General features: G+C 36.2%; 1 protein-coding gene across 1 annotated transcript; it reads left to right on the top strand.

The window, feature by feature from the left end:
* Window positions 1–21,090: 21,090 nt before the first annotated feature.
* LOC128554731 (uncharacterized) lies at window positions 21,091–57,177 on the top strand (the record flags this gene model as incomplete). Its single annotated transcript, XM_053536044.1, has 10 exons — window positions 21,091–21,192; window positions 33,538–34,215; window positions 34,807–34,894; window positions 36,543–36,718; window positions 44,700–44,787; window positions 47,862–47,992; window positions 48,798–48,917; window positions 49,321–49,400; window positions 51,505–51,590; window positions 57,037–57,177. Coding segments are annotated over exons 2-10 (1,005 nt in total), but the record flags the coding sequence as incomplete, so codon positions are not given.
* Between the last annotated feature and the right edge of the window lie 11,001 nt (window positions 57,178–68,178).

Here is a 68,178-nt window from a genome sequence, read left to right as displayed (position 1 = left end):
TGGATGAATATTTAACTAAAAAAACCAGAGACCTAAATTTGCACTGCTATGTCAGTTGGCCAAACCTATGGTTCCTGTTTCATATCTGGGCGATTTGCATAATGACGGACCTGTTCTTTGCTAGTGGAGTAGAAATGATGAAAGTATTGCAAAAGCTGCATGACTAGCCGGAAGTTCCCTATGGATGACATCAAAAGGGAAGCAGATCCAGCAATACAAGTCATTATTTAAGATGACAGCTATTTCAAATTAATCCAAAATTATTATACATAATATTATGAGCAACTGCCTCCAAAGTTCTCATATCTTGATGACTAATTCTCTTCTATGCTGGCTTGGATCTTTTAAGTATCATTACATAATTAGTAATTAAATCACCTAAAATTCTCTCACAGTAGAATTTATGAAGAATTCCTCTCTGTCATAAATGATTTCTCCCTCCAACAAATGGTTAGACTTCCTACACGGTTAAACAACACTTTAGACCTCTTCCTCACCTCAAACCCAACTCTGGTCAAGCATGTAAACACTATGGCGGGATTGTCCGATCATGATATAGTACAAGTACACTCAAATGTTAAGCCAAGGTTCAATAAAATGAAACCCCGCCTAGTTCACTTATATAAAAAAGCAGACTGGTCAAAATTTCAGCAGTTCATAAAGTCAGAATCCCCTTCACTGTTTAAAGGTTAACATACGTTCTGTTGAAGACCTATGGTCAGAATTCAAAGAGGTTCTATCTGAAGGTACGAACCTATTCATTCCAACCAAGAGAATAGGCCCAAGACCCCAACTACCATGGATTACCCGAAGCATTAAACGTCAGATTAGGAAACGAAATAAGATGTTCCAAAAGGTCAAAAAAAAACACCAACCCAAAGGTCAAACAACATTACATAAATTTTAAAAATCTTGTCAGGAAAAATATCAAACAAGCCTATGACACTTACATAGATTATGTCCTGGAATGTCAAGATGATCCGGATAACCCACAAACAGGTCAAAACTTCTCTCATAACAAACATTTGTCCCTTGCCAAATATGCAAAGCAAGACTCCCAAGGCATTTCCCCTCTCCTAGAAAATGGTCAAATTCATATGGATGATAACAAGAGATCACAGAGTGATCTTGGCACCCACCTATGTGCCATTTTTGAATGTTCCTAAATTTCAAGACTTACTGACTAGCTCAAGGTCAAATTTCATTTCCGTACACAACACGTGGTCCAAATTCGAAAGCTGTAGCTTGAGAAATGTGAAAGTAGGTCACTAGATCAATTTCAAGGACAAAGTTCTTTGTACACAAAACTATGCATGTGCATCAAGTTTGAAGGCTGTAGTTTGAGAAATTTGAAAGTAGGTCACTAGGTCAATCTTAAGGTCACAGTTTATTTTGGTACAAAAAACTATGCAAGTGGTCCAAATTTGAAGGCTGTAGCTTGAGAAATGTGAAAGTAGGTCACTAGGTCAATGTCAAAGTTTGTTTCGGTACACAATCCTATGCATGTGGTCTAAATTTAAAGCCTGTAGCTACAGAAATGTGGAAGTAGGTCACTAGGTCAATCTTAAGGTCAAAGTTCATTTCGGTACACAAAACTACGCAAGTGGTCCAAATTTGAAGGCTGTAGCTCGAGAAATGTGAAAGTAGGTCACTAGGTCAAAATCAAGGTCAAATTTTATTTCGGAATACAGAACTATGCATGTGGTCCAAATCTGAAGCCTGTACCTTCAAAATGTGAAAGTAGGTCACTAGGTCAATGTAAAGGTCAAAGTTTGTTCAGTACACAAAACTATGCAAGTGGTCCAAATTTGAAGGCTGTAGCTTGAGAAATGTGAAAGTAGGTCACTAGGTCAAAATCAAGGTCAAATATTTTTCGGAACACAGAACTATGCATGTGGTCCAAATTTGAAGCCTGTACCTTCAAACGTGAAAGTAGGTCACTAGGTCAATGTATATTCAAAATTTGTTTCGGTACACAAAACTATGCATGTGGTCCAAATTTGAAGGCTGTAGCTTGAGAAATGTGAAAGTAGGTCACTAAGTCAAAATCAAGGTCAAATTTCATTTCGGAACACAAAACTATGCATGTGTCCAAATTTGAAGCCTGTACCTTCAAAAATGTGAAAGTAGGTCACTAGGTCAATGTCAAGGTCAAAGCTTTTTTCAGTGCTCAAAACTATGCATGTGGTCCAAATTTGAAGGCTGTAGCTACAGAAATGTGAAAGTAGGTCACTAGGTCAATACCAAGGTCAACTCATGTCAAGGTTCATCTTGCCACTCAAAACCATACATGCGGTCCAAATTTGAATGTTGTAGGTTACTGACAAGAAGATTTTAAAAGCTTTTCCCTATATAAGTCTATATGAACCATGTGACCCCCAGGGCGGGGCCATATTTGACCCTAGGGGGATATTTGAACAAACTTGGTAGAGAACCACTAGATGATGCTACATAACAAATATCAAAGCCCTAGGTTTTGTGGTTTGGGCAAGAAGATATTCAAAGTTTTTCCCTATATAAGTCTATGTAAACCATGTGACCCCCGGGGCGGGGCCATATTTGACCCTAGGAGGATAATTTGAAAAATCTTAGTAGAAGACCACTAGATGATGTCACATACAAAATATCAAAGCCCTAGGCCCTATGGTTTTTAACAAGAGGTTTTTCAATGTTTTTCCCTATATAAGTCTATATAAACCATGTGACCCCTGGGGCGGGGCCATATTAGACCCCAGGGAAATAATTTGAATCATCTTGGTAGAGGACCACTAGATGATGCTTCAGGACACATTTTATTTGACCGTTATTTCTCCTATTTGAAATTCTTTACATTTATAGTCACCAAATAAACCACAACTTTTGAATTAAATGCTTCTTTAAAATATTACGAATTTGTCGATGATCTATATTTAAAAATGTCATTTTTTTTATATCACTTGAAAATTCTGGATATACAGACATCCCAACTTTTTCTGAATGCCAAGTGGGAGTTTTTGCTTTCCACAGTGGGAGATTGAGGTGTTCAAGTGGGAGATTTTATACCGCGGTAATTATGTTCATGATAACGAAGCTTTTAACAAATCTAATGATAATATAAACTTATTTGCCCTTATAAAATCACTAGTCTTAAAAAAATTCACTTGTCTATATCTTATTATTCATGCATTTTTAATGTTTTGGAACAATAATACATGAAGCCTTCTGTGCAAAATTAAATAGTTATGGCACTTTAAGCACTATGTCTAAATTCAAAACACCACTGAGAATTAAACCTGCACTTTTATTTCTTTTGTTGGAAAGAAGACTCCCCAGGTGAATTTTACATGACAAACAGTACAGCTGTTAGAACTGTAAAAACAAAATGTATATAGCTAAAAGAATAAAAGTTCAAGGAATAGAAAATTTACTGTTTGATTCTCATCCCTGTCAACCAGTATTTAAAACCCCTGGCTCAAATACTTTTATTGATCAAACTTCTGTTATCCAAAATTGAATGTCCGGGTATTGTTACACTTTCGTAGATTTGCCTTAATCTCCAGTTAAAAGGATGTGTTTGACAAATTGTTATGATGCAAAGACAGTTTAACAGCATTTGATAGTAAGTGATATAAAAATTTACCATGACATTTCCTCTTATCAAAATGATTTAAGAGAAATGTTTTTTAAAACCTAGCAGGTTGACTCGGCGACCATCTACTTTCGATTTCAAAAAGTTACAGAAAAAGGTAAAGCCAGTATAATTTCTAATCTAAATTTGATTGAATTTAATTAGATATCTAATGTCTGGATTTTAATTTCAATTGTGACACATTAATCAACACCTGGCTTTGTTAAATCGTGTAATAAACAATAATCAGCACGGGTAGAATAAGGTGCGAAAATATCTGAAAGCTGTTGTTTACAGACTCCTCAGTAGTGATACAGTATCAGATAGGCGCAAAGAAGTGGATTATTTCATAATTTTTGTGGGTTTTTTTGTTGTTTTGTTGTTGTTTTTTTTAATCGGGAGATTGAGACTTCTGATCGGGGTGATCGGGTTTTACAACCAGAATCGGGAGAAACCCGATCGGGAGAGTTGGGATGTCTGGATATATCAAACAAGAGGACCATGATGGTCCTGAATCGCTCACCTATCCCCACATGACCCAGTGTTGAACTGAGTATGAAGTCGTTATTTCTATTATTTGACAAAGTGACCTAGTTTTTGAGCACATGTGACCTAGATATCATCAAGATAAAAAATTCTGACCAATTTTCATGAAGATCCATTGAAAAATATGACCTCTAGAGAGGTCACAAGGTTTTTCTATTATTTGACCTAATGACCTAGTTTTTGAAGGCATGTGACCCACTTTTAAACTTGACCTAGATATCATCAAGGTGAACATTCTCACCAATTTTCATGAAGATCTCCTGAAAAATATGGCCTCTAGAGAGGTCACAAGGTTTTTCTATTTTTAGACCTACTGACCTAGTTTTTGACTGCACGTGACCCAGTTTCGAATTTGACCTAGATATCATCAAGTTGAACACTCTGACCAATTTTCATGAAGATCTCTTGAAAAAATATGGCCTCTAGAGAGGTCACAAGGTTTTTCTATTTTTAGACCTACTGACCTAGTTATTGACGGCACGTGACCCAGTTTCGAACTTGACCTAGATATCATCAAGGTGAACATTCTGACCAATTTTCATGAAGATCTTGTGAAAAATATGGCCTCTAGAGAGGTCACAAGGTTTTTCTATTTTTAGACCTACTGACCTAGTTTTTGACCCTACGTGACCCAGTTTCGAACTTGACCTAGATATCATCAAGGTGAACATTCTGACCAATTTTCATGAAGATCCATTGAGAAATATGGCCTCTAGAGAGGTAACAAGGTTTTTCTATTTTTAGACCTACTGACCTAGTTTTTGACCCCACGTGACCCAGTTTCGAACTTGACCTAGATATCATCAAGGTGAACATTCTGACCAATTTTCATGAAGATCTTGTGAAATATATGGCCTCTAGAGAGGTCACAAGGTTTTTCTATTTTTAGACCTACTTACCTAGATTTTGACCCCACGTGACCCAGTTTCGAACTTGACCTAGATATCATCAAGGTGAACATTCTGACCAATTTTCATGAAGATTTTGTGAAATATATGGTCTCTAGAGAGGTCACAAGGTTTTTCTATTTTTAGACCTACTGACCTAGTTTTTGACCGCACGTGACCCAGTTTCGAACTTGACCTAGATATCATCAAGGTGAACATTCTGACCAATTTTCATGAAGATCTTGTGAAAAATATGGCCTCTAGAGAGGTCACAAGGTTTTTCTATTTTTAGACCTACTGACCTAGTTTTTGACCGCACGTGACCCAGTTTCGAACTTGACCTAGATATCATCAAGGTGAACATTCTGACCATCTTTCATAAAGATCCCATGAAAAATGTGACCTCAAGAGTGGTCACAAGCAAAAGTTTACGCACGCACGGACGCACGGACGACGGACGCTGCGTGATCACAAAAGCTCACCTTGTCACTTTGTGACAGGTGAGCTAAAAATTAAGCATTTAAATCGAATTGTTGTTGGTTATTTGGTGACTGTGTATGTAAAGAATTTCAAATAGGAGAAATAACATCAAATCACGGTGGCTAGTCAAAACGGTGGCTGTATTTCCAGCCACAAGGTACCTGTGGACAGGACTCCAATAACTGGATCATACTTTGTCCACTGTTGGGGGCAAGACAGTCACATCTCTAAAGGTTGTACAGATCTACTTTCCGTATGCTAGTATTGGCAAGTTGACTGCCTACTAGTCCAACTAATTTGATGCGATCCTAGGAAATATTGAGATGTTTTCATAATGGGCAATATCCCCACTACTGGTTTCCCAGTAAACTTAAGTTTCCAAACTTCAGCATTTCCTGATTGCTTAAAAATAGCTCAGGTTGCCCCTGTTCACAAGAAAAATAGTACACTTGATAAAGGCAACTATAGGCCTGTTAGTATACTACCAATTATGTCTAAAATCTTTGAAAGGTCAATTAATACCCAGCTAATGGAATTTTTTAACAGACATTTTAATTCATACCTACCTGCTTTTAGGCCAGGTTATGGTTGTCAAAGTACCCTCCTTAAAATAACTGAGGACTGGAAAAGATCACTAGATGATAATAAGTATGTTGCTGCAATTTTAATGGACCTGTCAAAAGCCTTTGACTGCCTCCCCCATGACCTTTTACTCATGAAACTTAGCTGTTATGGTGTCTCGGATGAAGCACTAGGTTTGCTATCAAACTATCTTAGTAACAGAAAACAATGTGTCAAACTTGGTTCACATCTAAGTACTTTCAAAGATATTTATAAAGGTGTTCCTCAAGGTTCCATTCTAGGTCCCGTACTTTTTAATATTTTCATCAATGATATTTTTGATTTCGTCCATAAGTGTGACTTGTATAATTATGCGGATGATAACACCCTTTCCTGCAGTGACACAAATATAGAAAACGTTGTTAACTCTTTGGAGTCAGATAGTCAATCTTTAATAAAATGGTTCTCAGACAACCATATGAAAGCCAATCCAGATAAATTTCAGGCAATTGCCATTGGTAAAAAAACAAAAGATCAAAACATAACTTTTAACTTAAATGGAAGTACCATTTCCTGTGATGACGATGTTAAACTTTTAGGGGTAACTTTTGACTTCAAACAAAAATTTGACACCCACATTTCTAACATCTGTAAAAAGGCTTCAAGGCAGTTAAATGTTTTAAAGAGAATTGGGAAACACTTATGTAAACTAGGCAAATTAAATATCTATTACTCTTTCATTTTATCAAATTTTAACTATTGCCCCCTTACTTGGCATTTTTGTGGTGAAGTATATACTAAAAAACTAGAAAAGATCCAGGAAAGAGCGCTGCGCTTCATCTATGATGATTATATATCTGATTATGATTTACTTCTAACCAAATCCAAACTTCCAACGTTAAAATTATGAAGAATTAGAACCATGGCACTAGAAATTCACAAAATTATTCATAAACAAGGACCGCCCTATTTACATGACTTGGTTACTATTAAAAACTCACTCTTTCAATTTTAGGTACACAAATGTAGCTAATATTCCTCAGGTAAGAACAACCAGTTATGGTAGCAACTCTTTCCGGTCCTATGCACCTAAACTCTGGAACTCATTGCCACAACACCTTAGGGATGAGGTCAATTACAATAACTTTAAAAATTTGATTGGTGCATGGAACGGAGAGAGCTGCTCATGTTCATTTTCCCAGTAAACCTGCATTGCCTTAGCTTGTGTTAGTCTGCTTTATTTATTATTTTTAACTATGTCTGAGTCTTAATTTCTAGTCTTTCGATGTTTATCTGTTCTCTAATTTTGAATTATTATGTGCTCTTAGGCTGTTTGTTGTGTATGCTTTATATTCTTAGTTGCAAAAAGCATGTACTTTATTTTAAGCTTTTTATCCATTTCTGTCATTGCATGTGCATGTGCTTAGATATTTTGAGTTTAGTTATTTATTATTCAGATTAGTAATTTATTATATAGATAAAGTATATTTTATTTATTTACTTAACCAATGAATTAGAAATTTTATTTCCATACTCTTAAACAAATAGTACTCTTCTGTGCTTACTACCTTTGTCTTTCGAGATGTACTGTCTTTCAGCTCTTAATTTATATCAATTTATGATAGATTTTATATATGTAAAATGTGTAATTTAACATGTTGATTTCTATGTATGAATATGTCGGTCAAAAGCTATACATAGCTTATGTTTTATAATGTTATTTTATCTACCGACAATAAATAAATATTGACTTGACTTGACTTGACTTGTTTCCGTACCGAAATCGCTATTTTTTGCCAGTAACTTTCAAACAAAACATAGAAAAAAACATAAAATTTTCAAAGAAAACAGCTAGGTTCTTCGTTAATACCATGCAGAACTCGTATTACAGTTGCGTTCATAACACAAAATGTAGATGAGGCCTCAAAGGGGGCAATTATTTCCATAAATATCTCGGTTAGTCCGAGTAGTTTTCCGGACCTTCCATTGTAACAGTTGTAACCTTTCTCTAAAAGCAAACATTTCCGATTTCGTTATATATACTCAAAATTAAAACATAATTCTAAGGTGTGATGATGATTTGAAAAGTATATATCAAGAATTTAACAAATACTAGACTTATAATACGCTCATTACAGCTATGTCTAACTACGTTTGAATAACGTTTGCAACGTCACGCCAAAAATGAAGGGACGTATTGAGCGGACTGGTAATATTATAAAAAAGAAATTACCATAAGAAGTTTTGATATAATTAACAACTTTAAAAAAAAGAAAGAAAAAAAGAACACGACCGGTCTCAAAACTGGTAGTCTAACGCCCTGATCACTCAAGCATGGACACTGCTGCTAAACATTTGATTGATAGAAGGTACCATAGGTAAATTCCTGTCTATTTTGGTTCCTATTTTTAATTGATGATTTAATGCCGTGGTATAGTGAATTTCTGACCTTCATTGTTTTATTTTAAATATATTACTATCTGAATGTTTTTACTGTATCGTCTGGAAATGGGTGCATCAGGTGACTGATTTTACCTTCAAAGGGGCTCAATTTCTGCGCATGCGCAGTCACTGGAATTCCCATGCAGTTGACAATCTCTTGTGTAAACATTACATCGAAGTAAGTTAAACAACCTGGATATTCAAATAATAAATAAGTTCGGTAAAGCTAGGTTTTCGCTGCTAAGTAAAGGCAACAAAGGTCTAGATGATATGAAATTGTTACCCAGATGCTTTACGACGGCGTAAAGTCTATATAGCACGAAATATAAAAGGTCTGGAAAACTACTTGGGTCCGGAAACTACTGGGAAACCAGTGTCACAAATATAAAACAAATTATTATCAGAACGTCGAATTATTTTGACTAACTGCCTACTATAGCAGATAATATACAGTAAGTCATTGTTTAGATTAAAATGAATGCATTAACTTATATAATTATATAAAGCAAATACAAACTGATCGATAGAGTAGAAAAAAAAGAAAAATTCATCTTATTGGACTAACTCACCCAGAGCTATGCAAAATGGCGCCGGAATAAATATTATTTTAAGTAACAAGTTGGGTTTTCCGATTCCAAAAAATCTAAAAATAGAACGCTAAATAAAGAGTCGGAAAGAGAAGAAATAGAGTTCATTTACGCGAAATGGACAGAAGGAGAGGAAATAGAGTTCATGCGAAATGGACAGCGGTCTGGTCTATACTTTCTATAAAACAAATATCAAACAGGGAATGCCATGTACCAAAAACGCAGCCTCCAAAAATGAAACCAACAGCATGCAGACGTGCACACCACAAACACACACACACCCTCCCTTTAACATTGATAACAAGTTTATCACTGGGTCGAAGTCACAAGGACCTAGTAAATGAAATTGGTTTCCGACCAATAACTAGAACGCTTTGGGCTAGAGTCTTAAAATTTTATATGGAGGTTGGACACCAGTAGTTCAAAACACAAAACGCCAAGAATTGTTCAATACCATTGCCTCTAAAGTTAAGACTGGCGTTCCCATGGGAAAAGCAGTAGAAAATCGCAATCATGTTTTGCATAGAATCTTATGTAATGACCCCTACCCCCACTTGTCCAGTTATGTAGACTATGCCAAAACCAGCCAAGCCTTTCCTTTTTAAAAGGAAACTTTATTTTATTTTTCATTACTGTTCTAGAATGCAGGAAATCAAGTCTGAAGTGGTCACAGTTTCTATGAGCGCATTCGGCATACAAACCCGTGTAACTCTGACTAGATCACCCGAGTTCACCTGAGTGACACGAGTAACAATTGTAGCCCGAACGCTTTATCGAGTAACTGAAAATGATGGAGAACGTTACCTATATGCTAACAGTTCAAAAGCTTCTGAGCTGTAACAATAATAAAGAATGTTGCTTCTTTTGACACATAATGACTTCATTTTCCAGAATAAACAGCTGATCAGACGGGACAGTATCCCTCGTATCAGAAATTGTGTTGAATTAGTGGTCTATATGTATATGTTTTATGTATGCGGTATAGTGCTGTTAGTTGATTGCATTGTCGCTGCGTGTATCTTAAATAATGTTTGCATTTTCAATGACAATGAAATAAATGATTTTTTTGTGAAGAACCTAATATAGATATGTTTGATGACCATAATGAGGACAGACAGTCTGGTCTCGTTGTTAGGGATGAACTGGTACGACTTCTGTCAGAGTGAAAGATCAGCCTGGATTATTATCAATCGAATTTCCAGATTCTGGGATCAAGTAACACTTAGAAAAAATGTTCAGCCCATAATGTTTATTAGACTAGAAATTTCTATTTTATGTTAATTTATCCTTTAATTCATTTCCGAAGCAAAATCTACAACTTATATTAATCCTCTTATGTCTAAACATGACTCTACTACCCCGAACCATTTCAAATACAAGAAACGCGGCAATGCCACGAAACCAGGTTTTCAACACTTTTCATAAGAATAAACAAGAGTGCCAGAATGTCACAATATACGCCCATCACAGCAAATTTCTTTACTCTAGCACCTGTATTTGCAGATGTAATTTTAATTTTGTGGTTGTTTAGTAATCATTGTAATTCTTTTGTTTTTCTAAGTCCACAAAAAAACTCCTTACCAGGTAGAGATACCTTAAAATACACCTAAAATTAGAAAGTAACAACTATGTTGTACCACAGAAAAGTGGTCTTGGTTTTTCCCTACGGTCAGTTATAAAAAAGTTACAATATAAGTTATTTATAGTAACAACTAAGGGAAGTTAATCTTAAAAAAAAAAAAAAAAAAATGTAAGTCCACACAGGAATCCTTACCAGGTAGAGATTGGTCAAAATACACCTCAAAATTGGATGTAACATGCATGTTGTACTACAGAAAAGTGGTCTCGATTTTTCCCTACGTCTAGTAATGAAAAAGTTACAATATAAGCTATTTATAGTAACAACAAAGGGAAGTAATTCTAAAGAAGGGAACTGCGCAAGACACTTCGTCTCATGATTGGTGTATAATTGTGCCAAGTTACATCAAAATCCCTCTATGCATGAAGAAGATATGCTCCGGACAAAGTTTTCATTCTTGTATCCTTTGACCTCTAAGTGTGACCTTGACCTTAGACCTAGGGACCTGGTTCTTGCGCATGACACTCCGTCTCATGATGGTGAACAATTGTGCCAACTTTCATCAAAATCCCTCCATGCATGTAAAGATATGCTAACCCTAACCCTAACCTAACCCTAACCCTATTTTTAGTAACAATGACCTTGACCTTGATCCCAGAAACCCCAAAATCAATCCCAAGCTACAACAAGTTTTCTATACACCAAGTTCCATCATGATAGCTCATTCCTAAGTTAAGTTATTGACTGGAAACCCTTTTTCTATTTTAAGTAACAGTGACCTTGACCTTGACCCCAGAAACCCCAAAATCAATCCCAGCCTTTGTCTTGATATAAGCTACATACATACCAAGTTTTATCCAAATATCTTTACCGAAACAAAAGTTATTGACTGGAAACCCTTTTTCTATTTTAAGTAACAGTGACCTTGACCTTGACCCCAGAAACCCCAAAATTAATCTCAGACTTTGTCTTGATATAAGCTACATACATACCAAGTTTTATTCAAATATCTTTACCGAAACAAAAGTTATTGACCGGAAACCCCAGTTTGAAGCCGCCGCCGCCGCCCAGCCCGCCCGACCGACATCTACCCCAATCTAATAACTCAGGTTTTCATTGAAAACCTGGTTAAAAAAGGGTGTTTGGTATAATCATTTCTTTTTTCATTGTTGTGACTGAAACTCATTTAAGGAAACAGTGGAGGCCCTGATCACATGATCTGTTTTGCGGTGTTCAACTAAGTCTGCACTGTTTGCCAAGACCCATGTATAGGACACTGGCCATAATCATCACTCTCATGTGACTCTGGACGGTAACCATTGACACGCAGGTCACGGTGAGAGAATCCACTTTCCACATTTTAGCTGAATGCCAGGGAAAGTTGTTGATACATTTACCATTTTCAACTACTTTTTTATATCTTGACATGGGATCGAATCCGCAACCTTTAGCTAGGGACGTTGATCTATCACTTAGCCATGTCGATTGAAAAAAGTTCAACTCTGCTGTCTCTATTCCCACATGCTAATGAATTTCTTTTTTTTTGAATGAAAATGTCTGTGTTTAAAATGACATAACTGAATTCACCATGCTCACAAATAGCACATAACAAACAGTATGCTTTTTTTTTCAAACTGTGTACGTAGTACAGCCATGAAATGTGCTAAATGCTAGTTTGACTTTTAAAAGACCAAGTACCAGTTCTAGATGTTGTTCAGTTGGGTCCAACACCATTTCCTACAATCTTATATTGCCATATATGACTGACAGTCACTAATGGTAACAAATGTTCACTCTCCCTGGCAAGCTTAGCAAACTAAGTGCACTTTCTTAAGGAACTGACAACTCTACATCCGCATGAACTTAGGTAGACTGCAAAAGCCATGGAAGGAATTTCTTCGCTAACCGGATCAAACCCGTGACCTTTAGACTGGCTGTACAGTTCATCAACTACTGAGATAACTAGACAACAGTACCATATGTGTCTGTTGAAGGTTTGTCGACAAGTAGGGAGGTTGAATTTTTTACTTGTAACTTCAACATCAATGCGTGGCTTCTTTTGTGGATTATTTGTCCTTATCACCCATTATGTGTTTTTAAGTCTAGATGTTATTCTCAAAGTTGTCCCTTGTGAACCTAGAAAGAAAACTTACACGCTTTAAGAATCAGAACGAGAACCCTCGAAATATGCTTGACATGGATGTTGCTGTAAGAAGCAGATTTCTCAACCTCTGTCCTATTCAGCAGTATTTACGGGGGGGGGGGGGGGGGGGGGGTCATGACAAAAGAGCATTTCAACGTTACTCTGCATTTAGAAGAAAGTAAAAGGTTTTAAAAGAACAATGACAGTACGCTCCACTATTCGAAGGCAATTGTCGGTATAAATGAATTTCGGTTCTAGAATTGAAATAATGATTCAAGGAATATTTGACTTGATTCTATAATCTAGCTTTAAAACTCTGAATAGTTTTCAACCCAGTACCGCCCTTAGTTTTGGCAAGAGCAACTTGACTACAAAAAAAAGGGAATAATTTTGCCAAAATTAAAGCAAATGTTATGGGACTTGATGTTTTTACCTTACTTTACAATCCTGAAGGCATGTGAGAAATTTCAACCCAATGCCCCCATTACTTTTGGAGATAGCAACTTGCATGCAAACCCAACAATATCTATGCACAAGAAAGAGGGCATAACTTGTCCAAAATGAAGGTTATGGAAATTGATGCTAAATTTGACCTTCCTTTACAACACTGGAGACATGTATGGAAGTTTCAATCCAATATCTGCATTTGTTTCCGAGCTAGTAACTTGCATGCAAAATTTAAACAGCTTTTTCTAAGTTTAAACAGGGGGCATAACCTGGCCAAAGTTCAAGTAAGAGTTATGGAAGTTGCTATGTCCTTTGCAGCATGGAAGACATGTGTGAAGTTTCAACCCAGTATCTGCATTAGTTTAAAAAATACAACTTGCATGCAAAACTTTAACCCCAAAAAGCGGTCTGACTCAGGTAGTTATGAGGCTTGTGATATGTTGATATGACCTTAATTTACATAGTACCCGAAGAAATATGTGAAGTTTTAACCAAACATCTGCATTAGTTTTGTTATACTAACTTGCATGTAAAACTTAAAACTGCATTTTCTAAATCCAAAAGGGGCATAATTTTGTCAAAATTCATATTAGAGTAATGGGACTTGATCATCTGTGGTTAGTTATACATGTATATCTTGACCTTAAGATGTAAAATTAGGTTTCAAAGCAATATGTCTATAAATGAGACCCATAATTTACATTAGATTCGATCAAGAGATATCTAACTTGGTTATTTTGGTAGATCTGATGAGTTGAAAGACTTGTTTGAAGTTTCAATTCAATATCATCTGCTTTTATTGAGATAAAGCCTTGATAGCAATTGCACCCAAAACTTTACAAGTTACCAACGACGCCATGTTTAAAGTGTTAATGCATTCGGATGCGATCACCCGCCTTTCCCAGCTTCAGGAGGTGGGTAGAATTCGGGTGACACAACTACCATCGCCCGGGTTACACGAGTTATACTCGAGTAATACCCAGGGTGACTCGGGTTAGCTCGAGTATGTATGCCGAACGCGCCCTATGTATTTATTGATTCTGCTAAACTCCATTTCCGTGTATTACCGCAACTGCGCGTCAGTGCGAAAAAAAAGGTAACAGATAATTGACAAGAGTTAATAAAAATATGATAGGTGTTAAAAGATTGCAGCAGATGAGTTAAAAGGTTACAAACAATGTTTCAGCTATGGTTTGTAGTAGGAGTGCTGGGTCTGATTGAATCTATCAAGATCAGGTAGCATAAAATCATATGAAAGAAGGTTGTTCCGTATCACCACCATATAAGGGGAAAAAATGAAATAATTGGCAGAGGTATGGACCTGTCTGTATGATAGGGGATGCATATGGCGAGTCACTCTCATGACGGCAATGGGACTTCAACTAAACGGTTAACATTTTTTTTTAAAAGTAGTATTTTCTAAGTTCGTCTATCTTCTAAGGTCTTCTACCAAAGTTCGTTTCTCATAGAGGTTACACTGTCCTAATAGACATTGTCGGCATAAGCTAATGTGGACAATGAACTATGAATGTGCACTCAATCCTTAGGTCCTCTCAAGATAAACTTGTTTTTGCAATTTTTCTGTAATTAACTTTTTCATAACCTACGGAACATCAATCAAATTTATAAGAATCTATATAAGGGGTCCTTTGCAAGCATAGAACATAAACAGACCCTGTTTCTTATACTAGTCTGTTCATAAAATGTAATGAAATGTGCAACAACTTAAATGTATGATCTTATAGTAATGTCCTGGTAAGACAATTAGAAGAGTTACTTTTATCAAGCTTGAGTAATTTTTCTATCAAGAGCTCTCTAAATATATATTGAGAATAACTTTCCTTTAAAATAGTTTTAATCTACAAAAACTTCCATTTATTACGCTTTCCCACTTCATTGGATACATATTGTTTCTGCCTTCGTCAGGCCTTAAAAATAGGTTTGTTTCTGGTTACAGCTCAAAAAAAAGTATGGGTCGGTAGGTTTTTTTCTCTTTTTTTTAATATGGGACATGAAGCTCGGTTGCATACGTGTACCAATTGCTCATTATTGCTTTACATTAATAAATATAGATAAATGTATTAGAACTAGGTTCACCAAGGAAAGTTAGGAAAGCACAGAATAAATTTCCAAAATTAACTAAAGTAAAAAAAAATATCATGCACATACTGTTATGCAAAATTTGTAGTCCTGTTTGGCGCCATAGAACTCATACTGTGTTGGTGTGCCGTAAACCCCCCAAAAAATAAATAAATAACATACTGTGAAAAGGGGGAATTTTCATTGCCTTCAAAGAATAAAATACCATGTAAGAACTATAACATGTATAACTTTCATTAAAGCTGTTTCCTTTTCTCAACATACTACTGGTAACTGCAATATCATGTCAAGATCAGCTTTTCTGGGGTCAAGCTATACTGTTATTAACGCAACTTCCACAAACTTTATCTAAAACAAGTACATTTATCATTACAATTTTTTTTTAATCAATTTATATTTTAGTTGCCTAAAAGCGGGTGGGGTTTGGTGCCTTTGCATTATTTTATTATCGAAAAATGCTTCAAAACAAGTGCTGATTTTGCAACAGTGATCATATTTTCTTAAATGCAGACTTTTATATGGCTTTCTATTTAGATTGTACCAGAAAAATCTTGTAAGAAATGCTAAAGTTGTCCGAAAATCACGGTCGCGAAAACGGGTGACAAATATGGAAAACGAAAGTAAACATTTAAAATCCTTGATGAAATACCTGTTTTGAATTTCTTTTTTCACCATACTTATAATTTCTGCTTATTTAAAGCATTTAATTTGTTTTGGACCAAACACAGCCTCGGCAATGATAATAAATTTTCTGTAGACCTTAACGATTGACCGGCTTATGTAATCGTATCAAGCAAACAAAATAATGATTTTAATTATCCAACTTGTTGTTCTATTTAGATAATTTTTATTTTTAAGTAGGCAAGACATATAGGAGAGATCGTGTTTGTATATAAATCCCTTGTATTTTCTATTTTTAGAACTGATAAGAAAATATCAGGTGGGCAGACGCCGAGCGTCCATGTTTTTTTTGTAAACAGTAATGTTTTTCTAACGGCTTAAACATAAGTTGCATATCGCTAATTAACAAGTGGTGTAAACGCGATATCTAAAGTTGCATTGTTTATCAATTAACTTTTACACATTGATAATGACAGGGATTATTGTTCTGAACAATACTGGAATCGACTGGGATTTTGATTGACATGGGGCAGAACTTTCTAACTCGGGACGCATCAAAGAATATTTCAGCCGATATTCGGCTCGTTCCCACGACGCTTCGCGGCACTCCTCTGACAGATAACGGGTCGGTTATTTTTTCATTTTTTTTTCGAGGGGTCCTTAAAAAAGTTACGGTCGGTGGTAAAAAAAGACGGTCGGTCGGGAAACCAGAAACAAACCTATTTTTTAGGTCTCATTTGTACGTCCGCCCGTCTGTCCGTCCGCATTTAGCTTGATGGCTCATCTCGAAACCCTCTTGTCGGATATCTTCAAACAACTGATATGAATGAAGTCCTGTGCATATCATTGGATTATTTTGATTTTGTGGAGTTAGGTCCCCATAAAGGTTACTTTTTAATAAAGTTTGTTTGATCTATTTTATGACTGATGTGCCTGGAATGCAATGATCCGTATCAATCCTAGTTGTGGATATATTACAGGCTTTATGATTGAATGAGTTTGCACTGAATAATATCCCCTTTAGTATTATACATAACGTCAGAGATAGATTTTTTCTGTACTTCATGTCGAAACCTTCTGCCCAGATTTAATTGAAGCTTAAATTCACAAGACGGAACTAACTGTGCATATCGTTGGCATGTCCCGTTCTATATTTTGCCGAGTCCTTCGAATTTACAAATAAATTCTTCATACCGCCATTTATAATTTTCTTAGTATTCAGTACACGTTTGTCTGTAGGTTCCAGTAAGTTAACATTAAGTTCCGACGAGCATTTTAATGCTTTAGAGATTTTCGAGAAGAAAAGGTAAACAATTAGACGATAATTTGTTTAGGCACTTTAAGCACATTATATTAGTCACTGAAAATGAAATGTACTGGTTCTACAAGTCTCATCCACCAGGTGAACAAGTTTTGATAGTTTCAAAACGCACTAGCTTAAAAAATGAACTTCAGTTTCAGTTTTTATAATTACATGATATCTTGTCAAAATATAGTATGCACTGTTTAAGGGTGTAACTTATTCCTGTGTTAATACAACGAAAACATAATCTATCTTTGTATTTTCCGCGAAAATCTCAAAATTTTCATAAATGCAACATATGGTCAAAATCAAATTGACTACAGATCATATTTAGTCGGCCTAGTTTCATCCAAACAAACACTACGACCTTGTTCATGTTTTTGTTTGCAAAAAGAAACATATATAGGCAGCTGTCTATAATTCAATAGCAGGTTTTAAATTTCAAATGTTACAGTAATAGCAATTAGCAGTTAATGAACTAAAATGTATCGAGATATGCATTGTTTAGAAATATTGACTCTCAGGAACTTACCTGCATCATTTAGCGAATTAGACAGCATCTTTCAATTTAAGGACAATCCATGGTTGCTAGCGGCAACGATACCGTAAATGTAATGTTATCCGCAATCTTTTCTACACATCTACCAAAGATAAAGAATGATGGACGTGCTAATGTAGCGCATTTTGCAAAATGCTTAGTCTAGTACTTTCGTATGTAAATAATCAGCCAATGTACCACAATATTGTCGCTTTGTTACATTACTATCCAATATTCCGAGTGGACGCGAAAACAACAACAACAACAACAACAAAAATCATGCAGTCTCAATAGTCAAAAGTCACTTTTCTTTTTCTCTAAACAAAATAATTGCTCGCGTGTTCTCCATAACGATTTTGTATAAAACATTACATCTGAAATAATTTGTCCTCAACTTCTTATTAATTTGGGGAAGTTGGCAGTTACTTGCTGAGAACAAGTGAACTTGTACTGGTAAACATGAACATTGTTTACGTCAACTTCTCGTCGTTATATAACTGAACTGCTGCGCCTAACCCAAACCAAACAAATAAATGAATAAATTTATCTTGAAACGCCCCCTAGATAGCCCTAACTCAATAGTCATAGTCATACTTCACATAAACTGACAATGTCTAATGTGAATAATTATTTTTACTCAGCGGATGTCTCTACGTTAGACATTTTCAATTTTATCAATATTATACAGGATGTAAGGGGACTAGACAGATGAAGAGTATTCCAACTGCGGTCTTACAAGAGTCTTGTAGGCAAGATGCTTGATCTTCTCATGTTTTGGTGATGATGTTCCTATTCTACTTATGTGTTTGTTCCAAGAGAGGTCATCAGAGTTATCAAGGCCTAGGTATTTTGCATCCTGAACTGTTTCTAAAGTATGTCCATGAAGTACGTTTTTGTATATACTGTAGTTAAACTTCATTTTTCTCTTATTTCTAGAAATGTTTATGACAGTACATTTACTTGGGCCGAACACCATTTCAAACTTCTCTTCTCATTTTTCCAGCTTTAAATTAGGTTTTCTTGTAGAATATGGGAATCTTGAGGGCTATGAATAGTAGCCAAACGAATTTGGTATTTGAGTGTTTCGAAGAGGTCATTTATATATAATGAAGATAGTAACGGCCCAGGTACAGACCGCTGTGGTAATCCAGATGTAACAGATACTTGAGTTGATAGTCCACCTTCAAGACTAACTGACTATTTGCGACCTATAAGAAAAGATTAAATCCATAATAAAGTAGGGTTGTTGGTGCCATGCCCTTGCCGTTTATATGGAAGTTTTAGATGACTGACTTTGCAAAAATGTAAAAGAACTAGATCAGTTTGATAACCTTTTCGTGAGGTTTTTCTCAATGTTATTAACAAGCTGTAGTAGCTGAGTCTCACAGGAGCTACGTTATTAAAAAGAGAATAGACTGTCAAGTCTCCAAAGCTACTCAATTCGTGACAGTTGTGATAAAAAATGAGTGCAAAACCATAAATTGGCCTTAAATGCCTACATCCTTTTAAAAAGGGGACAAACATTTGCTGATGTCCATATTTTGAGTACGTGAAATTAAGGATTTTTGGAAAATAACTTTTATAATTGGAGTTATCTCATTTCGAAGTTCTTTAAGGACAGGTGGCTTTGTTATCAGGTCCCGCAGCTTTGTCTGGTTTCGGATTTGATAGCAGTTTCAACAGCCCCGTTATGTCTGTCATAGTAGGGAATTTTTCAGTTTGTTAGTTTATAAATATGAAACAAGAAGGATTTGAAAGTATGAATTAATGATTTTATTCCTAGTTCTCTTTCTGCTTCTTATTTTCTAACAATGATCGTTTATTGTCCAACAGTGGTAATTCTGATAAGTGTCACTCAGTGTCAACAGGGTACATTGGTATATTTAAACCAAAGCATGTATACATCCCCTATCAGCCTAAATTGGATTTGAAAAATGTATGCAATATTTGGAGACAGCTTCATAACCAGATTAGAAGACTTTAATAGAGGTGATGGATATAAATGTAATTTCTTGGAGTCTCAGTAATGTCAACGACACGAAAATTTCATAACAAATTTGAAGAAATGCTAAGGGACAGACCAAGGTAAATACATATAAAGACAATAGTTTATGCACGAAGCGGGACCTTTATCTTATCAGGAACAGTATACACTACATTAATTTCACGTTCAAATGGTTGATATTCTTTTTATAACAGTCAATTATACGACGTCATGTCGCGACATCACTTCCAGTTTAAGCTATCCGAACACAAATAGGTAACATTCCGGTGTAAGTAACATTGGTAACTATAAATTAGAAAATCGACCTATAACATATATATTGTCAATTAATTTCTGTATTTTCTTTTTCAGTGGACAATACACATTAAAATGATACCAAACTTATATGCGCTTACCAGGCATCAATATTTGATATATTTTAACAGCACTGTTATAAAGAACTTGCTTATTTGTGGAATTTGAGACCTAAGTGCACGGGTCTCGTGATAACTGCCACAGTTTACTTAATAATCGTTCCTAAAAAAATTGATTCCATTGCGCACTCTACCTTCTAATTTGTAGTTTTATGTCATGTGACTAAGTATGCATCAGGATTGCTGCTACTGATCACAATACATACTTGCAAAAATATTTTCATTTTACTTATATTTTTCTCATTGATCTTTTAATACAGATATTTGTTTTTTTCTTTAGTTCAGCTTATTTGTTCTTTTATGTTTGTATGAGGGAAGAGTGCTAATCAGTTCACAGCAAATCTGATTTGAGGTGATACCTGTATTAAGACATTTTTTGTGTCATTTTTTCACTGTCAGCTCTTATTTCTCGGTTTCTTTTTAATCTGTTTTTAGACCATTGGTCTTGATTAGCATTGTCCTCTCATCTCTTAATATGTTCTGTAAATAGATAGTTATTTCCAATCTATGATTTTTGTGAATGTGCTAATGCTTTTTAACCAGAAGCTTATGCTTATAATTTTGCTTTCTCTCCCTATATAGATTGTTTGTTTTGTATGTTAAATGATAGTCTTGTTTTGTTGGAAAATTGCTTGTATTAGCTAGTGTTAAAATGTTTGTTAAAACCGACGTGAAATAAAGATTATCTTATCCAAAGAAGTATAAAATATTTTTATAGCTTTTTGTCTTATCTTATCCATTGCGCACTTTACCTCCATTGCGCACTATAGGCGTACCGGTAAATCTTTCTCCGCGTTTCCGCATATCTTTCCGGTAAATAGAACCGGTCAATACCGGTCTCTTCCTCTTCCTTCCGACGACGAGAAATGCGATGCGTAGTTAGTATCTTTAGGGTAAATTTGAGAAGGAAATACGTTTTCTTTGTTTCTGAAGGTATGACATTTCATTACTTGCAATGTTTCACATCATTTCTTATTGAAGGAGTGCGAATTTTAGGGCTTTTTTTTCCATTTGTCACACGGGGCCGAATATAGGCCCCATGAAATTTCCCTATGCCAAAAATGCTCCATTTTTCCCAATTTGAAACAAAAAATTCCCAATGCAAAGAAAAAACTCCCAACTGAACATATCAATTTTTGATTATTCGAAGTAATTTCTTGCATAGTAAGTTTTGTTCGTTAATTAATGAAATTTATGTTGGAAAAACCAACAAATTTATCGTTTCTATTTTTAGTCATACTCTCGGCAAAATTTAATACATGATTCTGCCTGAAAATTGTATGTTTTGTAAGTAAAAACATCTCAAAACACATAAACACTAATTAAAGCACCAAAAGCTTGTGGACAAGATATATTTACACCATTAAAATCAAATGTCACATATTTTCGCGACCCAATTTCTTCATTCTTAACTCGGAGGCTCCTGTGAATTTAGATAGACCCAACGTCGACATAAATATCAGCGTATTCATGAAATATATATGCAAGCAATTAGACGGGACATTTATTAGTACGCATTCCTCATTTGAACTGGTATCAAGTCAAAACGTTCCCTAGTCAAAACACCCCCCATTTTGGTCAAAACGTCCCCCATTCAGTTTAGAATTTTGTCAAAACACCCCCCTAATATTTTTTTGTATTATTTTTAATTCTTTTTAATTAATTCATATATTTTATTATTTTTAAATTTGAAACTTATGGATTATGTACTGATAATAAACAAAATTGATTTATTAGCACCTAAAATAATGCAATCAACACCTATCAACTATATATATGGTTGTGCTTTAATTGAGCTGTGGGCTTAATATTAGTAGGTGTCATAAACCCATTAATCACCAGTAATAAGGTGTGAACATTTGTGAAGGGAAAACCTTTTCTTCTATACAATCATAAATTGTATAGAATGAACAAAATGCTGGGTAAAATAATAGGAGTACGGTGACTGAAATATCATGGATTTCTTGTTTCAAGTGAAATATTATCTCTATCTCAGAATGCAGGCATGTCCCGCCACCAAAATTTCGTCAGCAATTTTCAGCATATGGGTATCCGAGTAAAAAGGTAATCATATCTCAGTTCGTAAATGTTTATTTTATCATTCTGAGCAATATTTTGTTCAAATAAAAAGAAAAAAGTATCTCTTTAGGTCAAAGGGAAATAACTAACAGGGCCTTTGATTGGTTGAAAAAGTATATGGTATTCCGAGACAAATATTTAAGATGTAAAGTGGTCTCTCATTGGTGAAATATCTGTTGAATATGTTTGAAAACTGTTTAATTTCTTAAATTGAAGTTCTAAGCCATGATTAATGGAGGAAAAAATATTTGAAGTGTATTTTGTTTGAAAATTTTGCTCGTTATAGTGATTTGGTATTTTCATGAAATGTAAACAAAAATTCACTGCCGGACTGGGGGTTACTGACTTGCGGGTGAAAAAAGTGCACAAAAATGATGGTCAACATGTATATTTCTGGCTGTTTTCTTTTAGGTCTTGAATAGTTCTTTCACCCTGGGTAGGTGGCATCAAAAGTTTAAATGTTAGGAAAGGGCTATAACCCAAAACATTACAATGTAAGTCTATGGGAAAACTGTTACTTCCCTTTGACCTGAACACACACACACACTACTGTTGTGACTGACCTGAAAACTTAATTCAGTAGTGTAAACAAAAGATTCAACATGACAAATGAAGAGTATTAGGGATTTTTCTACTATCTCTCTAAAAATGACAGGGTGCTGCTAAAAAGGGGCAGGGTGCATTTTGCAAGTTGCGCACCATTGTCCCCCCCCCCCCCCCCCAATTTGTTTTATATAAAAATTTATATATATTTTATTTTTTATTTTAGATCTATATTTTAATATTTTGTATTAAATATAAAAATGTTCAGTCATATATTACTCAAAATCAATTTTATTAACACCTAAATGGATTTAATCAACACCTTTACAGTACACATGTATATAGCTGTGCATTAATTCAATACTTGAGCTGTATATTAAGGCAATGTACAAGTACCAGGTGTCATAAACCCATTAATCACCAGTTACAAGGTGTGGACAGTTGAGAAAGGATTATCTTTTTCTCAGCACAATCAACATTTGCTGCAAATTTAATTATACAGATACGAATATGAATTTTATCAAGTATAAAACATCTTACATTTGTTTACAGTCAATAAAATAGTACAATACAGTGAGAAAATAACATAATTGAGCCGCGCCATGAGAAAGCCAACATAGTGGGTTTGCGACCAGCATGGATCCAGACAAGCCTGCGCATCTGCAGTCTGGTCAGGATCCATGCTGTTCGCTTTTAAAGCCTATTGGAATTGGAGAAACTGTTAGCGAACAGCATGGATCCTGACCAGACTGCGCGGATGCGCAGGGTGGTCTGGATCCATGCTGGTTGCAAACCCACTATGTTGGTTTTCTCATGGCGCGGCTCATATTATCTCAGCTATTTCCAAGGAGTACATGAATCAACTGGAACATTATAAAGTAATTTTCAAAGGCTATACTAAGATATTTTTATGCCCCCCTTCGAAGAAGGAGGGGTATATTGTTTTGCAGATGTCGGTTTGACGGTCGATTATTATTGTAGACCAATCCGTTTCCGGATGTTAACTCAAGAATGCTTGGGCCTAGGATCATGAAAGTTGATAGGGAGGTTGGTCATCACCACCAGATGACCCCTATTGATTTTGAGGTCAGTATATCAAAGGTCAAGGTCACAATGACCCTGAACAGTAAAACGGTTTCCGGATGATAACTAAAGAACGCTTGGGCCTAGGATCATGATTGTTAATTGGGAGGTTGGTCATGACCAGCAGATGACCCCTATTGATTTTGAGGTCAGTATGTCAAAGGTCAAAGTCACAGTGACCAGGAACAGTAAAATGGTTTCCGGGCAATAACTCAAGAACGCTTAGGCTTATTGTCAAGAAAATTGATAGTGAGGTTGGCCATGACCAGTAGATGACTAATTGATTTTGAGGTCAAAGGTCAAGGTCACATTTGCCAGGAACAGTAAAATGGTTTCTGATCTTCTTGTCCAAAACCACAGGGCCTAGGGCTTTGCTATTTGGTATGTAGCAAAATCTAGTGGTCCTCTAGCAAGATTGTTCAGATAATTTCCCTGGGGTCGAATATGGCCCCACCCTGGCAGGGCTTTTTCAGCTTGTCTCACGGGGCCGATATTCGGCCTCTTTCCCAATGCCAAATATGCTCATTTTTCCCAATCTGGAGCAAAAAATTCCAAATCCAAAGAAATTTTTTCTCAACTGAAATCAATTATTTTTTGTTATTCAAAGAAAATTCTTGCATAGTAAGTTTTGTTTGCCAAGAAAATCAAACAAAATGTTGGAAAAAACAACTTGTTTCTATTTTTAGTAACATGATGTCTGCAATCTTGGCAAAAATTGAATACAAGATTTTGCTTAATTAATAAATGTATGATTTGTGCGCAAAAACTCTCAAAATGCAAGAAAAGATCAATATTAATTGAATAAAGAACCCAAAACGTGTTGACAGATCAGTTCTTATACCATTAAAATCAATTGTCACGTTTTTTCACTCGAACATACACCCATTTTGTCACTCTACTTTTTGTAAAATTTTGTTACGATCGTGGTGAAAACATACTGTAAACAAAAGTTTGCTGTTTTTTTGTTTTTTTTTGGCAATATTGGAAAACAATCCTAAACAAATAAATTCTCAAAATTTCTCAAGGGGACACTTTATATTTTTAATTCATTTGAATGTCTAACAGTAAAACTTGATAATTATTTGTTAGGAATCATTTGATTTTTTTTCGATACATTTTTCCAATTCTGACAATTTACCGCATTAAAAATTCCCAATTTGACCAGGGGCCTTTTTCCCAAAAAAAACCCTGAAAAAGCCCTGCCCGGGAGTCACATGGTTTATATAGACTTTTATAGGAAAAAACTTTGAAAAATCTCTTGTCCAAAACCACAGGTCCCAGGGCTTTGATATTTTGTGTATGACATCATCTAGTGGTCCTCTACTAAGATTGTCCAAATGATTCCCCTAGGGTCAAATATGGCCCCGCCCTGGGGGTCACATGGTTTACATAGACTTATGTAGGGAAAAACTTTGAAAATCTTCTTGTCCAAACCACAAAGACTAGGGCTTTGATATTTGTAATGTAGCATCATCTGGTGGTTCTCTGCCAAGTTTGTTCAAATTATCCCTCTAGGATCAAATATGGCCCCACCCCAGGGGTCACATGGTTCATATAGACTTATATAGGGAAAAACTTAGAATCTTCATGTCTATAACCTACATCATTCAAATTTGGACCACATGTATTGTTTTAAGTGGCAAGACGAACCTTGACATGAGTTGACCTTGATCTTGACCTAGTGACCTACTTTCACATTTCTGTAGCTACAGCCTTCAAATTTGGACCACATGCATAGGTTTGTGTTCCGAAACAAACTTTGACCTTGTTATTGACCTAGTGACCTACTTTCACATTTTTGAAGGTACAGGCTTCAAATTTGGACCACATGCATATTTTTGTGTTCCAAAATAAAATTTGACCTTGATTTTGACCTAGTGACCTACTTTCACATTTCTGAAGCTACAGCCTTCAAATTTGGCCCACATGCTTATGTAAACACTAACATTGTTTAACAAGACAGTTATCATTTTGTTTTTAGTATATCTGCTATATTTGTTTCCAATTGAATATATAAGCATAATAAATACGGAAAAGTTTTCATTTGGCATGGAAATTGGGCAGAAGTCAGGGAAAAGTCTAGAGAAATTTGGTAACAGAGGTCGAGAGCCGAAGAATCAATTTGTAAAAAAGCAGAAATAGTGAAAGTAAAAAGCAAAGACCGTTTCTTCAATTTTGGCTAAACTATGCATTTTTACAAATCTTTCAGTTAGCACTATAATATATTCTGTATCCACATAAAAAATTACAGTTTGTCAGTCATTAAGTATGTTAAGCACAATCATTTAAGAATTTTAACAGAAGAATTAAAATTGACTGTAGATCTTCCGTATTATAAGTAAACGGGTAAACAGTAACAACAGAAAAAAACTAGTGTCCAGTACAAAAGATCAACATTGAGTAACTTAGTGTTGAATAAATTTGAATATCAATGGGTGGTGAATTTTGTTAAAAGTAAAAGACCATTTTAATTAATAGCATGATTTGTAAGCCACTGAGTCTCTTAGCTTTAACATGTATTAATACTGTCGAATCCAGCTACCAGAGAAAACCTGAAAGATTAAGAGATGCAGAAAAAATGAAAACAAATCGAAATATTTCAGATGGATATTAGGACATATTTCGCATGATGACATATCTTTACGTCTAGTGTTGGGCTATAAAAAATAGAAAATTAAACAAAATACTACTGTTGTACAATAACATTTAGTTATCATTATAACAAAAAGGCGGTTACCAGTGCTTGACTGATGTGGAGAATGGAGGCCAAGTTAATTTATATTCTCTGCTTTGTGGGAATGCTGTAAAAGGAATGCCTTTCATATATTTGATTGATGAAGCAAATTTGTGACACAAAACCGATTAACATTTCCATGTATACTAATTTCCAAAGAGTATTATATGAAAAAGAGCGATAGTATCGTAGTGCGAGATATGGGATAAATGACCTGTTAATTACTTGTTAATAACTAATTTCGCTCGTGATGAAATAATGCACGGAGGGGCACCTGGGGTCTTCCTCCACCATTAAAGCTGGAAAGTTGCCATATGACCTATCATGTGTCTGTGCGACGTTAAATCCAAAAAAAAAAAAAAAAAAAAAAGTAATTTCTTTGATTCATTAGCTGTTTGTTTCCGATAATGCAATTGTAACAATTAAATTTTATAACAAAACACAACAATTTTTATTTTAATTCATTTCAATTTAAAAAAAAAACACTGTAAACATTACTTTTTAGCTCACCTCATCTACTTTCTAGTTCTAGGAAACACCTGTCATATACATTGTATTCTCGATCAGTATTTTGAAACTTATATTTTTACCATTTCTGTTAAAATCACTGTTGAAAAACCGTATCACTGCAAAAAGATATAATTTGGAAATAGTACATGTTTTATAAAAATGGAATTTAACATTATTTTTAGAAGAATTTCTAAATTTAAACAACAGGTATGCACAAATGATATGGTTGCTTAGCAACTTGTGGGACAATTAAAATAATTCGAAAACACCCCAACTGCTATGCATTTTTATAACCGAACCATATCAATATCAAAAGGCTATAGCCTGAACTTATTTTGAAAGTTAACACTTTTCTTCTAAAATATTTTCCTTACAATTAGCCCTGATTTATATTTAAGAAAATAAAAATGTGTTTCAGTTCTTTTTCGTACTGCCTATTGCTTCTTTACGTAGTCCACATTGCTAACAGTGGAAATCATGCAGATTAGTGTCATCAAGGCTTAACTTAAAAAATGCAGTTTTTAAAGTAAAATTTTCATTTTGTTATGCAGAACTTATTTTACAGAACACATATTTTACATCATAATTATAATATTGATCATTTTCTAGCAAAGTTCGGCAAAAAAAAGTCTAAAAAATGGGGGACGAAATAACCAATTTGAAATTGTCAAGGGGCGCAAAATGACCAAAATGGGGACGAGTTGACTGGGGGACGAGGCTCTTCTAGCATAATTTAATGAAATATTATGTACAATGCATCACTACATTTTGTAAAAGAAATCAATGGCTGAGATATATTACATTGTAATTACTTGGAATTACTGAATTATGGAATTTTACATGCAGTAAAACTTCAGTAAATATTGATCTTGTTTGGTAAAATTAAAACAATTATAAACAACATTTTAACTTAATGAAAGAACTTTTAATTAAATTACCAATGATAAATTCTGGTAACACCGATTGATTATGTAACATACACACTACATTGACAATACATACCATAACGGGCCGCATTGTTTATAAAATCCGATCGTGCGAATATTTTTCGTCTAAATTCAGTGCGTGGTTAGATCTTCGGTGCTTTCAGTAAGACAATATGTTCAATGGATGTGTAAAATAGGTTTCTTTGTCCATTGTTGATATTTAAGTGTCGCTATCGTTTCTATCACTTCCGCTACAAACTTGTAAAACCTTCTGCAAGATATTTTGCGGAAATCCCTGATGGGAAATTAAAAAATTTGATAAAATATCAGACTGTATGAAATGTCAAAATCTTCCAATATTGAAGTCCGATGTTTATTTATAGAACTAGGGAAAACCTAGCTAAAAATTTAAGCTTCAGAGATTTATGGATCTCTGATACTACAGAAATAATACAGAAACACTTCATGATACAAACCTCAGTCATATGGTAAACTTGCCAACAAGAGAAAAACATCTTGGACCTCTTTCTCACAATAAATCCTACACTGGTTAACCATATTAACATTATACCTAGCATCAGTGATCATAACATTGTGGCAGTCTACAGGATTAGATCCCCTTGGGGCTATTTCTACAGAATGGGACTATTTCTACAGAATGAATAACATAAATGTCACCTTTTTATGACAGTTTAGTTGCACGCATTCATTTCGTAGAGCTGATACCATGATGCCTAAATTATTTTGAAAAGGATTACATTGTCACAGGCAGGGTTGGCCTGTATTTCCCAGGGGCGGGAATTTCCACCGGTATTTACCAGGAATTCCCATCCTGGAAAATACTCCTAAAATTGCAAAAAGTGGGAAATAGAGGGAAATTCTGCAAAAATGACAAAATTCAAAAGAAAATTATGTTTACAGTGACAAAAACATCGGTTATCTGAGTGATGATTAATATTTAAATGAACATATAGTAGGCCTGCCTACAAGTACTTACCAGCACATATATATATTAATTTATTAACAGTTCACTGTTGAGAAATGGACTAATTCAACAGTCGTTCTGCATATCACCGACAGTTGTCCATTTTCCCAGGAAAGCACTACGTTGCAACTTTGAATGCTGTTGTATTTTCATCAAAATAACTTCTAAACTTTGGAAATAATACAGGCCAGAATCTTTCATGGGCGCAGCCATTAAACGTTTCGTTAGACTTAGGCGTCACGGTATCAACTCTATGGAATAAATGTGACTGTGTAACTGACTTTGTAAGTTCAATTTGTTAGAGTGACAATGTAATTCATTCTGTAGAGTTGATACTATGACTACTCATAGATAAGAATGGACCTGAAGAATGTTGCAAAGTCCACCATCGTTGTCTTTATATAACAATGCGCACTTAAAAAGTTTTCCACTGGTAGGGGACTTCTGTATTGCCACTCGGTCACTTGTTTCTCCAGATTTTATGCTAAATAAGTTTAAAGCATCTATTAACAAGTCAAATATATTACATGTACCAATGGAGTGGTGCACTTTAAAGCGCCCAATTCAGCTAAAAACATGTACTAAGCTACGTCTTTCAAACTATATGTGATAGAATTATAAAATTAAGTTTATAGGTAAGGTATAATATAGACATAAATGTTTGGATGAAATTTCATGATGAAAATCAAAATTCAGTTTGTATGGCAAGCTGAAGTAGTCAAAAATTAGCCCTTTTTGCATGTAATGGGTTAGCATCTAAGATTTCATCATTTTTATGCCCCCGAAGGTGGGCATATAGACTAGCCACTAGACTGATAATAATATATTTCTACATTTTTCCTTTTTTGATGAATTTAATTTCCTAGAGACAAAAGCCAGTCTATTTTAGAGATCATAGAATATAGACTGGCTCAGTTCACTACATTTAATCATAAAAATGTAAAAAAGATAAATCATCGTCTAGGAGCTAGTCTAGTGGGCATATTGATAATCGCACTGTCTGTCCATCCCTGCGTCAGTGTAAATTCTTGTCTGGGCTGTAACTCTGCCATCCATAAAGGAATTTTGAAATAGCTTGCAGGGTTCTAGCCAGGATTTTCTGAAGGCATGTTGCAGAAGGATATTTTTTGACGAGGAAAGGGGTGGGTGCGGGAGGGGTGTCCCCTCCTGCATGGGGGGTATGGGGGTCACCCCAGAAAATTTTGTGTTACTACAACTCATTTTGGTGCATTCTGGTGCATTTCAGAGTGAAAAACATAGTGGTATTTTCAGTGATTAATAAGCATCATTTACATGTACAACAAGAAAAGATATTAGGTCATGAAAATCCTATGGAGTTATTTGCTGAATGACAATTAAAAGTTCATCAATTTTAAGTTGCTAAAAATGTTCATTTACTATTTATTGTACATAAAACAACACAATTTTAGCACTGCACACAGATCTATTTGTATTTTAAAGTTTATGTCTTCTATTTCTGCGGAGTTTATTTGCTGAAAACTTTTCCATTTTAAGTTTTTGAAAATGTCAACTGTTTGTTGTACATATGTATGTAAAACAACACAGTCTGAGACTGTCATCCAGGGAAACGCTGGTTTCCATTTTGGATCAATGCCCGATTTCCTTTGGCCATTTGGCGTGGCTGGGAGGGATTCTGAAATTGTGACCGGGGCCTCCGTGGCTGAGTGGTTAAGGTCGCTGGCTTCATATCACTTGCCCCTCATCGATGTGGGTTCGAGCCTCACTCGGGGTGTTGAATTCTTCATGTGAGGAAGCCATCCAGCTGGCTTACGGAAGGTCGGTGGTTCTACCAAAGTGTCCGTTCGTGATGAAATAATGCACGGAGGGTATTTCAAACTTTTCTCTACAAATTCTATTTTGAAAGTGACGACAGAAAACATTAATTCTTGCATTGTCTTTTCGATATTCCGCCCGAGAAAACACATTTCATACATGTGAAAAACATTAATATTACGGCGATAATTGTTCAAAAGCATTTTACCGTGTTGCACAATTTTTTACTTAATTCCTTACATTGTCTTTCCTTGATTGCGAAAAACATTCGGACGATAATTGTTGAATCATCCGTCATTATATCTAATGACATGTATAATCTTAAAACTTGCGAAAACAGTCACTTTCATGTACACATCACAAGATACCGCCTGTCAAAGGATTTAAAGGCGGAGCTACGATGAAATTTACGTCACACGTTCCACATATAGGAAGCTGTCATTGGTTTATCGGTTATCTTAACTGGCATCGCTTTACCTAAACTATCGGGAGCACGTGGAAGCTTTTCGAATACACTATCGAATTAATCGGGGTGTTTATTGGGATGATTTTATGACATGTTGCTTCGGCAATTAAGGGATGACGGGGGAAATAAGGGATGTCGAATATACAACTCAAAGTCTGAAGGCATGTCGCACGCGACAGGCGATAATAGCCTGGCGAGAACCCTGGCTTGGCATAAATGTTCACCATAATGAGACGACATGTTGTGCGCAAGACCCAGACCCCTAGCTTCAAGGTCAAGGTCACACTTAGAGATCAAAGGTTAAAACAGGGTCTGTTTCATGTCCGGTCCATAACTCTGCCATCCACGAAGGGATTTTAAAATAACTTTGCACATATGGTCACAAAACTCACAATAATGAGACGACATGTCGTGCGCAAAATCCAGACCCTAAGCTCCAAGGTCAAGTTCGCACTTAGTTGTCTAAGGTTAACAGGGTATGTTTTGTGTCCTGTCCATAGCTCTGCCATCCATGAAGGAATTTTGAAATAACTTGACATAAATGTTACCGTAATGAGATGAAATGTCATGCGCAAGACCCAGTTCCCTAGCTCCAAGGTCAAGGTCAAACTTAGAAGTCAAAGGTTAACCTCTGTTTGGTGTTCAGTTCATAAGTCTGCCATTCATCAAGGGATTTTGAAATTACTTGGCATAATTGTTCTCCATAATGAGACAACATGTCCTGCGCAAGATCCAGACCCCTAGCTCTAAGGTCAAGGTCACACTTAGAGGTTAAAGGTTAAAATGGTCTGTTTCTTGTCTTGTCAACAATTCTGCCATCGATGAAGGGATTTTAAAATTACTTGGCATAAATGCTCAGGGGGCATTTGTCACTAATAGTGACAGCTGTTGTTTTAAGCTGTCTTACTAATACACTTTTGAATTAATCACCTTAAAACTATTGTATTTTGTTAAAGAAAAATGCCTTAACTTTCATTTGATATAGATGTATAACATAAAATTTAATACTAATTCAATTCAATTTTTATGCCCCCGGCATCTACTGATGCAGGAGGCATATAGTGATTGTCCTGTCCATCCGTCCATACGAGGTTAACCAAATGGGACCGTTTCGTCTAGCATCAATACCGCTTACCAGAATGAATTGATACTAATACAGATGTAACCTGTGACCATTCCTCATCTTCAGACATCACCTGACCTCAGTTTGACCTTGACCTCATTTTGGACTTAGGTTGTTTTATATGGGCCATCTCTTGGTTAACCAAATGGGACCGTTTCGTCTAGCATCAATACCGCTTACAAGAATGAATTGATACTAATACAGATGTAACCTGTGACCATTCCTCATCTTCAAACATCACCTGACCTCAGTTTGACCTTGACCTCGTTTTGGACTTAGGTTGCTTTGTATCAACAAGGATGCCACCGGGGGCATCAAGCATTTATTGAACGCAGCTCCTTGTTTCAATATTTAAGTGTTGTAAATAAATGTAATAAAGAAAAATAAAAAATATCAATTTAACGCATTTAATACATTCTTTTGGTGGTGTCTGTGATTGCTTATTTAATTGTTAGTTCACCTATTAGAAATGTGCATTTTAGAAATGCTGTTGTTGTAACCCTTTTGTCAGCATGGTGTCCATGTTATAAAGTTTTTATTAAATGCAAGTCAGTTTCACAGAAACTTGCTGTGAAATCTCTTTAATTTCATGGACGCGCAATTCCATGGTTTTGGCCGAAACAGTTATTTTATGGAGATAAAAATTCATAGATTTCAACTTTTGAACATAGAATGGGAGTTACACTTGTTCATTTTCAATTAATTTCATGGATTGACTCAACTATTAAATCCACAAAAATTAGTCCCCACAAGCATTGATGATTTCACAGCACTCGACAGAATGCTGTCAAACTCCACACATCTTTGAGATCATGAGATGATTTCACAGGGCAGGTTACATAACTCTGGCTTACATTTTGCTGAAATAACGTTCTATGTTGACTCTACAAAGGTAGACGCGTTTCTAGACCAGTTTCTTAGTAACTAGTATACCTTTATAGAGCAACAGCCTCTGCACAACAACTTCAGTCATGTTGTTCTTGAGGCCGCATTGTAGTTAACATTAAGGTTGTATGATACTGTCTTTTATTTCAGATGTACTGATGCTTCTGCCCTGATTGTATGGTGTGTCTTTCCATGGTTGCCAACATTTGACATTGTATCAGGGACGGCAAATTCAATTGTCCGTATTGCCCAGGTTGTCCCAAAGCTTTTACGGACAAGTGAAATTTGACCAGAATTTACTATATAGCTATCATACGGACAAGTAAAAAAATAGCAAATGACAAAAACAGATAAGCAAGTCAAAATCAGATTTCGCCGCACCTGTGTATGGTGTCTTTCCGTTGTTACCAACATTTGACATTGTATGGTGTCTTTCCATGGTTGCCAACATTTGACATTGTATGGTGTCTTTCCATGGTTGCCAACATTTGACATTGTATGGTGTGTCTTTCCATGGTTGCCAACATTTGACATTGTATGATGTTCTACATGCAAACAGTTTTTAACCCAGGGACTGGTCTGTAAAGAGCAGATTGTGAGGGGATTCACAATTGGTATTATGAGAATTTAACAGCAAAGACATAACAGATTAAGAAGAAAACTACCTGCCTTCTGGTTTAAATCATCTACTTCAGAAACTTGTTGTTCACCACCCTTTTGACAGTGCTGGGTAATGGCATATTTACAAATGAGAGAGGACTGCAGGGTATTGCATCAGAAGCCTTATGGGAAATTATTTTGGAACTCCAATTACAATTTGGACTTGAGGTGAGATGGAGCTCTTTGTTGGCATAAAAGCTGAAAATTTGATAGTTAGAGCTGTTGGTTAAACATTGTTGATGTGATCAAAACTACATTGTATCAGTTAAAATACAAATATACACAATTTTTAATGTATTTTTATCAGGCATGTTGACAGTTGTAAGTTGAGTACCTCTGCCAAAATGTTTTGAGGTTTAAAATTCAAGTTCATCTATAGATTACCTTAAGGTCTTTACATTAGATGCTGCAGTCTTTACATTAATCTGGTGTGGGAAGACAATAAAAAAGAAAAACATCCAATGGGTTTTCCTTTATATATATTTTTGTCTACCAACCGGTTTCATCTACAATCTTCAGGGCAGACATATAAAATGTTCTCCAGTACATGATCAGATGTAATGTAACACCAATGTATAATCTCCCATAAAAAGGTGCTAGGATTGTCAAGGTTGTACACTGACATAAATATTTCAGAGTTCGAGTTAGTCATTACTGTTCACTATTGTAATATCCACGAAACTGTATTTGAATTTGAATGTAGTTTTTAAGAGTTAAGAGATGGAAATCAGAACTGTATTGATTTGATTTTCTTTCTAGGCATGCATGTAAGAGGAGGCAGTTTGATGACACACTATGTGAAGATTTGAGTGAGGCCTGTTTTTGGGATTTGGGCATGAAAAACAAGGTACAGTATGTCTATTCCGTGTTGCTATTGACTTATTTAAGGAAGTTTGTTTTTGCATTCACATCCTTTGATGCTTTTTTCACCTTATTTTATTACAGATTTGGTCGTAGTAAAAAAAAAAATTCAAAATGTTGACTTCTGTATGCAAAAATAGAAGGGCGGTAATTCCAAAGTAATACTCGCACATCATGTACTGTACATGTAGGACTTCATTGGAAGAACATTGCAAGATGATCACTCAGTTTAGCCAACATTGGAAGAACATTGCAAGATGATCACTCAGTTTAGCCAACACATTTTAAATGTACTTTTAAACTAAAATCTGAAGTTTCGAGCATGTATATTATTATACCAGATTTATATAGCGCCAATGCATTCAAAGGCGCTTTACATTCAAGGGCAGCCTCACAGGGCATCATTCATCCTGTACCAGTACAAACACAGCATGACCTGACCTGAGCGGCAGAGTGGGAGAAAGCCCCCCAAACAGAGAAATCCATTAGATACAGGCTTAACCTAGCTCTTTGCGAATAGACATTCTGGTTTTTTGCCCAGTATGTAGCATTGATACACATGAAGCCGTCTCTACTGGGAAGAGCAAGTACTTGCCTCTTGTGTGGGAGACACTGAAGGGCATCTCAGAAATTTCCAGTGTAAGGACTGGGATTCGAACCCCCAGACCTCTAGAATGACAGTCAACCATGTTTCTACTAGACCAATGGGCCACATATACATGTAGTTTACCTGTTATGAGCAACTAGATTAAATTGTCAATATGTATATTATGCTTATTATTAGGGGTGCGTATCGGTCAAAATGTTCGATACGATATTTGTATCGATCCAGAATGATCGATATTTGATATATCATGATATTTTCTAACGGAATAATAGAGTAGAAAACCATATAGTAGTGCAATATGAACTTTATTACTAGTATTGATTAATAACTAGATAGGTTGTTTTGTTAAACTAATTTGTAAAAATTTTGTGTGATGAATCACCTGCAACAGATGGATGCATCGTACATTCAATCTTGTGCGCTCTTCGCAAGTGTGCTGTGAGGTTTGTAGTGTTTCCGCCCTTGCTAACAACGTTTTTGTTGCATAACTTGCAGTCTGCACCTCCAATAGTTTTATCAAAGTTCAACCAGACTTTACTTTTTGGTTTCGGCATGCTTATGATGGAGATTTATTCTTAATTTGTTCAGTACGCTTAGAATTTGTGGAAGAAAAAATCATCACCGCAAAAATTACCTACTTACGGGAAGAGTTCTGTTCCAGGTACCGTATACTTACATTTTTTCGATGCTGTTGAACGCTGATTGGCTGTCAGGTGTGACGTCGTAAAAAAGCATTTCCGGAGTAAACAAATTACGCTAACTGGAGGAGAACTATTACTGAGGCCATTTACCATGTAGTTTATTTGTTTTTGATCGATACAGGAACATTTGATCCGATGTATCGATTGAACCCTGAATACCGGTATTTCGATTACTGGTACGCACCCCTACTTATTATGTATCAATAGAGATTACTATGACGTGTACAAGTATTAAAATTGCAACCTCTCTAATATCTTGTACAAACTTGCTTCTGAAGTTCTTTACATTTTGATTCAATTCATCTTTACTTTTACTACCAACACAGTTGAAAGGTATTAATGGGATGCAAATGGAGCTACTCAAAATGATGTACCACAGTGTTACTGAGTGCTATGTGTATGTGTATATCAAGTGTTTAAGTTTCCAAGTCGTGATGGTCTACATTGCCTGTGTTGAGTTGCCAGTGAGACAGAATGATAGCGTTGAAAACATTCCACAAAGGTAATGTGTAGCTTAGTTGGTATTTCCTGATTAATTCAGCATAATATAAAACACTTGAAGGCAGAGGTGTTTAAGAAACTATTCAGGGTGTAATGCTTATAATTCTTGCATGCCAGACAGGATTTTCCTGTGTTTTGCCAGTGCTAGAGAAACTTGTCTTACAACCTGGGTGGTAAGATGACTTTTATGCTGTAATTTATGAATTAATGCATAAATTGGTACACTACTGTAACAATAATAAAGTAGTACTTTAAAGGAAAGCATTTGTTTTATTGGATTTCATATATCATTTGGAGAATATGGTATGCAAGAAAACTTAAAGAATATACTACTGGTAGAAGGTGTTGATGCAAATATTTTGCAGTTTGGTAACTGTTTTTGTAGAAATATATCGGAGCCAGGTTACCTTTTAAACAGTTACCCATGAACAAGATTTCAACCAGATAAATGTAAACATTCATATGGTAAAACATTGACTCTCAAGCCTATGTTACCTAGATTTGATTAGTGCCTAATTGCTCCTGGTGGAGCTAAAGAAAATTGTTTTTGTATGCAGATATTGTCTCTTAACATATTAGGCCTCTTTGGCCCAGTGGTTAAGGTAACCAACCTTGAATCACTTGCCAATCTCAACCATGTGTTTGAACCTTGTTTGGATGGTGGAATTCTTTTAAGGGATGAAGCCTTCTGGTTGATTTGCTGAAATCTTGGTTCTTCCAAAAGGTCCAAGCCTAAAACAGTGTCTTGAACCTTCACCAGTGATTTGAAATTTTCCATGTGGGTGTGACTTACAAAATAAAGGAAACTGGAAGAATGTGATATATAAGGTCTTTAACAGAAGTGCCCCATATTAACAGGTCACAGAAGTGCTGAGAACACTTGGATGAAAAATTATTTCCAAGATTTAGGTTGCAATATTACTAGGGATGGCAACAAATAGCATTTTTAGCTCGACTATTCGAAGAATAGTCTAGCTATTCTACTCACCCTGGCGTCGGCGTCGGCGTCACACCTTGGTAAAGTTTTTGCATGCAAGTACATACAGCCATCAATTAAAGGCATATAGCTTTGAAACTTATTTTATCTTTTTCTAGGTCAATTACCAACCTCTCTGGGTCAAGTCCCATAACTCTGACATGTATTTTGAGCAAATTATGCCCCCTTTTGGACTTAGAAAATTTTGGTTGAAGTTTTACATGCAAGTTACTATCTCCAAAACTAGTGCAGATATTGACTTGAAACTTCACGTGTGTCTTGGGGGTTATAAAACTAGTTGATAGCAGCAAGTCCCATAACTCTGACCTTCATTTTGGCCAAATTATGCCCCCTTTTGGACTTAGAAAATTCTGGTTAAAGTTTTGCGTGCAAGTACATACAGCTATTTCTAAAAGGCATATAGATTTTAAACTTATTTTTTCTTTTTCTAGATCAATTACCAACCTCACTGGGTCAAGTCCCATAACTGACATGTATTTTGGGAAAATTATGCCCCCTTTTAGACTTAGAAAATTTTGGTTAAAGTTTTACATGCAAGTTACTATCTCCAAAACTAATGCAGATATTGATTTGAAACTTCACATGTGTCTTTGTGGTTATAAAACTAGTTGATAGCAGCAAGTCCCATAACTCTGACCTTCATTTTGGCCAAATTATACCCCCTTTTGGACTTAGCAAATTCTGGTTAAAGTTTTGCGTGCAATTACATACAGCTTTTACTAAAAGGCATATAAATTTGAAACTTATTTTTTTCTTTTTCTAGATCAATTACTAACCTCACTGGATCAAGTTCCATAACTCTTACATGTATTTTGAGCAAATTATTCCCCTTTTTGGACTTAGAAAATCCTGGTTAAAGTTTTGCGTGCAAGTACATATAGCAATTACTAAAAGGCATATAGATTTGAAACTTTTTTTTCTTTTTCTAGATCAATTACCAACCTCACTGGGTCAAGTCCCATAACTCTGGCATGTATTTTGGGCAAATTATGCCCCCTTTTGGACTTTGAAAATTCTGGTTAAAGTTTTACATGCGAGTTTCTATCTCCAAAACTAATGCAGATATTGAATTAAAACTTCACATGTGCCTTCGGGGTTATAAAACTAGTTGATAGCAGCAAGTCCCATAACTGATATGCATTTTGGTCAAATTATGCCCCCTTTTGAACTTAAAACTCTTTTAATATTTAACCTTTTTGGGTAATATTTTCCTGCTTCTGGGACAATATTTCGAATAGTCGAGCTTGGCTGTCTTACGGACAGCTCTTGTTGGTATTCGAATACTCGGTCAACCTTCCGAATGAATATTCAAATATTTGATCATCAGCTGATCAACAGCCTACGTGTTTTTAGCTCACCTGTCACATAGTGACAAGGTGAGCTTTTGTGATCGCCCTTCGTCCGTCTTCCGTCGTCTGTGCGTCCGTGCGTGCGTCAACAATTTCTTGTCTGCACGATAGTGGTTTCATTTATGATTTTATTTTAACCAAACTTGCACACAACTTGTATCACCATAAGATCTCGGTTCCTTTCTTGAACCGGCCAGATCCCATCATGGGTTCCAGAGTTATGGCCCCTGAAAGGGCCAAATTTAGCTATTTTGACCTTGTCTGCACAATTGCAGCTTTATTTATGATTTGATTTTTACCAAACTTGCACACAACTAGTATCACCATAAGATCTTGGTTCCTTTCTTGAACTGGCCAGATTCAATTATGGGTTCCAGAGTTATGGCCCCTTAAAGGGCCAGAATTAGCTATGTTGACCTTGTCTGCACAATAGCAGCTTCATTTATGATTTGAATTTAACCAAACTTGCACACAACTTGTATCACCATAAAATCTTGGTTCCTTTCTTGAACTGGCGAGATTCCATCATGGGTTCCAGAGTGATGGCCCCTGAAAGGGCCAAAATTAGCTATTTTGACCTTGTCTGCACAATAGCAGCTTCATTTATGATTTGAATTTAATCAAACTTGCACAAAACTTGTGTCACCATAAGATCTCGATTCCTTTCTTGATCCGGCCAGATCCCACAATGGGTTCCAGAGTTATGGCCCCTGAAAGGGCCAAAATTAGCTATTTTGACCTTGTCTGCACAATAGCAGCTTCATTTATGATTTGATTTTAACCAAACTTGCACACAACTTGTATCACCACGAGATCTTGCTTCCTTACTTCAACTGGCCAGATTCCATCAAGGGTTCCAGAGTTATGACCCCTTAAAGGTCCAAAATTGACTATTTTGGCTTTTGCAGCCATATAGAGACTTCATTTATTGTTTTATTTGATGCAAACTTCCAAAATATCTTCAACAAGAATAAATCTTGGATTCCATGACAAATCAGATCCAATCGTAGGTTCCAGAGTTATTTTATATCTGATTACCTCCCCTGATTGTAATCAAAATGGATTTATATCAGTAAGTACTTATAGGACTTATTTGAAATTTCATTATTGTTATTAGTTGGACAGAGACAATCAGGGTAGATAACTATGGACTGGTTTTATTTCAAATTAAAATGGGTATATCTCCATAACTTATGAAGATACTGATCTGAAATTTCATTTATGTCAACAGATTTATTTGGCAGATCCTTCTTTTGTTCACTTACAATATTTATTTTTTTAATTACTTCCCTTTTACGTTACTATAAATAGCTTATTTTTAGTAACTTTTTTATTATTGGCCGTAGGGAAAAACCGAGACCATTTTTCTGTGGTACAACATGGATGGTACCTCCAATTTTTAGGTGTATTTTGACATGTCTATACCTTGTAAGATTTTTTTTTCTTTTTGGTTAAATTTCTTCCCTTTGTTGTTCCTGTCCTTTTAACTTTGATATTTTACTGAGGACCTTCTTGTCCTCAAGTGCAATGATAACAGGTGAGCGATATAGGGCCATCATGGCCCTCTTGTTCTACCATATTCAGCGACATGCATAATTCTACTTTCGTTTACAATTTAAGTAATTCAGACATTGACTAATTAAAACTAAGAAATTGTCCTCTTTGCTTGTTCATCTTTTAGTGTATAAAATATTCGTTATTTGCTTTTTATACGCCCGTTTGAAAAACAGGACGTACTATGGGAACGCCCCTGGTGGGCGGATTAGGGCGGCGTCCACAGACTTTGTCCGGAGCATATCTTCTTCATGCATGGAGGGATTTTGATGAAACTTTGCAGTTGTTCAGCATCATGAGACAGAGTGTCATGGGCAAGAACCAGGTCTTAAGGTCAAGGTCTCGCTTAGAGGTCAAAGGTCAAATTCAAGAATGACTGTCCGGAGCATATCTTCTTCATGCATGGAGGGATTTTGCTGTTGCTTTGCGCAATTGTTCACCATCATGAGACGGAGTGTCATGCGCAAGAACCAGGTCCCTAGGTCTAAGGTCAAGGTCACACTTAGATATCAAATATCAAATTCAAGAATGACTTTGTCCAGAGCATATCTTCTTCATGCATAGAGGGATTTTGATGTAATTCGGCACAATTGTATACCATCATGAGAGGAAGTGTCATGCGCAGGTCCCTTTAGGATTATTTCCCTTGGTTGTTACTATAAATAGCTTATTTTTTAACTTTTTCATTACTAGTCATAGGGAAAAATTGAGACCACTTTTCTGTAGTACAACAGGCCTGCTACATACATTTTTTTTGTTTCTTTTTTTGAAGATTTAACTTGTTACTTATAACTTATATTGTAACTTTTTTACAATTGACCGTAGGTATAAACCAAGACCACTTTTTTGTGGTACAACATAGATGGTACTTTCAAATTCTAGGATTATTTTAAGGTATTTCTTCCTGGTAAGGAGTTTTTATGCCCCTGAAGGGAGGCATATTAGTTTTCAACTGTCCGTCCGTTTGTCACAACGTTAACTTTTTGCATGCAGGCACTTTACTCGCGAACCACTGCACCCAGGACCTTCAAACTTCACATGCTGATACCGTCATCCTACAAATATAAGACGCCTATTTTTTTTACGAGATTCTGGTCTTGAAGGACCGATGCGTCCTATATATGGGGATAGAAAAAGACCAAACATTTTCCCCGACTCAAAAATTAAGAAAATCGATCTTTGTTTACCCCGCTTACCTCTATATTGAAGAGAATTCAAGGGGAGTAAATACCAATGAATCGGGCATAGCTTATAGCCGGTATCGGGACCCGGCGTCTTGAATTACTTTTGTATAAATGTTGGAAGGGCCAACTTGCTAATGTTGTTAAAACTTGTGGCCCAACCCTTTTGCTTTTTTATGTAATCTATATATCCATGCATTTGTAATATTCTTACATTTTGTTCGTTTTTTTTTTGTATGCATGTCTTGTAAATTTGTATTGTATTTGTATGGAAAGCAATAAAATATGATTAAACTAAACTATAAAATGTAAAATTTAGAGCTCGCGTTAAAAAGATAAATAAATGCTGTTTTTCATTAAAATTTTTTTACAATGCATTTCTGTAACTGATCATTAAGTTTTTAACAAGACCTGTGTAAAACTTTCCCTGCATGTTTTCACACATTTTGCATTGAAATACTTGGAACTCTTTATCAGGTAGCCTGGAAATCGATTATTTAATCTTCAAACATAATTTTGATAGTTGTCTATAATCCTCTTGTTTATCGAGAAATTCACGCCTGAGGCATTAATTATCTTACCACCTACTGTCACAATCTGCAAACAATTAACCGTTTAATCATACCCGGAGGCAATTGTAAACATGTGCATGCAAGATTTTAGACTGATCCAATATGATCATAGTTGCTGATTCGTAATGTTCAAACCAATTTGCAAACCAGTCTTAAAATTACGTCATTTTACCGCCACGTGCCAAAGTGTACTTTCGTTTTCACTGGCGTCAATATTCATGGAGTGTTCAGAGGATGCAGCAGTTTAGTGCTTACACAGAGTTTATGCTTTTCAGTTTAAATACTTGCCACAACATCCAAAAACATCGACAGCTATTAAGCAAAAACTGGCGAGTTTATAGAAACTATAGCGAATTTCGGACAAACATAAATTCGGATAAGTGATAAGTGGGTATAAGCATTTTTCCAGAATTCTGCTGATATTTTTTCACTGCGTTCTATACACAAGTGCGACCTATATTCGGCCCATTACGTTAGTACTTATTGAGTACACGACCTCTACTGACTTTGGGGTCACCAGGTCAAGGGTCAAGGTCACCAGGTCAAAGGTCAAGGCGCTGTGGGGGCATTTGTCACCATTAGTGACAGCTCTTATTTTGTGGACTTACAAAAACAAAAGAATTAGATTACAATAATTACTACACAACCACAGAACTAAAATTCCATTTGCAAATGCAGGTGCTGGTGTAAAGAAATTTGCTATGACGGGCATATATTGTGACATTCTGGCACTCTTGTTTTACATATAATCTATACAGAATTTATTTGCATTTAGACAGTAGATTCACTGCAGGTGGGATAAGGGTAATATAAAGAAAAAGAAATATTTGGCTTAACTTTAGTCTCTTTGTCTGAGAGTTGAGTATTGATTAAAAAAAAAGTTAACCATACGAAATGCATTCATACGTCATTTCATTACAATAATCCAATTTACGTAAAAAAATGATATGCATCCCATCTGACTTGTTTATGATGTGGTGTCTGATCAATTTTAATTACACATGGTTCGCACCTACCGGAAACAAGGTGAGTTATAATGCATTTGCATCAGTTTGTGACCAATAAAATTTTCTAAAGGTAAGCAATTAGCGGTAATAACTACAGGGTACACTGTCATCACCATAGCGATGCACAATCTCGGTATGCTTATATACAAGGTGACACGTCTGACAAAGACAGGAGCCATATTCGTGCGAATTTATAATGAAAGCTGGTTTGGGCAAATAAGGTAAACAAACACAATTTTATGCCCCCGAAGGGAGGCATATTAGTTTTCAACTGTCCGTCCGTTCCTTAATTCGTTCGTTCGTTCGTTCTTCACAACGTTAACTTCTTGCATGAAGGCACTTTACTCGCGAACCACTGCACCCAGGACCTTCAAACTTTGCACATGCTGATAGTACTTATTGAGTATACCACCCCTACCGACTTTGGGGTCACCAGGTCAAAGGTCAAGGTCACAGGGGCCAATGTTAACTTTTTGCATGAAGGCCTTTTACTTGCGAACCACTGCACCCAGGACGTTCAAACTTCACATGCTGATAGTACTTGTACACCACCCATACTGACTATGGGGTCACCAGGTCAAAGGTCAAGGTCACAGGGGCCAATGTTAACTTTTTGAATGAAGGCACTTTACTCGCTCCACTGCACCCAGGACCTTCAAACTTCACATGCTGATAGTACTTATTGAGTACACCACCCCTACTGACTTTGGGGTCACCAGGTCAAAGGTCAAGGTCACGGGCCAACGTTAACTTTTTGCATGAAGGCACTTTACTCGCGAACCATTGCACCCAGGACCTTCAAACTTCACATGCTGATAGTACTTTATGAATACACCAACCCTACTGACTTTGGGGTCACCAGGTCAAAGGTCAAGGTCACAGGGGCCAACGTTAACTTTTTGCATGAAGGTACTTTACATGCGAACCCTTCACCCAGGACCTTCAAACTTCACATGCTGATAGTACTTATTGAGTACACCACCCCTACTGACTTTAGGGTCACCAGGTCAAGGTGCTGCGGTGGGCATTTGTCACCATTAGTGACAGCTCTTGTTTGTTCTTTCATTTGGCTTTTATTCATTTTTCATGATCTTATTTTTTACTTCGAATAGTAAAACAGTATTCAAATATTTGTGTAATGAACGAGTATTCAAATATTCGTTGTCATCCCTAATTATTACCATGGTCAATGCAAGAAAAATGCAACTTTTTGCAGTGGATAGTTAAAACTTGTATAGCATAAGTTATAACGCATTCTTGAATCAATATGCTGATAGTCAATTTGGTCACTTTGTGGCATGATTTATTGAAATTTTTTCCAGTGAAGCCCTAGTAGAAAGCTCAGTGGTTTGTCAGGAAGTGGTTATTAAGCAGCATTCCATTGTTACAGTATGCAGTAAACATTTTAAGGTAAGGATAGTTGTCTTATTATAAATGGGAAGGGAAGATCATAATGATAATCCCAGTCATAATGTGGTTGAGGAAAGGAAACTGGGACATAACAAGCGAAATCAACTAGGCAGTCCTCTGTCATTATGCCCCCTTCAAAAACAAGGGGTAAAGGTGGTCAGTAGACAATTTATTTAATGACTTGATTAAAACTTTATTTCAGATTTTAAGGGAATTTTCATGTGCAGTAGTTTATAAAACCATGCACAAATTAAAAAAAAGAACTTCTTGTAGGAAGTATGCATAATGGAATTTTAATCAGATGTTGATGCCATGTATCAAACTTTGATATAGTGGCCCAACTGTTTCATAGTGGTCACTTCCAATTTGCCACTTTGATGACAGACATAAATACTTGGGTCATAACATCCCATACAGGCCTTTGATTTATCATGACTGGTCCAGACTTAAAGCATTAAATGACCAGGTTGCCTGTTTTTAAGTAAGCTGTTTGTTACTTTCATCAAGTGAGTATAATCCAGTTCAATTTCTATGAAACTTTTAAGGAGTTGCTGGCATGTGGCTATTTCAGCTTTCAGCTATTGTTAGCTTATCTGATTTTTTGAGAAAAAAAATGATGAGATATTGTCATCACTTGATTGGCATTGGTGTCGGCATCGGCGTTGCCTGGTTAAGTTTTATGTTTAGGTCAGCTTTTCTCCTAAACTATCAAAGATATAAGCTATCGCTTTCAGGGATCTAGCTAGGTCCAATTTTTTGGGAGAAATCACTTCTCCCTCAAGCTGATTTAGGGAGAAGTGGGGAAACTTTAGGGTGAAGTGGGAAAGGTGGCTATAATTTTCTTCTTTCTAGATAAAAAGCATTGATGTGACAATTCATTTTCTTAGTTACGTAATTTCCCATACAGTGGTTATTGTTTCATTACAAATTCTGAAAAGTCATTTTCAAAAATTCAAGCCGATGCTGTAAATCTAACCTGTTGATTTTTGGTTATAACTATTTTGTATGAATGCAGGATGAAAGTGTTTATTATTAACACCGAGTCACTACATCGGCGAACAGTATCTCACCCAAATTAAATTTAAACTAGCAATACATATTCGAATGAATTCATCGATGGAATTCAATTTAACATATTTAATACATTACATGTCATTCTTTATCATAGATAACAAAAAAATGTGTACAATATTTCAATTAATCGCATGGTTAATCAGCAGTTTCTTTAGGAAACATTGTTTTTTGCACTTGGACATGCTGACAAATTAAGCATAAAGTGGCAAAGACGTAACCGCAGCGCTAATTGGCTGAACACAATCAACTGTAGTGTATGGGATATTAATTTGATTCGCTTTTACACTTCTCGGCGGGGGGTGGGGGGGAATCTCGAAAGTACCTGAAGTAGGCGGAGCTTAAATTACGCTATCGGCATGTGTTCGTGTATTCAACACTCATTTTGACACCGTGCAAATTCTCAACAGTCAGAGTAGCATTAATTAGTGAGTGCGAATATCGAGGTGACTTGCATTTTGCTTTGAGGTTATTTTTGAGCCAGGTTTTAAGTTCCAAAGCGCCTATTTCGCTCAAGTTGCCCACTCGCAAGAGCCCTGATTGCTTTGAAACTTGCAACACTTGTTTACCATCATTACTTGACTCTGTACAACAAGAAACATAACTCCTTTCTGCTTATTTTAGAATTATGGCCCATTTTGGACTTAGAAAATATCAGATTTTTATGCCCCCGACATCTACTGATGCGGGAGGCATATAGTGATTGTCCTGTCCGTTCGTTCGTCCGTCCGAGCTCACATTTGCATAGTTATGTGGCTATAGGAACAATAGGTAACTGTACTTTTTCTTTGATGTCATTCATTCCGTAAGGCTATTATGTGGCTACTTTTCTCTTACGTGGCTAAAAGAACAATAGAGAGAACAAAGGAGTAGCCACATAACTATCCATATGTAGGAACGTGCGTTCGTTCGTTTGTCCGTCCGTCCGTATGAGGTTAACCAAATGGGACCGTTTCGTCTAGCATCAATACCCCTTACTAGAATGACTTGATACTAATGCAGATGTAACCTGTAACCTGTGACCATTCCTCATCTTTAGACATCACCTGACCTCAGTTTGACCTTGACCTCATTTTGGACTTGGGTTGCTTTATATGGGCCATCTCTTGGTTAACCAAATAGGACCGTTTTGTCTAGCATCAATACCACTTACAAGAATGAATTGATACTAATACAGATGTAACCTGTGACCATTCCTCATCTTCAAACATCACCTGACCTCAGTTTTACCTTGACCTTGACCTCATTTTGGACTTAGGTTGCTTTATATGGGCCATCTCTTGGTTAACCAAATGGGACCGTTTCGTCTAGCTGCAATACCGCTTACAAGAATGAATTGATACTAATACAGATGTAACCTGTGACCATTCCTCGTCTTCAAACATCACCTGACCTCAGTCTGACCTTGACCTCGTTTTGGACTTAGGTTGCTTTGTATCGACAAGGATGCCACCGGGGGAATCAAGCGTTTATTGAATGCAGCTCCTTGTTTGGTTAAGTTTTATGTTTAGGTCAATTTTTCTCCTAAACTGCTCAAGCTATTGCTTTGAAACAAACTTGCAACACTTGCTCATCATCAAAAGCTGACACTGTACAGCACAAAACAATCCTCCATCCTGCTTTTTGCAAGTATTATGGCACCTTTTGGACTTGGAAAATATCAGATTTTTTGGTTAAGTTTTGCGTTTAGGTCAACTTTTATCCTGTACAGTCAAAGTTTTTGCTTTAAAACTTGGAGAATTTAGTAACCATTACAAGCTGACACTGCACAGCAAGTATTGTAAGTCTGCAATCCTTCTTGCAAGAATTATGGCCCCTTTTGGACTTAGAAAATCATAGGTAGGTCAATATTTCTATAATACAGAGACAAGAAAAACAGATGAGCGTCTGCACCCGCAATGCGATGCTCTTGTTTTGAGTTTTGTAGTCTACTTGTAGAGTGTTCTACTCTGCTAAGTATATAACTGAGAGCTTACAATTTGCATTATACCTTTCTGCTTCAGCCCAGTGATACTGAAGTTAGAGATGTTTCTATGCAACAAACTACTGACGTCGAAGGCAAAAAGTTTAGGAACCTATCACCAAATGGTTTAAAATGGTTTAATGGTGCTGTCAACATTCCCTTGCATATATGGTAAAACCCTAGCTGTAAAAATATTGTTTCTTACCATAGAATTACAACTTATATATATGCTATCTGCCCAAAATGTGTCGGCCCCTCATCCTGGATGTTGTAGTTCGAGCCCCATTTTGAACATATGACACCAGTACTGGCCCCGTGTTCACAAAACATTTTCAGTCTTAGCTGAGTTTGATTATGAAACTTAATATGTCATTTCTATCTAAATAGTATGTTTAAAACTGAATTTCAAGTTAATAACTATTTTCAAGTGGCTATTCAGTATTTATGGTCAGTTTCAGGTGGAATTTAACCTTGAAGATTTCGTAAATTTGGTATTGAAATTTCAAACACAAACTCAGCTGAGATCGCAAAATGTTTTGTGAACACGGGGCCAGGTTCTTCCTGGAAGAAGACTTGAGACTGATTTAATAAGCTTGAAGCTTTCATCACCATCAAGCTAAGAACATATTCATATAGACTAATTTAAAAACTAATTGCTTAAGCTTTGTAAATGACATCATTATAGTAGACTACAATGTTTTGGCTTAATGGTATCAATTTCTTTGTTCTGCTCCATAGCATTATTTTCTGTTTATTCAAATATCTCTGTGCAAGCAAAGGATAAACTATCAAAAGTTTGTGTTCTTTTCCAAGTTTAGAACCAAATCTCTGCAAGTGCTGTAGAACAGTTCTTATTGTCTTGTGTCTAATTCTTTTGATATTTATTAGCAAGCTCTGTTTCACCAAAAGATAAGCATTTAGTAGTTACTTGAATTACTCAGTATTCATTCCTTACTTTATATAAATTTTATTTCAGTCGAAAACTATTACATTCAGCTCCCACTGCCTTTACCCACCTTTACAATGACATTGTACACCAAACAAGTCTTTCAGCAAAAGATCTCACTAATTGCTTATTTACATTTTCTATGCCAAGGTAAGAGTCTTTGTCTTTAAAAAAAAAAGAAAGTGTATAAAAATTTCAACAAAGTTAGTTGGCAATTATATCATCCTTAGATGATAGTAATTTATTTTCACCTTTAAAATACTTGTAAAGTCTGTGTATAATCTTGTTGCAAGAAAGAAATATTTAAGCATAAATTTATTTATCTATTTTGTTATGTATTTTCTATATACTGAAGTCGCGCCTCTCCATTTGTCTCCAGGTTATAGAACTTAGTTTGGAAACCAGTCTCAAAACTACAGCATCTTATTTGTTATTTTTGAATTCAAATTTAAAATTGACCAATGGCTAGGCTGCTTTCTCAGACTGGTCTCCAAAATGAGTTTTATAACCTTTGATCCAGATTTACCTCCTATTTATTTTGATTTATACACAGGTTCAGAGGGCCAACGTATATTGATGTCTTGCTCAACAAGATAGGTCAAGATCAAACAGAGCTTGAGTGTTTAGGATCAGGTAAAGATTGTAATACACTGCTAATATTCTGTAAGTGTGTGAAACATAGTAATGATGATATAAATAAAACCTCCAAGTGTGGTGTTAACAAAAAGTGACACAGATTAAGTTATGTGTTTGCTTGGGTTTAAAGATGTTTTTTCAACAGTATTTTAGTTATGGAACGGCAGTCAGTTAACCTCAATGATTCTGTACAAGAACAGACTCACCCACTCGGAGACGGAGGTCATGCAATCTACTCTCAAATAGAGAGAACATGCACCACATCCAGGGATCAAAAACTCAGCCTCTCACTTTTATATTGAACTTTATGCGGTCATTACTCTGGACTGACTTACATTGCACAGGTCCCGTAACTATTTTGCATTTTTAGCTCACCTGTCACGAAGTGACAAGGTGAGCTATTGTGACTGCTTTATGTCTGTCGTGCGTAGTGCGTTGTCCGTCAGCAATTTCTAAAAAAATCTTCTTCTTGAAAACCACTGGGCAGAATTACACCAAACTTCACAGGAATGATCCTTGGGTGGCCCCCTTTCAAAATTATTCAAAGAATTGAATTCCATGCAGAATTCCATGCAGAACTTTGGTTGCTATGGCAACCGAAAGGAAAAACTTAAAAAATCGTCTCGTCCAAAACCATAGGGCCTAGGGCTTTGATATCTGGTGTGTAGCATCATCTAGTGGTCCTCTACCAAAATTGTTCAAATTATCCCCCTAGGGTCACATGGGACTTATATAGGGAAAACTTTGAAAATCTTCTTGTACAGAACCACATGGCCTAGGGCTTTGATATTTGGTATGTAGCAGCATCTAGTGGTCCTCTTCCAAGATTGTTCAAATTATCCCCCTAGGATGACATATGGCCCCACCCTGGCAGTCCCAAGTTTTACATAGACTTATATAGGAAAAAAAGTAAAAATCTTCTTGTCTGAAACCACAACACTTAGACCTTTGATACTTTGTTTGTAGCATTGTCTTACGGTCCTCAACCAAAATTGTTCAAATTGTACCCCTTGGGTGAAAAGAGGCCCTGCCCTGGGGGTCCCAAGTTTTATAAAGAATTGTATAGGAAAAAGCTTTAAAAATCTTCTTGTCTGTAACCATACGACCTAGGATTTTGATATTTGGTATGATGCATTGTCTAGTAGTCCTCTACCAAAACTGTTCAAATTATGCCCGTGGGGTTAAAAGAGGCCCCGCCCTGGGGTCACTTAGTTATTATGTGAGTTATATAGGAAAAATACTTAGATAATCATCTGATCCTATTTTCAAGACTGTTTAATTATAATTACCCGATGACCCCAAGTAATATGATGTCACTTGACTGTGTCCTTGACCTACTGACCTACTTTCTTGTGTTTTAAGATACAGCCTTGAAATTTAGTTTTGCACACAAATCGTAAAACTGAATTTCATTGACCATGAATGTGACCTACTGACTTCCTTAATATTTTATCATCAGTTTGACATTTGAAACATGTAGCTCATATTACTTAGGTGAGCGATCCAGGATCATCATGACTCTCTTGTTTCCAAATTACGCTACTTTTTCAACTTCTATATTCATTCAATTGACAAGGCAGTTGAATATTTTAGCATTTCTGACTTGCAACAGCTTTTGTTTACCAGACAAATCAAATCAGTACTTTAATCAATTGATGAATAGCTGTTGTATTTTAATAGTTTTTGAAGTTATGGCTTTTCAATAGCTCGGAAGGGGCCTTCGTGGCCAAGTGATTAAGGTATCAAATATCAAAATCCTAGGTCGTATGGTTACAGACAATTGCTGTAGGTTTATATGACAAAGCCATCCAGCTGCTTTGCATAAAGTAGTTGGTTCTATCCAGGTGCCTACTCCTGGGTCTTCCCAAGGGGCACCTGTGGTCTTCCTCCACCATAAAATGCTGGAAAGTTGCCATATGAGCTATGATTTTGTTTGGACGACATTAAACAAAATAAATAATTGATAATAATAACCAAAAGGTTAGAGGCATTCTTGTCCAGTTGATTCGTTTCAAGAAATTGGTGTATTTTTATCTTTCTATTTCATGCAAGTAATACGAGATATATGACTTGTTATTAAAATCAGTCGTTCACTTGGCAGGGCTTTCTGGTACTGATGTCAAGAAAAATGGTAGTGTGAAAGCAAAGTATAAGAAAGATGGCACAAAGAATGGAAAGACAGATAAGGTAATTTGATCTGTAGGTTGTGTTTGTTGGTAATAGATTTAATGACTTTAAATTGACAGTGCATTTGCATTTGCAGTGATAATATTCCATAGGTTACAACAGTCAGTTGGCTACTATTATGCACATTTGTTGTCTGATGAGATCTGTGCATTTTACTAACCTTTACTCATAGAAAATATGTGTTGTTCTGCAATGTTCGAATGTTCTGCTATTGTATCGGTTAGTTGCCTTTGGTCAGTTACAGCTAAGCCTAGAAACAATGATTTAGATCTGTTGAGGGTGGATTAGAAGTACCCTGTAATACACATGGCAAATTAATTCATAGTTGTATTGTTATAGGACTAACATCAAGCTGTATACATGTATTTTGAGCAAACTATGCCCCCTTTTGGACTTAGAAAATTCTGGTTAAAGTTTTACATGCAAGTTACTGTCTCCAAAACTAATGCAGATACAGAATTGAAACTTCACATGTGTCTTCGGGGTTATAAAACTAGTTGATAGCAGTAAGTCCCATAACTTTGACCTTCATTTTGGCCAAATTATGCCCCCTTTTGGACTTAGAAAATTCTGGTTAAAGTTTAGCATGCAAGTACATACAGCTAATACTAAAAGGCATATAGTTTTGAAACTTATTTTTTCTTTTTCTAGATCAATTACCAACCTTACTGGGTCAAGTCCCATAACTCTGATATGTATTTTGGGCAAATTATGCCCCCTTTTGAACTGGTTAAAGTTTTACATGAAAGTTACTGTCTCCAAAACTAATGCAGATATTGAATTGAAACTTCACATGTGCCTTCGGGGTTATAAAACTAGTTGATAGCAGCAAGTTCCATAACTCTGATATGCATTTTGGTCAAATTATGTCCCCTTTTGAACTTAAAACTCTTTTGATATTTAACCTTTTTGGGTAATATTTTCCTGTTTCTGGGACAATATTTCGAATAGTTGAACTTGGCTGTCTTACGGACAGCTCTTGTTATGACACCAGTGATACCAGTGACACATACACATTGTCTTTATGACACCAGTGACACATACACATTGTTTTTATGACCACAGTGACATTACTTCTTGATTAACCCTCGTATTTATGCCCTCCTTCAAAGAAGGGTATGTTGTTTTGCAGATGTCTGTTAGTCGGTATGTTGACTACTGTGAAATCATTATTATTCGTGGGGGATTAATTTTCGTGGTTGAGCTCAACCACGAATTTAAGTTCCAACGAACAAATTGTGCCCACGATATTTTTAATTGTACACAAAGTCGCCAAAATGGACACCATAGCCGTTCAATCTGATTCATAGTTGAATGCATGCGGCAGTACTAACCTGCAGCTTACGTGTAGTTTATGGAGGCTCCATCAACGATAAACATAAGTATGCATGGAAACAAAACCGACTATTTCATTTAGAAATGTACCCGTGGTTTGTTTATGACATGCTTGTCAAAGTAAAAGTAGAAACTAAAAATAGAAGTTTGACGTAGCGTCACGTGCCAACCGCACTATAATACGGCTGTTATTTGATTTTTTCGGCCGCGCTATGCAATGTTTATACACTAGCCTTTATTTTGACTGTCATGTGGTAAAATACTACGTCTTTGGAACTATTAAATATCATAAATTAATTGCTAGATTTGCGTCCGATGCATTAATACTTAATTCACATTACGCGTTTCTCGGCAGGAAATAACACATGCACAAGTTCAACAGCTTGTAATTTTAGATGCAGGCGCGCCATTCATTTTGCAAAAATAGTCGGACCAGTTTATAATAGTTTATGTAAGGATTACTATGGTTATACTAGTACTACGGAATAAAAACAAAATTATTTAAATCTGTTATAGTTTGTTTTAATTTGCAGTACAATAACTAGAGCTAGTTGATCAAATGATCAATGATCAACTTTATATTTGTTTCGATTATGAATGCTAATTGTGCAAGGTGCTACGGTTTTGACACTTTTTGATTGACGCCGACTTTTCTTATTGAATATTTCACAATTTTAAAAAGTTTTGCAAATTAGAGGTCGTATAATTATAGATAACGCGATTGTTAATTGGCACATGATCACTCGCTAATCTCCCGCGGCGAAGATTGCAAATTCGGTAACCATGGTAGCGCTGTTTGACACGTATAGGCTTCAGATGTAAGGACAGAAGTACTAGTAGATCTTTTCCTGCGGAAATTATGATTTTTTATAAAAAGAAAAATTTTTAACAAAAATTGAAAATCCACGAATTTACGTCCCCACGAAACTACCGTTTTGGTCAAAACCACGAAATTTCGTGCCGACGAAATTAAATGATTTCACAGTAATCCATTTCCGGATGATAACTCTACAACACTTTGGCCTAGGATCATGAAAGTTGATAGAGAGTTTGGTCATAACCAGCAGATTATCTCATTTGACAGTGACACAAAACTGTTAAATTAATTCCAGATGATAACTCTAGAACCCTTTGGCCTTGAATTTATGAAATTTGATAGGGAAGTTGGTCATGACCAGCAGATGACCTCTATTGATTCAAAGGTCAAGGTCACAGTGACAGGGAACAGTTAAACAGTTTCCGGAGGATAACTCAAGAATGCTTGTGCCATGGATCATGAAAATTGATAGGGAGGTAGATCATGAGCAGCAGATGACCTCAATAGATTTTGAGATCAGTAGGTCAAAGGTCAAGGTCACAGTGACCTGGAATACTTAAACAGTTTTTGGATGATAAGTTTTTGGATGATATTCAAGAATGCTTCAACCTTGGATCATGAAAGTTGATAAAAGTTGATAGGGAGGTTGGTCATAACAAGCAGATGACTCCAATTGATTTTGAGTTCAGTAGGTCAATGCCATAGTGATTAGGAACAGTTAAACAGTTTTTGTATGATAAGTCAAGAACGCTTAGGCCTAGGATCATGAAAGTTGAGAGGGAGATTAATCATGACCAGCAGATGACCCCTATTGATTTTATGGTCAGTAGGTCAAAGGTCAATGTCACAGTGAGCTGGAAAAGTTAAACAGTTTCCAGATAAATTGATCAAAGGATAAGGTTACATTGACCCAGAGCAATAGAACTTTTATGTGCAGTGACCAAATAATTGTAGTTTTTCCCATTATGATTGTGTGACATTTTGGAAAAGTTAATCAACCAGAAGTAAACACAGAAAGAAGGATTATCTCCCCTGAGACACAGATTAAAATCCAGGGCACTGAAAATATTTGATTAGACTAGTGGTATTTTGTGCTGTTAGGCTATAGTGTGATAAAAAATCAGTACCAGGCATATGCTTCCTCCAGAAATACTAAAATGTGAACAAAATCTAAACCATCTGTTGGTATGATTTTTGGAAATCTGACCTTGTATTTTAAAAAGTCTCTACCACAGTTGGGAAAAAAAACTATATTTTTGGAATGGGAAGTGGCCTAATATCAACCTCTTGTTATATAAGGGTGAAAAGCCCTGAATTAACAGTGTCTGTATCAACAGGTATAACAAAAGAAATGTTTAATGTCTAGCACATTTTCAAATTAAGTTTGTTTCCTACATTGTATAATTAGACTAAACCATGATTTTTCATAACATAAAAATATACTTTGATAGGACTTCCTGCTAATGAGAAAGAAAGGTGTGTGTGTGTTGTTTACAAATCATAAGTATTTTGATTTTTAGCTCACCTGTCACAAAGTGACAAGGTGAGCTTTTGTGATCGCGCGGTGTCCGTCGTCCGTCGTCCGTCCGTGCGTCAGTGCGTCCGTGCATCCGTGCGTCCGTAAACTTTTGCTTGTGACCACTCTAGAGGTCACATTTTTCATGGGATCTTTATGAAAATTGGTCAGAATGTTCATCTTGATGATATCTAGGTCAAGTTCGAAATTGGGTCACATGCCGTCAAAAACTAGGTCAGTAGGTCTAAAAATAGAAAAACCTTGTGACCTCTCTAGAGGCCATATATTTCACAAGATCTTCATGAAAATTGTTCAGAATGTTCACCTTGATGATATCTAGGTCAAGTTCGAAACTGGGTCACGTGGGGTCAAAAACTAGGTCAGTAGGTCTAAAAATAGAAAAACCTTGTGACCTCTCTAGAGGCCATATTTTTCATGAGATCTTTATGAATATTAGTCAGAATGCTTATCTTGATGATATCTAGGTCAAGTTCGAAACTGGGTCACGTAGGGTCAAAAACTAGGTCATTAGGTCTAAAAATAGAAAACCTTGTGACCTCTCTAGAGGCCATATTTCTCAATGCATCTTCATGAAAATTGGTCAGAATGTTCATCTTGATGATATCTAGGTCAAGTTCGAAACTGGGTCACGTGGGTTAAAAAACTAGGTCAGTAGATCTAAAAATAGAAAAACCTTGTGACCTCTCTAGAGGCCATATTTTTCATGAGATCTTCATGAATATTGGTCAGAATGTTCACCTTGATGATATCTAGGTCAAGTTCGAAACTGGGTCATGTGGGGTCAAAAACTAGGTCAGTAGATCTAAAAATAGAAAAACCTTGTGACCTCTCTAGTGGCCATATTTCTCAATGGATCTTCATGAAAATTGGTCAGAATATTCACCTTGATGATATCTAGGTCGAGTTCGAAACTGGGTCATGTGCGGTCAAAAACTAGGTCAGTAGGTCTAAAAATAGGAAAACCTTGTGACCTCTCTAGAGGCGATATTTTTCAATGGATCTTCATGAAAATTGGTCAGAATGTTTACCTTGAAGATATCTAGGTCAGGTTCGAAACTGGGTCACGTGGGGTTAAAAACTAGGTCAGTAGATCTAAAAATAGAAAAACCTTGTGACCTCTCTAGAGGCCATATTTTTCATGAGATCTTCATGAATATTGGTCAGAATGTTCATCTTGATGATATCTAAGTCAGATTCAAAACTGGGTCACGTGGGGTCAAAAACTAGGTCAGTAGGTCTAAAGATAGGAAAAACCTTGTGACCTCTCTAGAGGCCATATTTCTCAATGGATCTTCATGAAAATTGGTGAGAATGTTCAGCTTGATGATATCTAGGCCAGGTTCGTAACTGGGTCATGTGCAGTCAAAAACTAGGTCAGTAGGTCGAAAAATAGAAAAACCTTGTGACCTCTCTAGAGGCCATATTTTTCACGAGATCTTCATGAAAATTGGTGAGAATGTTCACCTTGATGATATCTAGGTCAAGTTTAAAAGTGGGTCACGTGCCTTCAAAATCTAGGTCATTAGGTCAAATAATAGAAAAGCCTTGTGACCTCTCTAGAGGCCATGTTTTTCAACGGATCTTCATGAAAATTGGTCAGAATTTTTTATCTTGATGATATCTAGGTTACATGTGCTCAAAAACTAGGTCACTATGTCAAATAATAGATATAACGATGTCATACTCAGTTGAACACTGGGTCATGTGGAGATAGGTGAGCGATTCAGGACCATCATGGTCCTCTTGTTCTGTTTCAGACTGGTCATGCAAAGTTAGATCATGAGAGAGCAGCTGGTGGAAATGTTGAAGTTGATTATATGAACAAAGCTTCTTTTGGAACAAAGCCCAGGGAGATTCTACCATTAAAAACTGGCACTCATAATTTACCAGGTTATAAGGTAAGCACAACAGTATTCTTGTTCAGCTGCAGCAGTTAGTAGATTAAGGTGATTCTGCATGTTTGATAAATTGAAAGTCTAGATCTATACATAGATTCCTCAGTCAAATGACAGCATGGCAATACATGCAATCAGCTGTTTAGACAGAGTAGAAGTTACAACTACCAGAAGTCATTCTTTAATTCCATTCTTTATCCAGATAACAAAGAATTTCTGGACCTGGTATTTGTGTAAGCATTAATTCTGCCTAGAGTAAATGGCAGCAAGTGTATTAATTGATAAAGCAGGCAGTCGTAAGATATTTAGAATATTTAAGATTGTGGTGTAATACAAAGAATGATGACATTTGAACCAAATTGCGTCATAAGTCAATTTGAACTTTGCAATCTATCTCTTATCATCGGATCATTTGTAAATATCTTTAAAAAGAATAAGCATCACTGTAAAGTTCAGCTACATAGCTGCTTGTTTTGTTAAAATTACAATGACACTCCCATATAATAAATCCAACATGACTGATTAATGCTACTGTTGATAAGGTGTATTTTTTTATGCATCATAAATATATTTTTGTGTAACAATTTCATCTGTTTCAAAGCTCGATCTAATCTGATTAGCATGTAGTTTTGTTTTCTATCTTCTGTAGTAAAAAGAAATACTGTGTTGAATCATAACACAAATCATTTAGTAATGATTTTCTAGGGAAAAATATGCACTCATGCATTTAGATTATATGCTTTTTGTTACAAGTTACGCAGTTTTGGGATGATAATAGGCGAAATTTTGCTTGCCACAAAATAATTTTCGTATATTGCACCTTAATTCTTCTATAGATTTTATGTGAATGACCACTCACTTCACTAGTATTTGCTGTGAATGTGTTTTTAGCCCACCATCATCAGATGGTGGGCTATTCAAATCACTCTGCGTCCGTGGTCCGTCGTCCTTCCGTCCGTCCTTCCGTCCGTTAACAATTTCTCGTTATCGCATCTCCTCAGAAACTACCAGGGGGATTTTGACCAAACTTTGTCAGAATGATGTATTGGTACCCTAGTTGTGTCCCCCTAAAAATCAGACTGGTTCAACAATTTTGTAGTGAGTTATGGCCCTTTGTTTATTTCTATAATTTACATAGATTTATATAGGGAAAAACTTTGAAAATCTTCTTGTCCAAAACCACAGAGCCTAGGGCTTTAATATTTGGTATGAAGCATCATCTAGTGGTCCTCTACCAAGATGATTCAAATTATTTCCCTGGGGTCTAATATGGCCCCGCCCCAGGGGTCACATGGTTTATATAGACTTATATAGGGAAAAACTTTGAAAAACTTTTTGTTCAAAACCACAGGGCCTAGGGCTTTGATATTTTGTATGTGACATCATCTAGTGGTCTTCTACTAAGATTGTTCAAATTATCCCCCTAGGATCAAATATGGCCCCGCCCCGGGGGTCACATGGTTCATATAGACTTATATAGGGAAAAGCTTTTAAAATCTTCTTGTCAATAACCTACAACATTCAAATTTGGACCACATGTATGGTTTTGAGTGGCAAGATGAACCTTGACATGAGTTGACCTTGATTTTGACCTAGTGACCTACTTTCACATTTCTGTAGCTACAGCCTTCAAATTTGGACCACATGCATAGTTTTGTACACTGAAAAAAAACTTTGACCTTGACGTTAACCTAGTGACCTACTTTCACATTTTTGAAGGTACAGGCTTCAAATTTGGACCACAGCTTAGTTTCGTGTTCCGAAATGAAATTTGACCTTGATTTTGACCTAGTGACCTACTTTCACATTTCTCAAGCTACAGCCTTCAAATTTGGACCACATGCATATTTTTGTGTACCGAAACAAACTTTGACCTTTACACTGACCTAGAGACCTACTTTCACATTTTTGAAGGTACAGGCTTCAAATTCGGACCACATGCATAGTTCTGTGTTCCGAAATACAATTTGACCTTGATTTTGACCTAGTGACCTACTTTCACATTTCTCGAGCTACAGCCTTCAAATTTGGACCACTTGCATAGTTTTGTGTACTGAAATAAACTTTGACCTTAAGATTGACCTAGTGACCTACTTTCAGATTTCTCAAACTACAGCCTTCAAACTTGATGCACATGCATAGTTTTGTGTACAAAGAACTTTGTCCTTGAAATTGATCTAGTGACCTACTTTCACATTTCTCAAGCTACAGCTTTCGAATTTGGACCACATGCACAGTGTTGTGTACGGAAATGAAATTTGACCCTGAGCTAGTCAATAGGTCTTGAAATTTGGAACACTCAAAATTGGCACATTGGTGGGCGCCAAGATCACTCTGTGATCTCTTGTTATACATACATAGTCTTTATGAAAAAGAGAAATCGGCAATCTATTCCCTTGTTAACAGTACTTCCCCCATAAACTTATAAAACATTTCCCCACATTACATAACATCGACCTCCTGGCATGGCATATCTAAGGGTCATGCAGCTTAAACTAATTCAGCATGCCTGTACTCGTGCACACACATACTTGGTTATCTCACTGAATTGAATATCGCCTCTGTAGCATATCTCAAAGAATTGAATAGCACCTCGGTAGCCAAGTGGTAGAGTGTCCACTCAGAGAGCGGTAGGTAGTGTGTTCTCTCCTTGGCCAAGTCATTCCAAAGACATAAAAATAATATTAGTAGCTGTACTAGTAGTTGGCATTCAGCATTAAGAGGATTATGCTGGGACTGTTCAGCCCAGTGTATTAAAATATGACTGGGTATGGTATCATGTCACATTTCTGCGGTTTGATATTTTAGTGAGGCGGCACTATAAAGTTGGGCATTGTGCTCACTGCTACAATAAATTGAGGCTAAGCCACTTCTCCAACCAAATGGCTTCACAGGTTTTTAAATTACTTGCCCCTCACCTCAATGATTTCAAGCGTTGCTTTGTTCCATGTGGTTCCAGGACAACAACTTTCATATGAAAAGAATTGGAATCACAGCCTTTGCATGATTTTAGGAGGTGACTAATAGGGTCTGAACACTAAGTTTTGCTGTATCTTTTTAAGTTTTGATTCCGTGCCTTATGTTTTTGTTTTGATGTAAATGAGATATGAAACCTAAAGTTTAAGTCCTCTGCACCACCAAATAACTTGAACTGTGTTGGTGTACTGTAAGACCCAAATCAAACCAAGCCTTGCTTTGGTAATCATGTGAGAATATGCAATCTATCTAGCTTGCGAAGCATTGGTTGTCCAGGTATCTACCCAAGTAAGAAACAATGCCCATAAAGGCACTTGGTGTCTTCCTCCACCTTAATAGCGGAAAGTTGTCACATACCCCTAATTGGGTTATTGTGACTTAATAGTAAAAATAATATTTACCAATAGGTCATTGATTAGGATTATGTTGGTAAGTTGTTTTCAAAGAAAAAGCTTGTGATCTTATTTAATCACAATACACAGTCACATTTATGGTTTATCACAGCATATGATGTAACCACAATGCTTTGTAAGTATACTTTTTGATTTACCAATTCTTGAGCAGGGTTGTTCAAAAATTTCTTCCTTCTTCACCAGAGAAAAAAAAATTATATTATACATCAGTCTGATGGTCTCTAGATGAAGTAGAGTATAAACTGAGTTTCAAATTTTTTGAAAATAGTTTGTGTTCAAACTTCGGACATTTTGAACCAAAGAATTTTAAAGTTTTATAAGAATCTGTTGACAAATGTATTCAAAATTACAATTTCAATGTTTTTGTGCTCAAACTGGCTGATACATACAATAGAAAAAAATCAGTGGTGATGATAATTCAGCAATATAAAATATTCAAAAAGAAATTTATGAAAAACCCCTAACATATCTGTTACCACTGTACTTTTAGATGTAGCTGTTTGTAACTGAGCTAGAAGTACATTAAGAGTGTGTGTTAGATTTAACCTTTAGCCTACTGGTGTCAAGGGATTTTGCCTTTGCGACCATAGCAGACGTGCAGGCTGCATGGTCTGCACTTGCACTGTATTCTATTGTCAGTAAATTTTCATTGAACACCTCTTTGAATAAAAAGTGGTGCTGCCAAATTAAATGATGGACCAGTCCATTTTAGAAATTTAGCAGGGTAAAGATTAAATATGAAAGTGTTTTGTTGTCTCTTGATAGGAGAAATAGGGATATTAGCATAAAATATGTTCTTGCTGTATTTTAACCATTATATCCGATTCTACAGAAATAGGAAGAAGTATTTTTATGAAACTAAAGTTGCTGTTATTGTGCATCCCCACAGAGTGAACATTACTGGAAAGATAAAATGTGTTTGTTGCTTTGGACACGGTTATTAGGCCTCCCTTCGAACAAGGAGGGGTATACGGTCGGTCTGTATGTAGACCAATCCATTTCCGGATGATAACTCAAGAACGCTTGGGCCTAGGATCATGAAAGTTGATAGCTAGGTTGGTCATCACCAGCAGATGACCCCTATTGATTTTGAGATCATTATGTCAAAGGTCAAGGTCACAGTGACCCAGAACAGTTAAACGGTTTCCGGATGATAACGCAAGAATGCTTGGGCCTAGGATCATGAAAGTTTATGGGGAGGTTTGTCATGACCAGCAGATGACCCCTATTGATTTTGAGATCAGTGGGTCAAAGGTCAAGGTCACAGTGACCCGGAACACTTAAACGGTTTCCGGATGATAACTCAAGAATGCTTTGGCTTAGGATTGTGAAAGTTGATAGAAAGGTTGGTCATCACCAGCAGATGACCACTATTGATTTTGAGATCAGAAGCTCAAAGGTCAAGGTCACAGTGACCAGGAACATTAAAACAGTTTCCGGAAGATATCTCAAGAACGCTTGGGCCTAGGATCAGAAAAATTGATAGGGAGGATGGTCATGACCGGCAGGTGACTCCTATTGATTTTGAGGTCATCAGGTCAAAGTTCAAGGTCACATTGGCCAGGATCAGTTAAACGGTTTCCGGAAGATAACTCAGGAATGCTTGGGCCAAGGATCATGAAAGTTGATAGAGAGGTTAATCATGACCAGCAGATGACCCCTATACATTTTGAGATCAGTAGGCCAAAGGTCAAAGTTACAGTGACCCGGAACAGTTAAACCCTTTCCAGACGATAACTTGAGAACGCTTGGGCTTAGGATCACGAAACATAATAGGGAGGTTGATCATGACCAGTAGATGACTCCTGTCGATTTTGAGGTCAATAGGTCAAAGGTCAAGGTCACATTGAATCAGAACAGTAGAACTTTTGTTTACAGTGAGCAAATAATTTCTGTTCCTTGCAATTACTGAATGCATCAAGGGGGGCATTTCGTGTTCTACAAGCTCTTGTTTACTAAGAATTTCATATTAATTTGAAAGAAGTGTCTAAATCACTGTGTAGAGGGATGTGTACATTTATGGGAGAGAAATGACTTGACTGTGCATACATATTTGTACATTAATTGGAAAAAAAAGACTTGACTGTGTACATTAATGGGAAATATATAATTTGCCATTGTGGGCAGGTGTGTATGTTGCAGACATTATACAGTACTGATACATGTATCTTATTCTATATGTATCTTTTTGTGATTCACTAACCTTTTCCTACATATAATATACAGTAAAATAGGGTACACAAATAATCAGAATAACAGACTAATAATTATACCCCAAGATAATAATAGTAAATGTGCACTGATGGTATATAAAAGGTTTATAAATCTGTCTTTCTCACTTTTGGTTGATGCTTCCATTTGCGAATGGTTATATTTTGTGACCTCTCTGTATAATCTAAACCTGGAAAGGATTTTGTTGAGCCTGCTTGCGAAAAGCGAAGACAGTTGTCCAAATGGCGGTTCCTTTCAAAGGTCAAGGTCACATCTGTTTACACAGGTTCAAGGTCATTTCATATATTCTTCAGGTCATAACTTCGATATGCATGGAGGAATCTCGTTTATATTTGACATGAATGTTTACCTCAATGAAAGGGATTGTCATGCACAAACCCCAGGTGCCTTTCTCAAAGGTCAAGGTTATACTTGGAAGTCAAAGGTCAGATCTTGTTTGGGTCATAACTTTGAAATGCATGGAGGAATCTTGTTGATATTTGGCATGAATGTTTACCTCAATGAGATGGAATGTAATATGCAAACCCTAGTTCCTATCTCAAAAGTCTAGGTCACACTTAAGAGTCAAAAGTCAGTTTAGAGCTTGTCTGGGCCATAACTGATAAGTATGGAGCAGTCTTTTTCTCTAATCTGGCATAAATGTTCACCTCTATAAGATGAGTGTCATGCGCAAAGCCCAGTTCCATACCTCAAAGATCAAGGTCATACTAAGGGATCAAAGGTAATTTTAGTGCTTGTACATGCTGTAAGTTTGGTAGCATTAGAAATCTTACTTTTATTTTGGCTTAAAAGTTTGCCACAATGAGACAGAGTGTGATGCGCAAACCTAAGGCCCCTATCTCGAAGGTCAAGGTCACACTTAGGGGTCAAGAGGTCATATAAAATCTTTGGCCATAACTTTGACATACATTAAACAATCTATTTTTTATTAGCTCACCTGTCACGTAGTGACAAGGTGAGCTTTTGTGATCGGCCTTCGTCCGTAGTCAGTCCGTTGTCTGTCCACAATTTCTTGTGAACACGATAGAGACCACAGTTTGCTATCAGCTTTAATCAAACTTGCACACAACTTGAATTGGCATAATATCTCATTTCCTTTCAAAAACTGTTCAGATCCCATCATGGGTTCCAGAGTTATGACCCCTTAAAGGGCCAAAATTTACTATTTATGGCTTGTGAACACGATCATAGAGACCACATTTTGCAATCAACTTTAATCAGACTTGCACACAACTTGTGTTAGCATAATGTTATGGTTCTTTTTGAAAACTGGTCAGATCCCATCATGGGTTCCAGTGTTATGGCCCCTTAAAGGGCCAAAATTTGCTTTTTTGTCGAGCCTGCTTGCGGAAGAGAACACATAGTTGTCCAAATGCTTGTTTGGTGTATGTGTGTGCGTGCGTCTTTGCGTGCATGCATCCGTCCGGATTTGTTTGTCCGGACCATAACTTTGACATGCATGGAGCAATCTCGTTTATATTTGGCATGAATGTTAACCTCAGTGAGACAGAGTGTCCTGCGCAAACCTAATGTTCCTATCTCAAAGGTCAAGGTCACACATGGAGGTCAAAGGTTAAATTCAATAATGACTTTGTCTGTAGCATTTCTTCTTCATGCATGGAGGGATATTGATGTAACTTGGCACAAATGTTCACAACCATGTGACGGAGTGTCATGCGCAAGAACCAGGACCCTAGGTCTAAGGTCAAGGTCACAGTCACACTTAGAGGTCAAAAGTTAGATACAAGAATGACTTTGTCCGGAGCATTTCTTTTTAGCTCGACTATTTGAAGAATAGGGGAGCTATCTTACTCGCCCCGGCGCCGGCGTGAGCGTGAGCGTCACACAAATGTTTAAAGTTTGCGTACCACCCCAAATATTTTCAAAGTCCATTGAGATATTGCTTTCTTATTTTGCATACTTGTTTACCATCATGACCCCAGTCTGTAAAAAGGAGGAGGCAACTCTATCAAGCATTTTGACTGAATTATGGCCCCTTTTTGATTTAGAATAAATGTTTAAAGTTTGCGTACCACCCCAAATATTTTCAAATTCCATTGAGATATTGCTTTCATATTTTGCATACTTGTTTACCATCATGACCCCAGTTTGTAAAAAGGAGGAGGCAACTCTATCAAGCATTTTGACTGAATTATGGCCCCTTTTCGACTTAGAATATGCTTATTGTAATGTTAAAGTTTTACTCATTGCTTATATTATACTATCAAGCACTGAGAATAGTCGAGCGCGCTGTCCACTGACAGCTCTTGTTCATGCATGGAGGGATTTTGATATAACTTGGCACAATTTTTCACCATCATGAGTCGGAGTGTCATGTGCATGAACCTAGAATTACTTCCCTTTGTTGTTACTTTAAATAGCTTATATTGTAACTTTTCTATTACTGGTCGTAGGGAAAAATCAAGACCACTTTTCTGTAGTACAATATGCATGTTACATCCAATTTTGTGGTGTATTTTGACCTATCTCTACTAGTAAGGATTTTTGTGTGGACTTAGATTTGTTTTAAAGATTTACTTCCCTTTGTTGTTACTATAAATAACTTATATTGTAACTTTTTTCAGTCATTTTTTATTTGGCATAAATGTTTGTCTCAATGAGACAGGGTGTCATGTGCAACTCTTAGTCCTTTTGACAGCTGGTGGGCTCGACATGTTGCCCGTGGGCATCTAGTTTTGCTTGTGAACACAATAGAGACAACATTTTGCAATTAACGTTAATCAAACTTGCACATAACTTGTATTAATATAATGTCTCGGTTCCTTTCGAAAACTGGCCAGATCCCGTCCTGGGTTCCAGAGTTATGGCCCCTTAAGGGTCCAAAATTTACAATTTTGGATGTTGCAGCCATATAGAGACTTCGTTTATGGTTTGATCTGATACAAACTTGCAAAATATCTTCGACAACAATAAATCTTTGATTCCATGACGATTCTGTCAGATCCAATCATAAGTTCCTGAGTTATTTTATATCTGATTACCTCCCCTGATTGTAATCAAAATGGATTTATATTGATCATCTGCTGACATAAATGAAATTTTAGATCAGTATTTTCATTAGTTACAGAGATATACCCATCTTAATTTGAAATAAAGGTAGGTAATTTGACTTAAAATCAGTCCATAATTTCTACCCTGATTGTCTCAGTCCAACTAATGACAATAATGAAGTTTCAAATGAATCCTGTAAGTACTTACTGATCAGTATATATTATTTATTTGGGTTTTACGGCGCACCAACACAGTATAGGTTATATGGCGCCAAAATTTGTAGTCCTGTTTGGCGCCATATAACCTATACTGTGTTGGTGCACCATAAAACCAAAATAAATAAATAAATAAATATATTGATCAGTGAGTAAATTAAAATGGGTATATCTCTGTAACTGATGAAGATACTGATCTGAAATTTCATTTATGTCAGCAGATGGACTTGGACAATCAGTGAAGATACTTATTGACTGAATTTTTGACAAATTACCTCCGTTTATTTTTTATCTAAATGAATACACCGTAGCAGCTTCTAATTAGATTTGTTTAAAACGTTATTTATGTCTTCCATGGTAAGAAATAGTCATGTTAGATAACTCTTGATTTAACATTTATCGATATGAATACTTTTCTAATATATTGTCATATAGGCGTGTACTTTGTATCTTCTACATGCATATACCAATGCATGATTACCTCCCCTGATTTCAATAGAAATAGATTTATCTTGGTAAATATTTATAAAGCTCATTTGAAATTTCATTATTGTCTTTAGTTGGACTGAGGCAATCAGGGTAGATAGCTATGGACTGATTTTGTGTCAAATTACCTCCCGTTGTTTCAAATTAAAATGGGTGTATCTCAGTAACCAATGAAGATACTGATTTGAAATGTCATTTATGCCATCAGATGGACTCGGACAATCAGGGTAGATAACTTTTGACTGAATTTGTGACAAATTACCTCCCTTTATTTTATGTAAATGAATATATCTCAGCAGCATCTAATGAGATTAGTTTCAAATGTTGTTTAAGTCTTCCAGGGTAAGGAATAGTCATGCTAGTACAAAAATGCAGCATTTGACCCTCAAACTTGGTATGGATATTGGTCCTGACTAGGTCAAAAGGGACTGTTATAAGAAAATATTTATCCTGTTGATATTTAATGTGTATGCCTATGTGTGCTCTATGGTAAAACTTGATCATATCATTTTGTGCAATTTAACTCAGGCAAGCGATATAGGGCCATCATGGCCCTCTTATTTGCCAGATCCCTTTCTTTGTTGACCTATATTTGTTTTTTAGCTCACCTGAGCACAAAGTGCTTTGGGTGAGATATTGTGATCACTCACCGTCCAGCTTCCGTACGTCCCTTACGTCCATCCGTCCACACTTTCCTTTAAACAACATCTCCTCCTAAACCATCAGGCCAATTTTGATGAAACTTCACAGGGATGATCCTTAGAATTGAATTTCGTACAGAACTCTGGTTGCCATGGCAACTGAAAGGAAAGACTTTAAAAATCTTCTTGTCCAAAGCCGCAAGGCCTAGGGCTTTTATATTTGTTATGTTACACATCATCTAGTGGGCCTCTACAAAGATTGTTCAAATTATCCCCCTAGGTTGAAGTATGGCCCCGCCCTGGGGGTCACATCCTTTATATAGACTTATATAGGGAAAAAGCTTAGAAAATCTTCTTATCCAAAACCATAAGGCCTAGGGCTTTAATATTTATTATGTAGCATCATACAGTGGGCCTGTACCAAGATTGTTCAAATGATCCCCCTAGGATGAAATATGGCCCCGCCCTGGGGGTCACATGGTTTATATAGACTTGTATAGGAAAGAAACTTTAAAAATCTTCTTGTCTGAAACCACAAGACCTAGGCTTTTGATATTTGGTATGTAGCATTGCCTTGTGGTCCTCTACCAAGATTGTTCAAATTATTCCCCTGGGGTGAAAAGAGGCCCTGCCACGGGGTTCCCTAGTTTTACATAGACATATATAGGAAAAAACTTTAAAAATCTTCTTGCCTGAAACTGCAAGGCCTATGCTTTTGATATTTGTTATGTTGCATTGCCTAGTAGACTACTACCAAAATTGTTCCAATTATGCCCCTGGGGTGAAAGAGGCCCTGCCCTGGGGGTCCCAAATTTTACATAGACTTGTAGAGGAAAAAACTTTAAAAATCTTCTTGTCTGAAAGTTCAACGCCTAATTATTATTATGCCTTTGATATTTTGTATGAATCATTGCCTAGTTGATCTCTAACAAGTTTGTGCGAATTATGCCCCTGGGGTGAAAAGAGGCCCTGCCCCAGGGGTCACTTGATATATGAGTTATATAGGAAAAAATACTTCAAAAATTATCA

This window comes from Mercenaria mercenaria, unplaced genomic scaffold, assembly GCF_021730395.1.
Source record: "Mercenaria mercenaria strain notata unplaced genomic scaffold, MADL_Memer_1 contig_692, whole genome shotgun sequence".
Classification (NCBI taxonomy): domain Eukaryota; kingdom Metazoa; phylum Mollusca; class Bivalvia; order Venerida; family Veneridae; genus Mercenaria; species Mercenaria mercenaria.
The sequence above is the reverse complement of the archived record's forward strand: the minus strand, read 5'-3'. Positions and strand labels throughout refer to the sequence as shown.